This window comes from Aulostomus chinensis, chromosome 10, assembly GCF_037954235.1.
Source record: "Aulostomus chinensis isolate RoL2024-O1b breed Wild chromosome 10, RoL_Achi_v1.0, whole genome shotgun sequence".
Taxonomy (NCBI): Eukaryota; Metazoa; Chordata; class Actinopteri; order Syngnathiformes; family Aulostomidae; genus Aulostomus; species Aulostomus chinensis.
In genome coordinates this window covers 10,888,031-10,960,119 of record NC_141329.1, presented here as the reverse complement: position 1 = coordinate 10,960,119, position 72,089 = coordinate 10,888,031, and the positions used below count along the sequence as shown (strand labels likewise).

Genomic DNA, 72,089 nt, shown 5'->3' with positions numbered 1-72,089 from the left:
GAGGTTGAGTTTCTGTGTCATGAAGTCATGCATTGTTATTGAAAAGCTATTTCCCTTCTGTAATCATGCATTTCATTCACATTGGCCATTGTGAGAAATCTGTCTGGTATTATTTCAATGTAAGTGAAGAAGGGCAAAATCCTCACGAACGTGCTAATTTTATTTGAGGTACTGAATGTTCAAGTAAAATGAGGAATCCATGGTCCAGGAAGGAAAAGACTCATTTCTTGTGCACAATGTTCCATATGTAAAGCGGCCGTATAGTTCTACTGATTTTTTGATTGGACATTCAACTGATGCAACAATGACATGAACTGAACCCCCAGGTTTTGGTTATGGAGCCACATGTTGCTATGTTCACTACTGCTTTGGAAGTTTACTTTGCGGCTTCCCGTAATCCCAGACCACTAATCCCTGACTCCATACACTAAAACCATATGACTGAATGGACATGGGTCTGTAAACTGAGGCAGATGCGGAAGTGCCTCAAGCCTGCATTCTTTCTGATGTAGGAGAGCACTGTTGGCTGAACAAGAAAAAAAAAATCTGATTGTAAAGCAGTGCATGAGGAAATGATCCTGCTTCTCAATTACCTTCTGAACATTTTCTCCATTTTTTTAGATCAATGGTCTCAATTACTTTTCAAGTTTTCTTCAATACAGCATAATGCTGAATTTATGAATTGTGTTCTAAAAAGATGACGAATGACATGTTTTGTCTTATGATTAACAAACTACTAACATGGCATCAGTGGGTCAGAATATTAGCAATGTGTTATCTTTGAACTTGGTTTTAGTTTACATAATTAACTATGAAAGGGACAAAAAGACAACCTGTATCATATTAATCCTTGACCTGACTGTGTATTTGAATGCACATTTGCCCTAGTGACAACATTTCTGTAAATATATGAAGGCATAGAAACAGCACGCTTGTTTAACTGCTTAAATTTTACATTTTAGCATACAGCCCAAAATCACAAGTTGCAATTTGCTTCCAGGGGCAACACAATACGTCATCCTCTGTCCTGAGACCTTCAATTCAAGTGGGGCAAAGGTTCACAAAAACTCTTTAGACAACTTGGGAGGAAATGTTGGGGAAAATGCCAGAAAACTCAACTCTGTACTCAAATCTGTGAGTCATTCTTCCCTTAATCAATACAGGTAACATTTTATAGTCTTGGATTTGTTGAACCAATGTTAAAACACTATTTGATAATATTTCAAGTGATATGTGTTTTAGTGTCAACTTGTACCTCAGCTTGTAGCTGACCTCTACTTGTACTCCTCTAATTTTGTGGGAAATCTGTTTGACATGTATGAAATACTTCCGTTGCGTAAGTAAGTTCATCTTGAAGTATGGAAGCTAACTCTTGAGCCATCTACTGTTGGTTAGTGTGTGTCCAGCTGTAATAACTTCATGTGTCTCACCTGTGTATGATAGCACCACCTGTGTCACCTTTCCTCCTTTATTTAACCTCTGTTTCCTATTGTCTTCTGTGGGGTCATTGTGATTGTCATTGTTGCTGTCTATGTTGTGGTCTCCCTCCGTTTCGTGTTCCCTGCTCCTCTGTGTTGTCCCGTAAGTCCTTAGTTTTCAGTCTTTTGTAGAACTTGGTTTTGTTTGCACTTTGACCTGTTGACCCTTTTTGTTGATGCTTTGTTTTTCCCTTCCGTTGGACTTTAAACTCCCTGTGTTTTACTTGACCTTTTTGTAATAAGTTTTGTTTGCTTCCCCTTGGCTGCTGTCTGCATTTTGGTCCCGTTCCTCCCGTAATCCCTGATGGTATCCAAATATAATAATCCAAAAATGGAAAAAAAAAAATAAGATGACGGTGGCTACAATCACTTCATCCTTTGAAATATATGCCCATGACTCATGATAACTAATACTTCATGTAAAAAGCTATAGCATAAATTGTCCATCAGAATATTTGATGTTGAGAATTGCCTATTTGTGCCTAATAATCACTCAAATAAAAATCTTCTTTGGCTGTGTCTAGCTTATAGCATGTCCTCACATGACACAAGAGTCACTGTTTGATTATTCAGCTTTGTTGCAACAATTCGTTTATCACCGGGGTCGACCCAGAAGCTTGTACGTTCTGGCTTAAAAGCGTACAGGGTGACACCGTCTCGATGGAGTTTAGCAGAAGTTTAACTCTGAATACTCGATTTCCAAGAGCTGAAGCGTTTGCACAAGGAAATCCAACATAAAAGGGTCTGTTATTGGTTCCAGGGCCTGCAGGCCATGCACAGTTCATGTTATAAGGTCTTAATGTTGCTAAAGAGTTAACACATTTTACACAAAATATCCCAAGTTCTTTATCAGCAAGTTATATTTGGAGGTTTTTATTTTTTGAGTATGACGTAATTGATCTTGTACGCAGAGGGGAGATGGCCGTAGTGATGGAGCAACATACGGTACTTGTCATTCTAGTGCAGCCTGTTCTTACACGGATGGTTTCAAACAGTCCCTGACTCATAAAAAAAGTCACATTGCTACATTGCTTTCGTATATTTTCAAATGCTGTATGAATAATGTGGAAATGGCTAAAAGATGTCAATGAGGAAAAGTTGTAAGAGTTGGATAAAAATTAAAAAAAAAACATAAAAGATATAAAAGTTAATGAGAAGAACCGGTACTTGCGATTAATAAATCTATCCCGTTAACTTTTTATTAATGGGTTCTTATCCTATCAAGATAAACCAACCCATGACAATAGAAAATCGTCTCATTACCGTGAGACAACAAATCTCGTTTCCTCTCGACAAGGTAATTACTCATTAAAACAAAATCATTTACTTGTTATCTCAACATCACAGACTTGTTACGCATTATTTTCAAAGGTCATTTTGTCATAAAGAGCTCTGTATGTCAAGATTACAGCATGAAAAAAATAATAACAAACATGGCCTTTCTCAGCTTCTGGCTTTTGTTTCCCCAGGTTTTTTTTTTTCCACAGATAGAAAATAAAAACATTTGCAATAGCCGAACATAGTTCCGCAACATCTCCAGAGCTGAAAAACAATAGTACATCATAAATATCCAAGAAGAATTAATCCAATGTTTCATTTATCTGTGATGGATAGCATCAAATGCCATAAACTCCCAAAAGCTTGTACTTGTTTGATAAAATAAGATTAACAAGGCCTGTAATCTTATGTCCTCCTGGAAATACTATTCAGAGCACACACTTGTTTTCTTTGCTTCATTTTACTGTAATTTGTTTAAAGCATGCTTTATTTCAAAGATAATAAGATACAATTGTGAAAGCTGGCGCTGTTACAAAGTGACTTTATATGGTGAATGCTTTTACTTTGGATCCCACGTAGTTCCTATTGGGGTTAACCTGAGGTGACCAGTGTGAGCTGGGGGACTGCTTTGAAGACCACAGTGATGAATGGTGTGTGTAGCTGTCTTCTATGAAAGGCCTGCTCCATCGGTTACATCATTGTTTCTCTCTCCTTTCTTTCTCTCTCTCACATGTCACCTGATAGCCTGTCATGCGGCAAAGATTGTCCCTGCCATTTGAGTCGGTTGACTTCATATGTTTTACAGCAGGGGTCTTTCGTCCAATGTTGTCACATTGAAAACAGACCCTGTGCATGAGAACCCTTGTCATAAAAGCATGTTTTACTGCTTGTATTATATGCAGGCTCGACCACATGTTTTCTTCACTCCATTTTATTGTTAAATGCTCTGAAACACACACACACACACACACACACACACACACACACACCAGTAGGTGGACATTTCCTGTTACATGATGTAATATAACTAATCCCTCTGATTTACTGACCAGATTAGAAACCAAAATCAGTGATTAAGATGAAAATTTTGTCAAACAGGGCAAAAAAAAAAAGTTCTATATGATTAAACAAACAACCTTAAAGCTGTGAACGGTGTTGAGCGACCTGGCACCTTGCTGCATATTGGTCGGTCAGTTTAACCCTTAATGCAAAATCAATATAGATAGGTTTTGTTTGTTTTTTTTTATTTGTAAGGGCAACTTGGACTTACAGAATGTGTAAACTAAAGTCTGCAAGGATCAAAATAACACAGGAATAAAAAAGCAAAAATGTAATTTCACAGATTTTTATTCCAAACGCATGCACATTTAGTATGAAGTTTAGTTTCAGCACTTAAAATGCGCTCAGGCGAGTCTTAGCCAGCAGGGGAAAACACATCACCATTCACAGTAACAAACAGCAAAAACTTTTACATGTTTCCAAGAAAAGGCCTTTCCATTCTATAACCCATATCCATATGCATAAATGAGAATCAACTCATAATCTAATACATATACACCCTTCTATCCATAATATAGATCTTTACAATTATTGTGAAGCACGTGTTGGCATATAAAAGGCAGATATTGATGCAATAACTCAGCCAACTCTACATACAAACATTCTTTGTATTCATACTCATTCTAGTACAGTGCACGCAGGGAACGGATTGATTGCTTTGCTCCTAGTGTTGTCTGGTAGTGGATGTGGCACCCCCATTGTTTTTTTTCATTATTTCAATAACTGGTTTAGAGATCCATATAAAAGTTGTCAATATTGTCAATTGTAGGTCAAAGGTTTTTAAGCATGTTTAGGCCCTCATACCTGATTCACTTTAGAGATGAATCAGTCTGTCAGTTTCAATCGTGTCTTCACACCAGTCAGTGCCGGGCTCCAATTATTTTCATCAGCAGTCAGGGTTTAGCTGCAGATGTTTGAACCGAAGTTCAAACCTTGTGTCACAACAGCAAAAGACACCTGCTGAGTGATGCTGGTCAAGTAGATACAAGGACGTAACAGGCAAGCAAGGAGGAGGATTAATGACTTCACTGTTCTTGTCCGCGTGTGTTCGATCTCTGCCTGACTGAATCGCTGTGAGACGTCCTGAAAAGAGACTCATCAGCGGAGGCCGAGGTGAAGCCCTCCACTGTAAACTTGTTCCGCAAACACAGTGTGTTGTGATTAAGACCGTGGCGACTCTCTCCACGCCTTCACAAGATAACACATCATTACCCCGCAGAAACAGCTCTTACTGTGCATCTTTCTCCATCTTTCCCTTTTCAACTTTTGATAATTGCTCCCTCTTTTCTCTCTTCTCCACTGAAGTCCAGTTCACATTTTGATGACACTATGGCTGATGGCCAAAGCAGAGAAGAGACCCCTGTGAAGGATCACAGCCTATTTGCATCTTCAGTGGATTACTGCCATTCATTATTTCCATCTCCTCCAGATAACAAAAGGCATTTTTGTTATGCGAGAGCAAGCAAACGTTTCATATGTGAGGGACATGTGAATCACTTATTGTTGGTGTCTTCAGCTGGATCCCAAAGGTGCTGCTCTCACTTCTTCATCAACCTGACCAACAGGCATCTAGTGTAACATATTATTACAAGCATGAGAACTATAAAACTGTAAGGACCTGAGTGTAAAGAGCCGGTGTTTTTCTTTAGCATGCTGCTTTTCATTACAGCCAAGATGATTGCTGAAACATTAGGAGAGTGGTTAACTAAGCCCGACCCTTATTTTGAAAAGTCTCCATGGTAACTTAAATCTGTGTAGACACTGGAAAAACCCAGTTTAGGCCTTGTTAAGTTTTTTGTGGCAAGTCAAGAGAAGGACGTGACTTTAGAAGGATACAGAGGGACTAACGTCTCTTTAGGTTATCATCAGGGCAGATCACTGTGGATGGCTCAGGTTTGAGTCACTGACAATAGAGAGAGACAAAGTGTGTGTGTGTGTGTGTGGGGGGGGGGGGGCTGGAGGTTAAAGCTTATGCAAGTGTCCATGTTTATGTTTTTCTCCAGTCATTTAGACCAGTGAATCATAAACATTTTTTTAAGTCCTGTACTCCCTGACACAGTGGACTCTCTCCACCTCCGCAATGACACGAGCACCTCTAGTGGCTGGTTCTGCCACTCAAGACTCTGTCTTCCGCTGATGACAGTTTCTGCTCCACCCATGTTCGTTGTGCAAGATCCTCTCAACCTTTACTCCATATTTTAAAGAGTTAGGCTACATATTGGGATCTAAAGGGCCTTGTTTTTTTTTTTAACCCAGGAGGAGCTGGACGTAGACCTACCATGGGGCATTCCTCGGAGCACCCAACCATGGTACTGGTCTGCCTCTGATTGACTACTACTTTAGGTGTGCGGAGTGAGATGGATCAGGGTCTACGCCAATCAGAGGGGGAGAAGTAGCGGGTCTCTTTAGACAGCGGTTGGTGAAAACTGTATTTATTTTTATCATTTTTGGTTTGTTTTTAGATAATACTATTGATTTTTTGGTGTTAAATGTGTGTACTCCATTTAAGAAAATATTAATTTAGACAAATAAAATGTTACATGCTTATATGTACAACCATTCACTTTTCTGCAGTATGTTGAGTTTATGGACTAGCTTGAACCTTTTTTTACTCACCATTCACTCACTCATACTTCATAATACCATTTGAAGAGCTGATTCATTCTACTTGGATCTGTCTTTGCTTCCTTCAATCTGCATTGGATTTGGACAGCTTCTCTACTGCAGATCAACATTTCAGAAATTCATTCTGTGAAAACGGTTTCTGGACGTGTCCATATTTGACTCCACTCGTCTTTCCATCTGCCAGAAACTGCAGTGATTGACAACAAATACTGATGTGATGAAGACAATACTGCCTGGATTTCATCAAAAATTGAGTCTGATTTACAGGCCAATTATTTTTTTTTTCCTCAATTGACCTGAAAATCTTTTGAAACAAGATTGGTATGGAGACATTGTATCTACAAACCGAAGAAGAAGTCCTTATTGTTATCGCAAAGATTCCATATAACCTATCCTCTACTGAGAAAAACCCAAACTTCACTCAGGCTTGACCAGGAACAGCTAGGTCTCAAACCTGCGACCCTCTTGCTCTGGGGTAACACAAACAACAGACTCTCTTGAGTCTTCTTTTTTAACCCAATATTCACAACCCTGATCCTTTCGATGTGTGGATTTTAAACCATACTTCTCTTGTTCCTTTGTAAGGATTTAGATCTGCAGACACAGGTCGAGGTAAAGTCAGCTAAGGCTTGTGTTGACTTTGAAGCCTGAGCTGCAGGCTTTTCTGTATCGTATAAGGTTCTATAAAGAATGCAATAAATCTGTTCAGGTAGAACCTCAAACTCACTTAATCTCTTAAAATGTATGGCTTTTTTTTTTTTTTAACAAAATGTTGCAAGTTTGCACTAGTCACCATCAGCCGTGAGACCTATGACCCCATGCCCATGTAAACTTGTGTCATGGTTCTATGGTGATAATGTGATAGAGAATGTGTGTAACCATGTATCACAGAGGAGCTGCAGAGCCAGTGCTGTCCACTTCAGGGGCAGCCTTACCATACATCACATTTGACATCATTCATTTTGTTTAATATATCATTAGGACATACATTGCTGGGATAGGGCGCATGAGACTTAGCAGTCTTAAAAATGTCATGTGGACACCATCAAACCTACCCCATTCGTCACGATAAGGCATCAACATGAAAGGCCCGACCCTCTAAAAGCACTGAGTGTCAAACAATTCCTATTCCCACTTTGAAAAAAAAATCAGCCTCCCTCTGGCTGTAATGGCAGCTATAGGTCTTATGAAGAAACACCGAATCATTTGTAATACCAGGGATCCTCTCAAAGACCTCAGCGCTGCCCGCCTGTCCAAAAATGGTCTTCGCTGCTGTGGCCACCTTATGAATCATACTATATTGGGGCTGGGCAGCGAATGCTTCAAGATTTTCAAGGCTCAACAGAGAAACTAAACTGCAGAATTTAAAGATATTTGCAAAGTACATACACAATTGCCCCAGATATTTCTTTATTAAATAGGAGGAACAGATGTGAGGCATCGAAAAATGAGAACATCGTGAAAGCTTCCAGCCGTAGAAATGATGATCAACTTTTGAGACAAATGATATAACTCAGCGAGGACGGATTGCTGTTACATTTCAGGTCTGCTCGTCTGCTGGACTCTTGCATCTACATGTACACCGGCCATTTTCTATTTCCACACGCAATTTCTTTTTTTTCTTCTAATCTTTATGAGATCAATAGGATTAAAATAAATTAAGATGACCTAATATTGTGCAGGTCCCCTCTTGCTGCCGAACAATCGATGTGGACAAGCTATCCTTCACTTCCACTAGCGCGCCAATAAGTCTTGGTCTGGTGTCTGGTTCCAGATTGTTCCTTTATTAGACCACATGTAGGGAATACTAAACTCCGCACACCTGGAAAAAACAACTTTTTATTTTGGCTCTTACCCATTCATAGATCCATTAGAACTTATTTCTTGTCAAAGTTGCTCATATTCTTAAGTTTGCAAATTTTTCCAAAACATGAACTTGAAGAACTCAGCATTCACTTGCTTCCTTCTACATCCCCCTAACAGGTGCTTTTGTAAACAGATAATCAATCAGCATTGATCTTCAGGGTTGGCTAATCTTTGTATGTTCGTGTTATTTTTTTTCTATTGTTTTCTCAGCCATGGTTACTTTTAAATACAAGTTTATATGTAATTTAGGGACCTCTGTTATTTTCCTTTGTCCACAAAATTCAGTGCAATTTTCCAAAATTTGTAAAATTTGTATTTGATCCTTTATATTTGCTTTTAATGACTGCTGTGAATCCAGTTACCCTCTGCAGATGAAGCTGCTCCTTGTTGCTTCTGCCAGCATTCCCTTGCTATTATGAAATATTTAGATCAACCAAACTTTGGGTATTGTTGTGAATCTCCCTGAATCCTGTCAGATCACATCTTCAGAAGGTCAGGATCAGTGGAAAACATTGTCATGAACCCAAAATAATGGATATTGTCACGAAAAATGCAAGCCTGAGAATGAAATTTAAGGAAATGCTAAACAGAAGAAACTATCTGAGAAAATTGACTTCACCAAGGTGTTTCTTAATATTTGCTTTCTTCCTTTGGTTAGTTATACCCACATGTTGAAGTGCAATATTTGGGAACATCTCTTCAACTTCTGTTTTACTTAAAAAAAAAAAAAAAACATAATGCAGTTCAGGGCTGCACGGTGGTGCAGTGGTCAGCACTGTGGCCTCACAGCAAGAAGGTTCCGGGTTCGAGTCCCGGCTCGGGCACGGGATCTTTCTGTGTGGAGTCTCCATGTTCTCCCCGTGTCTGCGTGGGTTCTCTCTGGTACTCCAGCTTCCTCCCACAGTCCAAAGACATCAAGAGAGGACTAGGCTGATTGAATACTCTAAATTGACCGTAGGTATGAATGTGAGTTTGAATGGTTGTTCGTCTCTCTATGTTGGCCCTGCGATGGACTGGTGACCTGTCCAGGGTGAACCCCGCCTCTCGCCCGTTGACACTGGGATAGGCTCCAGCCCCCCCACGACCCTTAATGTGTAGGAATAAGCGGAAGATGACAATGGATGGATAATGCAGTTCAACTGTGGAATATGTCATATCTACTTAGGTAGAATGCATAATGTGAAACAGAATTTGGGGACTTGTCTCTATGTACAGTATCTCCCTGCAGTATGCAATCATGTTACATTGTATGTCACACTACATCCTTGATTAAGTCAAATATTGTATGAATTCAGTGTTTTTTCCCCCTCAAAGAGACAGTTAAACAAGCAGTACCCTGATGTATTTTCCCCATGTCCTGGCTCAGGAAATGAACCTCACAGCCAGTTGTTTACAGCCCTCAACATGCATTTAATTCTGCAACGCTGGTCACTCTGACTTTGCGCTTCACTCAATGTAAAGAAAGGCCAACTTAAAGCCTCAGTGGTTCCCATGGACTGGAAAACATTAACCCTTCATGCTCATTAGCCACATGAGGGTAGTCTGAATAAGTGGACAGGCCTCCAGTTGGAGAGGAGAGGTGGTGATGGTGGGGGTGTAAATCAGAATCCACTCTGCTCTTGGCCGAGGCCAGTGTCAACCGCTGCGTTCTTCTATAATGCAGATAATGTGATTTCCGGATGAGAGAACTGGTCACACCTCTCTGCGGCAGCGTCCCTCTGTGATGAACTGAATACTCACCAAAGCTAACATTCAATAGAGCCCCTCCATTTACGATGCTATGGGCCTTGTCCAAGCCATTGAAAACAGCTTGAAGCAGGATAGTATGAAGAGATAAAGAAGTGGGAAGAGGAGTTGTGTAAACCAAAGGAACAGAACAGCAATAATGACTTTCGTGAGTTAGTATTATGGTCACATCGGTCTGCCAATCGTAGCATTTTCACACTAGTATTCAACAACCCCTCTCAGTGTAAAATTTATTGTAAAAATCCATAATCCAGTATGGTTGCCAAGGGAAGTTAGCAAACAAGTTGAAAACGAGTTAACTTTCATAACAATGTTGAAGCAATTCTTGTGTGGACAAAGATCAGCAAGCAGGATTGGTGAATAATCTGAGCGTTTCATTTCCTGTTTTAGCCAAATTGGTTATGGGCCATTGAACATTTGTCTGTTAAACATTGTTTTTAATTTCTGATGTTCTCTAATGTGAGGTAGTGGCTCCGGGAATGTTGAACTGGAAGCTTCAGTCCAGCAAAGAATGTTTATGGTGGAAAGGTAACTTTTTTTCATTTCAGCATTTGTTATGTACTTAAAGGTAGAACAATAAATCCTGGACAAAGAATGGGGTTGCAGTGGAGGCTGTCACTAGCTTTAACTAACGCTGCTGTTTTTACTGTAACTAGCAATATTGGCTAATTTTCTAGATTAAAGTATCAGTAATTTTTGTTCACTTTTTAGTAATCCGTGGCACAGTTGGGCTGTTTCTGCACTCGGGTGTGGTTAGAGCAATGTGCATGTGCAACTCACCATGGCGAAATGGAAGAGACAACTTTGTGAATGTGTTAATCTGATAATTAACCTACTTCCAGAGCTGACAATTAACAAAGTACAAATAATTATTGAAATTCATACTATTCAGCAGATTTTTCAGAAATGTTTTGTTTTACTTACAGTATGTTTCAACACAGGTATCATTTCCTTGTCATTTTTAAAACAGGCTTGTTACTTCAATATTGGATAAAAGTAAACCGAACACTGTAGGTGGAGAAGAAAATAAAAGTTTGAGTGCATCAAGAGGTTCATGGATATTTGCTACTTGTGATATCTGGGTGTAACCAGGTTTCTTATGAACTTGTACATAGACAGTCAATGACATCTGACCCTTCCATCTCTGCTCTTCTCTCTCTGTTACTCTCCAATGCCTCTTCTTCCCTGGAGACTGACAGCCCACCCATTTTATCTAATTCAAGATGATCTATATCCATCCACACCCTGATGGTACAACCTACCCACAGAGCATGCCATCATGCCACTTCATCTCACCAACATCCTCCAGCAAATGACCCATTGCATGACTTCTGCTATTTTACTGGAGAAATACGATGTGACATCATTACATAGCACACAATTTACCAACCCGGTCTGCCTTTACTGATTTACACCAAAGGAGACAAAAGAAAATGATCTAACATTGATGAGTCACTGCATTTTAAGAGACTGCCTTAATTAAAAACTTTACTATCTGTGGTTGAAGAGGGACACTTACTGGCATGGCAGTCACACTGTGCTAATCTACAACATCTGAATAAGAGGAGATGGTATTCTGCTCATTCTGCTTCAGGCTGACAAGTGTGTTTCAGATAATTAACTAGCTTAGCTCAGCTTAAAAAACATCCTTGAGCTGTCCAGGGAATAGTGTTTGTGTTTTTAACAAACTGCCCTCATGGGTTGCACAGGCAGACTAAACGTGTTCATCTTCTATAAAAGCAAAACAAAGAGCACATCTGGTTTGTTGGCTCTGTGGTTCAGACTTTTCAGGTAAGATGTGGAATTCAGAGCATGCGGATATTTACTTTAGTTGACCATTTACGCTGCTGGGCGCCTCATGGCTCAACATGAAGACTCACTTTAGCAATAAACAAGTGAGTCTAAGTTTGGGCTGCAGCTATTGATTGTTGAAGTAACTGCGCCCCATTGATAAATCAAGTTAGAGCTTCATATAAAACAGAAAATACCTTTCTTAAATTGAGAAACTTATTTGTTTCCTTATCTGAAAAAACAGGATTTTTATTAATTAAACTGAATACACTATCTAAAAACTAAACCAACTGACTGTTCTCAATGTATGATAAACAGATTAATGATCAGGTTTTTATCGTACCCAATAACTTGCCTGTAAAGTATTGTGTGTGTCACTTTGAGGTGTGTGTTACGAGATTATCATGATGGTTGATCACTGTGGATGGCTCAGGTCATGGCTTTCAGGAATTCAATATTTATTACAGCAATAATCACTTTCTAAGAATATGCACCCACTAATTTGCTACCTATGATTAGTTCACCAATCGTATAACACTTTAAAAAAACATTTTCAGTAAACTATTTTTTAATTCAACCTGATTCGATCCGGCAGGAAGTCCCCATTTACAGCGTAAACTTAGTTTTGTGCATTGAAGTTACTTTTATTACTGACTGTTCTCTTGCTGGCACAAGCAACATGAACTCAAGGAATGAATTCAATGAAATATTTAAAGATTTTACTCTGCTTACTCTCTCTCTTCGAATTACAATCCAGTGGAAATCTGACCTCCCTCCTTCAGTATCGCACAGGTGAAAGGAAATCGCTTGCGAATTACATTATGAAAAATTTAGGAGAACAGCAAATGTTTAGGGAGAGTAAAAAATGTGGCAACCTGGTATAGATTTTGGTGAGGGATGGCTACATGCTGTGCTATTTTCCCATTTTTGGGGAAATAATTAGCCAAAATAAAAGATAATCTTTAGTCGTATCTGACTTTCTCTGTAGTTGGTTATTTCAACTTTTAGCAAGTCGAGCTGCTGTGTCGTAACACATAATTCACTCTTACAGTATTGCCTGACATCCAAAAAAGAAAAATGCATTCATGAATGAACAGAGGCACTCACCAAAGTGGCTGCAACATGTGTCAGCAAAGTAAAGTGGAAAGTGTTGTTCACACATACTGAACACCAATAAAACCTATGGTGAGTATGGCGCAGCAGTCGTTAATATCCTGATTCATTTGAATATTGCCGGACAATGTCGCAATCATGAAGTCATAACATGGTCAGCAAAACCTTCTTTCTTATTTCTTCGACTAACGTATCTTGATAATGCAGTTGGATGGATTTAGTCAAGCAGCTCAAGTCAGCCCCCAATTGGCTTTGGTGCTCTGCAAATAGGTTCTGCTGCAGTCTTTACCTCAGCATCGTAAACTCAAGGGAGGTATCACCATGGAGGGTGCTAGAGTGAAAACGACACATTTCTGGACAAATATCTTTTGTTTTAAAGTCTGAATTATAGTCTACTGTACTTCAGGGACACCCTTTGCTGATGTGCTTGATCTGTGATGCAAAAAATGAAGTGGGAGAAAGACTGATTGCTACAAGCCATTGGGGAACCTGCCATTCTGAAGGTGGATGTAAATCAGTTCGTCCTTGGTTCTTGTGTGCTTGGGGCAGTAGTCCAGTTAAATGGCCTCATCACACTCTTAACTATATGTGAAACACTAAATGTCTGTCTTTAGTGTAGTTCAATGCCATGTGCAGACCTTTTGTCACAATTCACTGATTCTTGTTGTACCTCCCGCCTGGCCATTTTGCTGCACATCCGTATCAGCTAGCATCCAATTTACCAAGATAATGATACCGGAAATCAGAGATCTCCGCAAACCAAAGTTAGAAGATTTCTGACAGCCAGTTGGCGACTGACCAACACACCCCTTACATTTTGACATTATTCCCAGAATTGATTCTAACTGTCCTTCATCGCCGTATGCAAGGAACGACAAACTTTGTCTTTTCTTCAGTGATTGCAGCTGGGCAATCCTACAATGTTTCTGGTAAGAGAGCATTTCCTGGTGCATGTGTGCTTCATGTCAATTTAGCCCCCCCCCCCCCCCCCAAAAAAAGCTATCAAATTGGATTTGATTGTTTCCATACTCTTATAGCAACAAAATCTTATAGAGACTAAGCAGTTCTTCACCATGAGCACAGTGTCAAGGCCTTTTTCTGACCTTTAATCAATCCTCGGTATGAGGGCGTCCAAGTCTGAGAGACGTCTGTCCAACAATGCATCAGGCTTACTGTGCAGGCGCTGGCCAAGCTGGGTGTGTTATTACAACACAGCTGGGACAATGGGGCTTGAATCAGCAGAATACCAAAATGGATGAATGAATGTGTTTTCATCGGCGGTCATGCTTGACTTGGAGAGGAGCTGAGGTATCAAGTCTGTCTCATCTCATGCGATGGAAGACTGCGTGGCGCAGCGGAAACGGCTGTAACAGATACTGCTGGAGTGAAGGGAGACACTGAAGAGACATTTTGGCTCAGACTTTCATTCAATCATTTGGTATGAACTAGTAGTAGGAAAAGGATATTTTCTTAACATCTGAGGAATACCTGAAAAGCCTGAGCTTCAAAAATAAGTCATCATGAGTCTGCATAAGGTTATATTCATATATATATATATACATATATATATATATTTTATTTCATACAGCTAGATAAATGTATACATAGTATACAATATGAAAGACAACTGATAAAAATCTGTACATGATGCGAAAGAAAACAAAACAACTTTACACTACCATCTTTTAAGTGGTGTAATTGGTCCCCATGAACCAAAACAGACAAGAAATAAAGAGTGAAAATCGTCTACTGTTGTGAAATGTTGTGTTTCATCCTCTATGACAATTATGATCTCTATCTCGTGATGAATAGTCAACCTGACAGTGTTTATCTCACGTGGTCTAAAGGTGAACTTGGTTTCTCTGTCTCTCGCTCTCTCTCCCACAGCGGATTTCAGTCAGTTTGATTGTTGAACATCACAAACACAAGGACATCCTGGTACTTCAGATCATAAGATACGGCACCGCAGGACTTTTACCAATTTTTGTTAAGACTGCTCGTCTATTTTTGTTCTGTTAATACTTCACGTATTTTTAGCTGCTGGAAATGCACAGACTGTTATAACAGAAATGAGACCATTACAATCAAAACAACATGCCTGGATGGAAATCACACCAATGGCTCTCTGATGATCGGTTGTGTTTTAAGTGGATGTTCCCTTTAATTTTTCATCACAAAAATAAGCAATTTCTACAAGCAGGCATTAGAGAACAACAGCAGGGCAAGTTATTTAACCATATAAAGTTTGATGACTGAAAAACACAAATGCTGCCTTTCTTAAGGGACAGCAGGACTGAAGCAGCCTTGCAAAAGAAGCAGCCAACAAACATGTTACCCAGAGCACCACAACCGATGGGAAACCTCTAACCAAATAATACAAATGAAAATACAAAGAATACCATTCGAGTATCCCTTGTATTTTTTTCAAAATTTGTTTGTGACTCCTAGATTAGTGTAAGTTAAACAGTTGCAGTAATGGAAAAGTACATTTTAGGGTTGCTACACTCATCTGTTAATCATTATTACGTCTTTGGTCCATAAAATGTCAAAAATTTAGTGAGAATGCCCAACAATGCCTTGAAAATGTCTTTTTTGTTTTCCAACCAGCTGTTTTCATTTCAAGAACATTAAATTGCAGTGTCAAATACATTTGGAATCAATGATGTTTTTGTATGAGAAACTAATAAACAATCATCAGTCTTTTCCCCATTTACCATTGGAATTTCAGAATAAATGTGCACCTAAGATAGCCAATTGCCGTACAGATGAATATTTGGATTTTTCATTAATCACACTACATTGTTGATCACTGCATCAATGTTTTAGCTAAAACGGTTGAAACATTTTTTGAAGTGCTGGTTCTACACCTGGGAGATGTAGTTTGCAATATCAGTTCAAGTGGATTACAGACATGTAGAGTGATGGTCCTGGTTCTGTCTCTCAAAATACTAAGATTCTCTTGAAGGTTAAGAACTCTTTGGTAGTGATAAGCAAACAGCAAAGCATCAGTATTGGGCTGCCTCAGACATCATAAAACAGCGTCTTTATAATTTAGTTCTACCAAACATGTTTTTCCTCTCATAAATGAAATAGTTTTGGTCACAAGTAAAATTCACGAGTTCTTTGATTTAATTGGTGTGACTAAAGTCTGTAAAGCTATTTGTTGAGACCAAGTGATGGTAGTGTGACTGAACACAGATTTTGATTTGACCACATTAGCAAAATAGTTTGACAGCAGGCAAAAAGCACCAAAACAACAAAAACAGACAAATACATTTCAGGTTGAATGTTGCAGATACAGTACTGCTTTTCACATTTCCTTTAGTTCCCCAGTAAAATGAGGAAATATGTCAATTCACAGGTGAGATATCCCCTTTCTTTCACAATGTTTAATCCATTTATTCCTTAACCTTTACTTGTCTTTGCTTTTGGAATCTCATCCCATGGATACCAGGAAATTAAAATGTATGTAGCACAGGCATGTGTCCTGGAAGAGGTAGACTAATCCAGCCTGCCACAGGTGGTTTGACCATTAACAGAAGGCAGATTCGCTTATTTTTCTTTTGTGTAACTGTCTTGTTGAACATGGAGGAAGACCCTCTCTGTCTCCACAGACTTACTTTTGAAAGACCACCCTTCTGGCTAGAGTGTATTCCCACCAAACAAACAAACAAAAACAAAAACAAAAAAACATTCAATCATTATCACGAGAATGGCGAAAGGTCCATGTCAACAGTAAGTCCTCAGGCTGACCATTCAGTTCTAACATTGCCTCAGGTTGCAGAGGTCCAGTTCCTGGGGCTTCCTCCTTCCAGAGCAGTGGTCTCTGGGTAGATTAAGGCCATTGTCAGTCATGCAACGCACTGTTCGCCTCTTAAAGCCCCTCCCACAGGATTTTGAACAGTGAGACCACACCCCTACATCCCACAGGGGACACGGATCCCCACATGCTCTCACTGCTTCAGGCCTGTCAGCACTATTACAGTCTGCTGCAGGATGCCCTTCTACATCCTGGCACTGGACCAGCCTCTTCTGCAGACCACTACCACAAGTCACCGTGCACGCATCCCAACTTCCCGTCACCCAGTGACTCACTGGTCTCTTACCTGTCCCCTGCTTCTTAGCTTCTACTTTGTTACTATCCACCAAGACGCTATTCTGAGCCACGTGGCTTCTTTCCTCCTTCCGCAGAGTCTTCTCCTCCTTACTCTCCTTGGCTATATAGAAGGAGTAGCGTACCCTGGGAGGGGTCATCTTCCCCACTGAGAGAACCTCCACAGTCAGAGGCTCCTTCAGGGGTCTAATGGCCTGAAGAATCTCCACAGATGTGGAGGTTCCGCTGTAGCGCAGGAGGCTGCCCTTCACCAGCAGGTCCCGCTCCACGGCTGACACAACATAGTTGCCATTAAGCAGGTACTTCCCGTGTCTGTCCTTCACGGCCAAGTAGTTCTCATCACTGACCATTCCTCGGTAACCACGCTGACGAATGTCAATGTTGGAGGCTCCGATCGGCAACATCACCACAAAGTTGTAGCCATGACTGAAGAGAAGGACAGAGAGGTAAAGCATGAGTAATACTTACTAACCAATGATAAGTACACCCAGAGGGGCCAGCAGATCTACTGTAATTGAAGGAGCACATTGGATATATATTGGATTTTTTTTTTAAATCTGTCCTTATCACTTTTTCTGAGCAGTCAGATTTTCCGTTCAGGGTGGAGGCCATGGTCTCCAATTACTAGCTATTTGGAAAATACTTTTCCCAAGTCCTGAAACAACTTTTTTTTCTTATCATGTGTGCACAAAAAGTATTATCTCGTGGGACTTAAGGGGCCACATGGAATATTCATTTCATCGCTCTGCTTTTAGGGAAGAGGCTCTGTAAGAATATTTTAAGCCTAGTTTAGTTCAAACAGCAAATTAAAGCAGGAGGAATCTGCCATGGATGACTTTCACTGTACTTGATGAGCTTAATTTAGCATTACAGTACCGGATCTATTAAAAGAAAATTTAATTTTAAAAACAATCTAGAGGTTTTTTTGTGTTTGTTAGTTTGTCACAGTATCATTATTTTATTTTTTTGTCTCATTCATCAATGTCTGGTAAGAATATAATGGTCCTCATTCAAGAAGCAACTGTTGATAGGTTGGTTGTCAGCTAATGAGATGATCGCTAAATATTCTGGTGTGTTGTTGGTCACCTTTATGTTTTTGAGAGGGAGGGTGAAAGGTAAACAAGTGAAGACATTGTTAGTAGATGTAAAGTTGGCAGGCGCCATGGTGATGCAGTGGTCAGCACTGCCGCCTCACAGCAAGAAGGTTCCAGATTCGAGCCCTGGCTCCATCACAGGATCTTTCTGTGTGGAGTCTCCATGTTCTCCCTGTTCCTGTGTGGGTTCTCTCTGGTACTCCAGCTTCCTCCCACAGTCCAAAGACATCAAGAGGGGACGAGGCTGATTGATACTCTAAATTGACTGTAGGTGTGACTGTGAGTGTGAATGGTTGTCTGTCTCTATGTGTTGGCCCTGTGATGGACTGGTGACCTGTACAGGGTGAACCACGTCTCTCGCCCGAAAAATGCTGGGATAGGCTCCAGCCCACCCGCGACCCTTAACAGGATAAGTGGAAGAAAATGGATGGGTGGATGGAAAGTTGGCATTAACTTTAAGGACATTTTCTGATATTTTAAAGCTAATAACCGTCAAAATGATAATAAGAGCATTTTCTATTCTTGAGTTATTTTCTTTTCTTTTATTACATCATGTTATGTTGCAATGCTGTCTAAGACCCCAGCAAGTCTATCTTGTTGCCTACAAGTCATCCTCATGATGATCTTATTGGATTTTGTGTCTTTCTGAGAGCCTTAATTAACTGTAACCATTTCTCCACACAAATTTGATTAATCTTGTGTTGATGTGAATGACAAAACAAAATCTTCAAGGATTATATTATGAAAAGAAATGACACGGTCAAAATATGTTCTCAGTTTCATCCTTGGTTCCAGCTTTTAGTTTTGGATTGTGCTCCTCTTCCCGGTAATTAAAAAAAAATAGCTGACATCCCCGAAGTACACACGATGAATCAAAATCATGATGTTGATTCTGACCTGTATGTCATCTCATTTCTTATGTAACAATAATTTTGTTAAGTATGCTTTGGCGAGGAGATCAATTGCATTAAAACCAATTTATGTAATTTAAGCTGTGTCAACCACAAGTATGCATGACACCATGTGATAGACTGCACTGAGAGAGAAGGCATCAGTGAAAATAAATCTTAAGCGCAAGACTCAGAACTCTCATGCATGCTGACAAACTCCTTACATGGGTTTGGTGAACATTCCCGAGACCTTCTTGCAGCCCTGGTTGTCACCGCCGCACACGCCACATTTGTCAAACTTCTTGTTAGAGTCAAGCTTCCCATCGCAGCCAGCCTTGATGCATCTCCCCTGAACGCATACAGCTGAGGTGTCTGGAGAACAGGGGGTCCCATCTACAACCTGCAGGATAAGAAGATTTTCACATCCTAGATCTTTTGATGCCTAATAAGTAGGACTGAACATTGGGAGACATTGGAACTCATCGGTGAAATGTTCCTAGGAACAGATTTGTTCTGACACACTATGACATTTTTTCACCTGCAGTTTAGTCTCGCAAACAAAGGCGCAGCCTGAAGCTACTGTATAAGCACAAATCTATGCATAAGAACATGTCATAAAAGAGGACCAATGTTGCAAAATTCCTCACAAGCAACAGTAGAATTGTATTGTTTGCTTTCTTGTAAACAACATGTTGGTTTGCACATCTGCTACAAGTTTTTCTATAGTGGCTGCATAAATAGTCCCTGATAACATCCATCTGTGTGAGTGTTTCCCTTCCTTGCCACTCCATCTAGCCTGCAGCAAAACTGATCATTATACTGCCACTAACACATCATCGTCACCATCATCATAAGGTTTAACTTGTATTGAGCACACATTTAGATGCTAAACCTGGAGACCTGTGTTAACAGAAAGCTGCTCAATGTTCCAATCACAGCCCCCACAAGCTTTTGACTCATGATGAAGTGTCAGTGTTAAGCTGTTCCGACAGCATTAGTTTTAAATCTCATTTAGATCACTCACAAGTGAGATCTCATACATTATGAGAGGATATAACAACATAATTCTAAAACAATATAATAAATAGCAAAAAAAATCTAAAGAAATTCATGTAAACGACAGCATGAAAATGTCCGAATAAAAGTGTTCAAACAACATCACCAAAACTCAGACTTCTAAGTAAACCTGAATGGGACACGCTAAACTATTGCAGACGGCCTCATAAGACTGTAGTGTGTAACGCAAGAACAAACAATGTCAGCCAGCCAGTCTGGACAACAAGTTGCAGGTCCAAAGAAGTGATGATAAACGAGGTCAATGTTGAAGTCATCTTTTATTGATACTGTAGATCAATGACGTCAGAGCCACCCGAAGCTGCTCAGCGTCCTCATGGATCAATAATCTCTCGTTTATGTTTTTACGCACCACGTCTCTCTATACTATCATCAGACATGCGTGCTTATTCTTTGATTCATTTTTCTGTTCTATTCATATCATCATATCTTTCAACCTTCTATTGGAGGTCTTGTCCTACATGCCTGCATGTCTCCGATGGCCAATTTCATGAAATCTTAAGTTTCTCAATGTTGGGTTCATCACAGACATTTTATCATTTTTTTGTCATCAAATGTTGTATATCTTTTGATTTGTTACAATATCTTCAGTGGGCAATAATTACCATTCAACTGTGTAATTTTGAATACCCCATGTGCAGCTGCTGTTGTTGTTGTCATTGTGTCTTATTCTTGTATAGTGTTTATATTTGTATTACTTTCTACTTACATTGTTTATATCTATATTGGTAATCTATTCACTTTGCTGCTACAACACTGTGAATTTCCCTTCCGTGGGACTAATAAAGGAACATCTTATCTTATCTTGTCTGAACAATTGCATTCATGTGCATTCCCTGAGACAGATCCATCATCAGTGGCTCTCCCTCAGCTTTTTGTTCTGTTTGAAGGGTTTTCTGGTACTTTTCCTCACTAATATTGCGGGACTAAGGACAGCTGCAGTATAGGACTTTGTTGTGTTCCTGGTTTTTCCCTAGTGTGTTACTTTCCCAGAGCATATTCCCTTCCCTTCCTGTAATGTTTTTTTGTCAAACCCGGTTTTAGTTTGAGGCCATAAGAGCTCACCAAAAAAAGAAACCAAAAGACTTCAATCAGCCCCTGGTGGTTGGTTGCATAGTTGATAATAAATCCCACCACTTCATTCTAGTGGATGGGAGACAAAAAAATGTATCCATCTATTTTCTACCCTGTTATGGGTCGTGGGGGGGGTGGAGCCTATCCCAGCAGCTTTCGGGTGAGAGGCAAGGTTCACCCTGGACAGATCACCAGTCCATCACAGGACCAACACATATAGACAGACAACCATTCACACTCACAGTCACACCTACAGTCAATTTAGAGTATCAATCAGCCTCGTCCCCTCTTGATGTCTTTGGACTGTGGGAGGAAGCTGGAGTACCAGAGAGAACCCTTCTTGAGGTGAGGCAACAGTGCTGACCACTGCACCACCGTGCCACCAAGACAAAAGGATTAAACTGAATTACTATTTTGCTGCTGTATCCCTCCTCTAGTCAGTCCAGTTGCAGTTTGTCCAGATTTATGATAGACATTGAAGTAATTCGATTCTTTAATTTATTATTGAGATTTTTTTTCCCCTAAACATTATGATGTTGCATTGAATGTTGAACTTTGAAGTTTGGAAATGAAATGTCATCGAAATATACATTTGTGAAATTTTGTCATATCTTTAAGTGTGTGAATTCTAGACTTATGACAAGAATTTTTTTTTTTTGCGCTTTGACAGTGACTTTGACCTTTTAGCATAAAAATCGAATCACATTGTGAACATCTGTTCAAAGCTTTTGCAATATCCTCGAGTCATTCCAGAGATATTGCAAAACCAAAAACATGAAAACAGACATAAATGGTGGCTGTGACATCATGATTGACAGGTGTTCTAAATACTGGTAGTTAAGGAGACACTTTTCATCTTGTTTGTGAATTGTGCATAAGAAAGTCAAAAGTCAACTTTCTATACAACCATAGAAAAAAATTTATTTCTCCAGTAAATCCCTGGCTTGTGATGGAGTGAATGCAGGGAATCAATGCCCCAATCATTACTGTGCAGATGTCACTAGCGCAAGATGCACCATCTCCATTTGGAATGTTGAGTTGTCATCCAGACAACACAATCAGTTCTTGATACCCATTTAGCACTGATAATTTCCCAATGTTATGTCAGAGCTTTTTCGATATAAATCCTTCCAATCACAACTCTAGTAGGACTTAACTTTTCACTTTTGCATAATGAAAGCTGATAGAGCTGCATTTAGATGACAGTTAGCAATTACCAGCCTCAAATCAGCCTGCAGATGTCTGTGTTTGAAAAAAGGAAAGCAGCCAACATCTTATTTGCCTCTTTTCAGAACTTTTTAATCAGCAGTTCGATGGTTATTCAGTCTGATTCACAAACCATGTTGGAACGAATAAGTATAACGAATAAATATAACTTAAAGGCTTTGGCTGTTTTCATTGTCTGTCAGGAATAAGAACATTTCATAAAACAAATTAAATGTATTTATGAAGAGATGAATATAAAACTTCCAAATAGCAACGTACCTTGGGAGCAAGGACATAGAAGTAACCAGTCCCATTGGCACGGCAAATAAGCTTGCATTTGTCCTTTGGTGAGATGCCTGAATATTTGGGAACCCAGACCACGGAGGAACCCAGTCTGTTTGTGTTCAGGTTTAAGCCATTGAAGGCCTCACACTGCTCTTCACGGAAACTCTTACCTAGGTGTAAAAACAATCTAGATTAGACTGAAAATATCTTCATCCTGTGTGAATGTGCAGAAATGAATCCTAGTATACCTGCGTCAGGACAAGGGTTGAGGTTGCAGGAGCGATATTTGATTCGAAGGCCGTAGCAGTATTTGCCTCCATTCTCTGGGACAGGATTGTTACACTCTCTCTTTGCCAGCTGGACTCCTCCGCCACAACTCCTGGAACAGCCTTCAAATGGACCCCACCTTCCCCATCGCCCATCCACCTGTGACAATGAAAAAAGAAAAAAAAAACAGACACAATGGTACATCAGTGTGTTCTGGAAATGCTCAAGAAGGATTGGTGTGTTCCTGTTCCACAAAGTCCTACCTTGATGTGCATAGTGCTGTTCTTCTCAGCACAGGTCCCACGGTGGCAAACATTTCCATTGCCACAGCTGGTGCCATCTGCCCAGGGGAAGTGTCGTGTTTGGCAGACCAGCTGTCCACGGGCCTTCCCTGTACACCACAGCTTAGAGCAGGGCTGCATGTAGGGGCAGGGCTTAGACCCGGAGCCAAAAGCCAGCTCACACTGACGATGTAGGCTGTAACTGGAACCAGGGAGGTTGTCTGGGAGAGACAGCTGCCTCTGAGGCTGATCCAGCAAACAATCTCCTACAAAACAAAAAGCAATATCACAACAGCTGCTTTCACTCGTGTGTCCGTAGAAGTCGCAATGACTTTATCGCTGAAAGTGTTCAAACATGGTTATTTAAAGCCAGAGTGATACTGAACTCTCAGGCAGTCATTGCCACTTGAATCAAACTTGATTACAACTGTTGGTGACAGAGGCTGTGATCCCTGCACAGTACATCCCGTCCTCAGCACCAACCAGCAAAACCTTAGTTGTTATAGCCCCGCCAGAAGTGAAGATATAAAATGTAGCTGTATCCATAAACAGTGAGCTGAAACATGCACATACAGGAAACCATATGGGGTTGATAATTCTCTGTGCATTCATTACTGCAAGTGACGCATCACACATTATACTGTCATTATGATACAATATTATCATAAAAACATTTCGAGCCTAGCTGTCTTAAAGGAGACTTATGATGCTCATTTCCTGCTCTACATGTTTATTCTCCACTCCACTAGAGGAGCACTGCATGATTCACAGTTAGGAAATTCCTGGCCCTTTTTGCAGCCCCTCAGTTCATCCTCTGTCTGGAACAGCCTGCTTATTCTCCTGTCTCTTAAAGGCCCCCTCCCTAAAAGCCCACTTCCTTCTGCATGGTCAAATTCAAGAAGCCTGCAAGGGGGCAGCACCTGCAGTAGTAGTCATCTTGTGAGCTCAAATGCTGGGCTCTGCAGTTACGAATGGATATATGCATTGACAGACAAGCTGCCTCAGCTGATCAGGGTAACAAAACGTGATGGCATAGCATGTTGAATCCAGTTGGAGGAAGCACAAACGTGTCTTGCGCTCCCGGTGGTCTATCTCTGCCATAACTGCACTTACTAATTTAAAGCTACTAACGTTACTGTTTTTGCTTTGAAAGGCACCATTTTCTATGACTATCTTTTTGCCAGACGTCTTATATCATGTCATCACATGGGACCTTTTGAGGTCATGACATATGGGTGAGAAGTGGCAAATGTTGGAAGGTCCAGACATGGCCGAAATACAATGAGCCAGATTTTTACTTTGTCAAAAGTAGGTCATCTAAGTTAGACTGGTGGCTGAGTTTAGGCATCAACACTCACCCTGAGTCAACAGCCCTTTTTAGACACAGAATTCGCCGAACTTGCAGCCCGGTAGAGGCGGGAATTTGCTGTCTTGTCTGTGTGAAATGGAGGAGTAATATTTCTCTTTTCAAAAAAGCCACCACTCGTGTGGGCAACATTCTCTGAGGTGTTTGATGCAGGAGAACCACAAGCGTAATGTTTGTGAGTTTGCATCATCATCGACACCTCTGCCCACCTCACTCTGAGCCGGCACATTAACGGCTTGGATTCACATGGCAGTGGAGGCGGCAATAAGTGTACCCTCGGACGAGGAATAATGCGGGCCAAAATCGACCCCTAATTTGCCGGACTCTGTCTGAAATCTTGGACCGAACCTCAAAAACGCAAATTAGCGGCCAGTGTGAAAGCGACTAACATCAGGCCAAATGAGGGCGATATCACAGATGTTGGCCAAATTTAGGCCGGACATGGAGGCCTTTTCTTACCAGTTTGGATGTTTCAAGAGCAAAAAGTAAACCTACAAATTAAACTCATCATTAAATACCACACTTTTGGGGGCAATTATGTATTGGTAAACATGACAGCACACCTAAAGCAGATGAAGCAAAATGCTAGTTGTGGCGATGTGATGTTGAACTCATGCGTTTATGGTACGGTCCATTTATATGATAACAGTATTTTTACAATTCTAGCAATTACACCTACACTTCAAAAATGATACAAGGAGATACTATTGATGAAGAGTATCATGAAAAAAATGCATAAGTCTCCAACTTTTGTTTAAAAAATCCAGAGTAAAAATCCCATTCGCTCTTGGTCGAGGGGAACCATGGTGATGCTAACTTCTGTTTTGGCTAACAAAACTATATCATCCCTTCAGCATTATATTTTATGGTGATATTTCATTGTGTAGTTTATTGTGAAGTGTGCTCAACAACGTTTGAATGGGCTGACTTCAGATATTCAAATAACTCTTGACTTTTGACTCACATTAACTGCGAGAGCATTATTTGCCTGTTAGTCAGAGTAAAACAAAGAACAAATCATGTTTCTAAGTGTGTGACAGTTTCTCATTTCTGCTGTCATTTCTTTCCAAGTTGAAAATCATATCGTAATTACAAAATATATCATGGCAAAAGAGAGCCAAGGTCTGCTTTTTGTGGGTGCAATTAGATCACAACCAGCTGAGAACATGAAGCCTGGACAGAATTAGTGGTCCTTCTGAGTCCAGAGACATATACAGGAAGTGTTTACTAACCATGACCTCTGTCCAGGAACTCAGTAATGATGGCTGCGCTGCACACAGACCAGGGTCGGCTCCTGTCGATCTGAATCAGTGTTGGAGACATCATGTGGTTGTCCTTTAGTTTCCCAAAGACCTCCTCACATGCCTTCACATTGTCATGGGGCATGTTGAAGACATGGCCTACAGGGAAAGGGTGGGGTGAGAAGAGGGGAAATTCTTTGTTAAAGTACTTCTATTTTCAGCTGATTTAAAACACGATAAGCAGTTATTGGGTGTTTCTGTGGAGATCACAATGACAGATGAAAATATTAACATAACATCTTTTTATTTGCAGACATCATGCAGGCAAAGCCAACTTAACTTGGACTGTTTGGAAGCTGATGTCATAGCAGACAGGAATGCAGCTATGCATGAGAATATAAAGCATGGCATACATCCATGTGCTAAACTAAGTCTGACAGGGGAATTTACTTCCCAAGGAAATCATTTCTTTCCCTAAACACAAGTATAGTTCTGTCCAAAAGAAAATAATATAAACTGTGGTTTCAGTGTTTTCACTCATGAGGGACAGTCATTACTGGGGAAATTGTGTAATTACTTAACATGTATGAGGAGACTGTAAACCAATGCTTCCCTTGGGGCTCCAGGAGTTACTAGGGCATCTGGTCTCAGGTACGAGCCCTGCTTATTTTACAGCATTCTCATTCAAAAGTGTCACTTGTGGTATTAAAAGGATTAATTATTGATAATGCATATTTATACTATCTAGTAAACTGTATTAAAAATCCCACAAAGGCAAAAAAAAAACAGAGTTCATCTTTATCTCTGAGATTAACACTGGTTATTTACTGCTGCAATAAAACTGTAAAACTGCTTCCATAGAAGCCTTATTCACATAGGGAGGAAGGCTACCCTATTGTTGATAGTGGGATGAAGCAGCTGGGAATTGGGAAAGTTCCCTTTTGGTTTCCAGTTAATAGTGGTCACATAATAACAACAGACAAACATGGCTCCCACCAAATCTGTTCCATTTTTGCTGTCAGAATATAAAAATCCAAGCCATCAGCCAAACAACCCGTAAGCTTCAAATGAAGCACAGAGTATGAATATTTCATTATTACAATATTACTTTCTCTTAACAGCATGGATAGTTAGGTAACATTAATTTAGTATCTAGTAGGCTAACATTACATTAACTTCACAAAAACTAAAAATGTACTTTAAGTACTCACAGATGTCTTGAGCTCATGACACTGATGTCGACACTTACATCCAACAAACAACGCTGAAACTACCCAAAACCTCTCAAACCTATCGTCAAGTGCAATCCACATCTTTTTTTTTTCCCTTTTTTTTACAATTTCACTCTTGTAAATATTTGCTCTTTCTGTATTCTGGAGCTACAAAGAAGCGATGCAGGAATGACACACACAAAAAAAAAAGACAAAATGAAAAAATGGCACTTATTTGACCAAAAGAAGAAAGACCAAATACATTTTTTGGGGTGAAACGTAAAATGTTCCACTTTGGTTGTGTGTTCACTGATTTCTCCCACCTTGGAGGTTGGAATTTTCCCACTTCAATTAGCTTGAAGATTAATTCCACTTATATGGCATATTACTCTACCAATCCACAATTACAAAGGATTATTCAGTATAGAGGTCAACGTTCTGTGTGGTCCAGCTGGGAAACACATTTTAATATACTCATAATGAAACAATTAATTCTACATCAGTTAGTATTTAAGTAGCAAGTAGAACAGTGGGAACTCTGATTTCGCATTACAAGTAATATTTACTTTTCAGAAAGTACATTAAAGCTTCAAAGGTGAGATGAGACCATCACGGCCTCATATCAATAACTGACAAGCTTGGTGTCTAGCTTAGCGCAAAGCCGAAGGCTTGAGGAAACAACGAATCTGGCTCAGTCCGAAGTGGAACAAATGTGCCAAAGAAAAAGTCTCAAAACTTGGAATGTGTTTTCTTAACTTGTACATAAAGGAAATATAAAAAGACAGTTTAGAGGCAGTCATGTATTGGAGCTTTTTCTTGACAAACAACAGAGAAACTATCTGCTAAGCACATCTGTATATCATCTCCGGCTTTAGCACCAGCTACATATGTTTGATTATAGTGTCAGTCACAGTGTTATAGTAACACATTTCCCAACATGACTTTGATGCTTTAATGAGACCTATTATGCTCATTTCAGCACTGTATTTTTATTTCAGGACTCCACTTTGTATGATTCACAATTTGAAAAAATAAAATATGTATACTGGCCCTTTACGCAGCCCCTCAGTTCCGGTGTTGCCAGCCTTCCTCAATGGAAAGTAACTAAAGCCTGCAATAAAAGTCCCTTAATGTTGCCAAATGACGTCATGTGTTAATTAGCATAGCTGTGACATAGTGTGGTGAAATGCATTCTGGCTAATGTCAGATGGTGTCAGCCCTTCCTACATCTGGTGGCTTCTCTGCTGTGCTCACATCCTGTATTTCAATTCAGCCAAATTACCAGCAACGCTGTTCTCTTTTGCATATTTTTAATTTTTTGTTTTGTCAGGTAACAGGTTGAGTGTTAATTAAACATTGCTCATTGACATTATGTGTTAACATGTAGTAAATTCCAAAGCATTTTCAAGTTGTTGCTTTTAAACCGATTTTAAGCCAACAGCTGTGCTTTGATTTAATTCTATTTTTATTTCATGTAAAATGCAGGGATGGAATATGTTATTTTTACCCTAGCACAGTGCACAGCCTGTCTCTGGTAACAAGGGCAACTCATTCAAAAGGTGCCAACAGCACCACCTAAAGCTAATCCAGAGAGCTTTATCCAAAAATTAGCTTGACTTGATGTCGTAAAAGACGCTTGATTTTGGCGCAGATTTTGAGGGGAGTCACACAGCCACACAGTACAGAAAGTTTATGCACTCCTATTAGGTTGACCAGATCCATGACAGATTTGGTCAGAAACACCTGGTGATGGGTGAATGGTTGTCTGTCTCTATGTGTCAGCCCTGTGATGGACTGGTGACCTGTCCAGGGTGAACCCCACCTCTCGCACGAAAACTGCTGGGATAGGCTCCAGCCCCCCCGGCAACCCTTAACAGGATAAGTTGTTGAATATGGATGGATGGATAATTAATTACAGAAAACAATAAAACTTAAACAAAAATGATAATGTAACCCTTGATCCCATGTGTGAATTCAGGTTGTAAATTTGCAAGCTGCGAGTAACAAGTGCAGGGTTGAATTATTCCCTCGCAACCTCTAGTCTGCAGGAAATTACAAGAAGATTTTAAACCCTAAACTGTATCTAGTCATTTATTCACAAATTTACAAAATTGGTTAAGGCAATTAATTTTGATGAACTAATTAATCAATCGACTGCCCTGTTATGACTGGATAACCCATGATCAGATGTTTCCCAAACTTCCCAACACATTTGACAGTCCCGACCTGGAGACATCTATAAAATGAATAGATTATATTCCCACTGAGTGGTTGCAGGAATTAAGGCAGTTGTAAAAAACATCATTAGATTTTTCAAGAAAATTACACAGCGATGCTTTCACGCGATGAACGGGAAAATATAAGAAATGTGTGTTCTCTAGTGCCACCTAGTTGATGCATGGGAGTGCACACGTTGTTGGAGTGCTTCATTTGAAATCCAGATATCAGGTTTCGCCTCCGTCTCACTCTACATCATAACCACACTGTGACCCAGGTACGAAGGTGCCAGGGGGCAAAGGTTTGCCTCGGTGGAGTTCAGCACTTCGAGTTGATTTTACGTGTTTACATCTTTCGACCATACTCTTTAATAACTCGCTTACATTTGTCTTTTCTGTTGGACTGCTACATTTAACTTAAATTCACAACCGTTCCTATTATGTGGCCATGCAAAAAAACAATCATTTCCATCATCATTCATCAAAACAATTAGCTTTTACTTGCAATTTGCACTTACTGGTGTGCAAATTTACATGTTGCAACCATAGTGTTGAGCATGCATCCATGGTCGGTGGGACTCAGAGACCTGCTGGTTTTCATTGTGCACATTTAATTAGGGCCTGATTTACAAATGGAACATGAGTGCAATTAAGTAGCTGGTAAGGTTGAAACTGCTCTGGGACCAGGGCCAGGAACTGCAGTCATTCTGATCATTGTAAAGCTGCAAATTCCACCAGTCAGGTCACTTTCCATATTGATTATCCACATAAATGTCTGTCAGCGCAAACTGTAGAATTTTTCTGAAATTTAAAACTAAAGTTATATGCAATAGTTGCCCTGGGCAGATCTCATTCTTAGTCCTTCTGCACTTAATTAGCATAAATCTCAAAAACGGAGTGTGAGTGATCGCTCCCTGCTGATCAGCAAATCCTCTTACCAAGTTCATGGGCAGTTGTGAAGGCTGAAGGCAAGCCATCATCCTCAATGACAGAGCAGCTTCTCTTGGGGTCACACATGGTCCCAACATCAGCCATCCCCAGTGTGTCACAGGTTGTGGCCCCGCAAAGATCCTGGTGACCCAGAGACAAGTGTTTATAGTGAAAGGCCTTTTATGCTCATTTTATGATCCAGCCACATTTCGTGTAGCTGAGCCCGGAGCTGCACAATGAACGGACCATGAAAGGCACTAATGCAAAGCACATGGAGTTCTGGTTTGCTTATTCCTACTTGTTCTCAATTTATATGGACACAGAGGGTCAAGGGAGATCGCCTCTTGTTTAAGGAGGTAGGAAGAGAGTTTGAGAGGTTTAAGCAGATATAAAAACCATGTTCACTCTCCTATTGCCTTCCCTCTACTATTTTTTTTTGTCTTTCTATCTCCTTTCTGCCTCTTGGTTGCATCAGTCCACATATCTCTTACCCTTTAGTGGATATCCTTACCAATTTTTGTGTCAGTACCTTGGAATTGTTTCCAGCCAGCATGAACTTACGCACACAACTGGCCAGACTGTATTGTTACGTACATACAGTATCTATTAGACATGGTAGATTCAGTTTACAGCAAGACATAAGAGAAAGAGACAAAAAGCTTGTGGAATCATGAAAAGAAAAAGGATAACACTAAAGATGGTATGTATGACACAAATCTCAACCTTCACCCTCAAACAGCAGTCATCTGAGGAAACACACCCAATTTACTGTTGTTGGATTGACCCAAGAGTTTGTGAGGATGTGTTTCTGTCAAAAATCTGATCACTGCCCTGGAGTTTGTTTGAAATTCATTCCACCTCAGGATGTGTACTGAAAGCGTAATAATTTGGTGATCATTTAAATCAGTTATTACTCCATATATGTTGTCCTCCAAACATTATAATGTTAAACTCAACGTTAAACATGAAGGGGTGTCCATGGATAATGCAGGGGAGTATTGTTTCCACCCAGTTATTTCTTCCACTCAACTGTGACCAAAGGCAATGACAATGCTTTGGCACATTGATTTGAAAAACCTGTCAATCAATGAGTTGCTGATTTTTCTTAATGAAAACGTGCATTATTAATGGCATATTCCCTTTCAGCTGCGCCTTTGGTGGCCAGACATAACTGTCTCCACCTATGTACTGTCAAACTTTGTCCCCGTGCTTAAAGGTCAAAGTAACCATGGTGAACTTGTTAACCCACTGATAGAGTGAAGTGTGCTGTTGCCAGAATTATCCAGCCATGTGTATTCCACATTACAAACGCTCCGAAAAATCTTACAAGAGTTTTTTTTTTTTTTTCCAAACCAGTTGCTGCACTCATTGTGTCCTATGAAGACAAAAGGATCCAAACTTGCTGGACTTTCCGACATACAATGTCCCTCAGTGTAAATAAGAGATGTTTCCCAGCTCTCGGGTGATTTCCTCTCTCACTGACCTTGATGTGTTTTGGTGTGTTGCTATGCAGTGAAGGAGGTGGGTCACTGTTTAGATGGGCAGCCAGAGCCAAACTAACCCCGATGGAAATAAGGTACCAGTGGGTAAAGGGGTGGGCGTGTGCAGCTGAATGAGTGATAGAGGTGAGAGTCACTTGGATGTGAAGTTCTTATGACTTTAATTAAGTCTTTTTATACAATATACAGCGGCTCATTTTGAAGGAAGTTGCTCAGCTGGTCAGTGAATCATTGCAGCAGCTAAAACACAACTAAATGCAACGTTCATGTATTCTTGGCACCGCCAGTGAGATGCATTACAGATGCACACACACACACACACACACACACACACACACACACACACACACACACACACCCTTACCTGCTTAGTGAAGAGGATGGCGGTGTCCCAGTACTCAGGGTGCTTGTCGCTGTGTTTATTTAACTTCTTCTGCCAGGAGCAGAAGTTGCGCAGGGACAGGGCTGCATTACTGGAAATCTTTGGTCCTTTGTCAGCCTCATTTATCACCATAAAGCCCACCACCACTATGTTAATGGAGTTGAGAATGCTGGGGTGCTTGTAAACCCTCGCTGCTACTGACATCAGGGTCAGGAGGTAATGCTTCAGGTCATCCCCGTGAAATTTGGCCATGGATTCATCTGCCACCACCAGCACCTCCACAAACCTGGGGATGGAGGCGAATCTTTTGGACCTCCCCAAGCTTTCCAACACAGTTTCAGTTAAGCCATCAATTTCCACCTCTCTCATATACTTGTATTTTTCCAATGAAGAGTTGAATTTAGGGCCAGGTGTAACTCCACACCTGCTGGTGAAGTTGCCACTTGAGAGCGCAGCGCGTCTCCGGCGGCGGATGACATGCGTCAGGTCCAGAGAGTTCTCATATCCAGATTCCCCGTCTTCACTCCTGGGCGGGCTGATGAAGTACTCCATGCCTTCAAAGGAGAATCCTCCATTCAGACCTTTACACAAGCTTAGCGCGGCGAAGGAGTCCGGGTCTGAGTTGACATCACCGGAGTAGAAACATTCCCTGAGATCAGCGGTTGTGTTTGGTGCTGAGGATCCGCTTTGGGTTGGTACATTGCCCGGTGCTAGGAAACTAGAATCCGGCGTGAGGTGGAGGTAGAAGTCCTGTTTGAATGCACTTAACCTAAAAGTAATTTGCCTTTCATTCACCTGCAGCGCGCGCCGGTGCAGATGCTTTTCATGCTTCTGGTGATCCACGCGAACAGGTATGCAAAAATCTACCCCCATGCAATGTGTTAACTTCATATACAGAAGCACTTTAGTACAAATGATCAAAGTACTAATGAGTATAGCCATGTCTTCAGCGTTTCTTGAAAGTCCACTCTATAACTCGGCTGCACTGCGTTTGCACAAAGTTAACTGTGCGCAATGGCACGGAGCGCCGCTTGTCCTCATAAAACTATGCTCTGCCTTCCTGCTCCTTTCCCATTTTGGAACGTTTCCACTCTGGGTACAAACTTATCTGAGATGCTGAGCTTTAAAGTCACGTATAAACACCGATGAGCACTGACAACTGAAATCCGAGTATGCGCGCAAGAGAGTTCATTGGTCATGCGTTTCGGTTTGTGCGGAAGACCACAGCCACTTGTAACTCTCCAAATATTATTGTTGCTGTACAGCATGTGTGACAGGAGCTCGAGCATCATCACCCCTCCTACCGCCCTGACTCACTGAGACACACACATGCACGGTTTCAGCACAGAATGCAGAATTTACCTTCAGCTGCGCATTGACGCACCTGCTTCTTTGCATAATATATCTCAACAATTTCACTAAAACTCTAGTTTCAGTTTTTTTTATTATGATGTCATAATGTGAACAAAAGTGGAGATATTCCTACAATAAAGTCCCTAAACTCTATTTAAATATCCAAAAACAAAGTGTCTACATGAATAAATAAAACCCTAAAAAGCATGAAAAAAAATATCTACAGTGACACACAAGCAAACGTGCAGTTCTTTCTCCATGTGCTCTTGCAGAATATAATGTTATAAAATGATTGCACACAGAAGTACAGGCAAAGAGCGACACCTGTTTGCATCTGGAAGCTGCTGGAGCTCCAGAGAGTCTGGATAGGTTTGTGAAGCTCTGGCGTCATCTGGTGTTGAAATTCTTCAACCGCACCTCTCTGACGAATACCCCCCCCCCCCCCACACACACACACACACATACACACACACATACACACACACTGGCATTCCGTGGCACACATGATTTACACGGGGCCTGACGGAACATGTGTTTAGTGTTGTAAAGCTGATGCGTTTTTAAAGCCCCCTATAGCATCGTTAATAATAGAAAAAAACAACAATTCAGCCTTTATGGGGCGCTAAAGAAAGCTAGAGTAAAAATGGCTCTTAAATGTCATTTTAAATTGGCTTACATAATCTTTTCACTGATTGAAATTAGGTGTTCCTTTTCCCAAAACATGATTTCACTAAATAAAGATTAAATCATGTAAATTCAGGGAAAAACCCTTCTGTTTTGCTTCATTTTACTAATTCACTTTTGCATGACAGAACTTTTGTAGTGCAAAATCACATTTAAAAAAAACAAAACATGTTTTTTTCTTATAACTTTACAAATGGGATTATACATTTCTTCGTGTTGGCACACACACTTCTCCCTCCAGCGGTGGTCTTCTGTGTAGTAATAAAGCCTATTGGATGTGGGAGGGCTCTACCCCCCCCCCCCCCCCACACACACACACACACGCACACACACACACACACAGAAATAAATCGAGTAACGGACTTCCAGCTATGCGTAGTATAGATGTCCTGCCGCTACCATCGAGCACGCTGGGTTAATAATAGGAGCGTGGTTGTCAAGCTATTTCAGACGGGGGGAGTGTCAACCTATTCTCATTGGATCCGTTTTATCCGCCAGTTTCTCATGAAGTGCGAGTGGGAGGAGAATTTCCTGCAACGGAGATTATCAAAAATAAACCCCCTCGTGTCCAGAGAAGAGCAGAAAGTATAAATAGCCCCGATGTGTCCAGACGGCAGTGGCGCTGGTGTGTGGCACAACAGGACTTAGCTTAGTTAGGGAATTAGATACGAGAAGTCAGACTGACTGAAATTTAATAGCAGATATACTTTAACCAGGAGCGGCTTTACACCGCCAGATACTTTTAATGTGAAAAGCTTGCTGATTTTCAGAAGATATATTCCTTCGAGTGCAAGCGACGCACCACTTGCTAGAGATTAGAGGACATACATTGTGATAAAGTCTTTATTTTAACCAATATTGAGAGCAATTTCAAATGCAGAAGATGCGTTCCGTTGTTCGTTTGCTCTTTTTGCTTCTGAGCGCATTCAGTTCGGCACTCTCAATCGCGTTTGAGTTAGAGGATATTGTACCTGTTCGGATAAATGGAAGAATCAGCGGTCGCTTTTGGAAAAGAAGTGAGGAACAACCGAGAGTCATTCTCAGTGCCTTTGGCAAGGACTTGACCCTAAACCTTGTACCTGATACCAGCTTCCTCTCGCCTACCTTCACCATACAGCGCATAAAAGCCAAAGATGTTGGTGCTTTCCGCAGCGCTTCAGGTGCGGAACTCCAGAATTTAATCAACCAGACAGAAGAGAGTGAAGGTCAGCTGAGGAGTTGCTTTTACTCGGGCAACGTGGATGAGGATCGAAATTCCTTTGTGGCTGTCAGCTTGTGCTCCGGCATCTTTGGATCATTCATAACAGAGGGGAAAGAGTATTTAATTGAGCCCAAACATCGCGGAGGCTTAAGGTCAGACTTTACCGAGCAGCTGCACGTCATCAAAAGAAGGACACTCGCCCAAAGCCACGATGACCCCCTCCGGTTTGATCACGCTGCGGAGGAGAGCCGAGTTGAGAAGTATGATGGGGAAACTTTTACGCACAGGGACAGTGACGCACAGAGGGAACCTCGCCGGAGACGCTTCGTTTCAGCGCCACGGTTCATAGAGACCCTGGTGGTGGCAGACTCCACCATGACCCACTTCTATGGTGATGAAATAAAGGTCAGACATGATGGACTCATTCTTTCCTCCACACATCACTGATAGGGACCTAAAAGCACGTAGTCTCAAAGAGCAAGAAGTCACGTAAACAAACGATTTCTCCTGTCTTAAAGCCCACGAATATAGATCTGTAGCCTAGAAAAATGTTGAATGTGCTGCTCCATAAAACATGTTTTGGTACTGAGGCTGCTTGGGAGCAAAAGTAGCGGGGTCTCTGTTTTCCACTAGTTGAGAAAGAGGTCAGGCAACAGAAATTCAAGCAATGCTGAAACACATTCCTCAGGACTTGATCACGATTTGGCAGCTGAGCCCCAGCATCTTTAGGGAAGCTGCTTCCCATGATTTATAGTATCCATTGCGTATGTCTGTCTGTACATCTCAGCTGAAAAGTAATGGCGAAAGAATTCAGTGGAGTACAGAATCAATCTTAAAAAAGAATTGGAAAAAATTAATGAAATCAGCCTTCATCACAAATATAAGACCTGGTCGGAGCCTGAGCTCAACCAAAGATTATTTATACAAAAGCAGGGAAATAAATGATCCTGCCACAGCCTGGTTCAGTCTGACTGCAGTCTGTTTGTACTTAAGGAGCTCATCAGCTGCCAAACTCTCCTCAGTATTCCACAGGCACCCAGGGTCAAGTGGGCAAAGGTTAGACTGATAAATTGGGTTTATATTTGCTTTCCATGAGAAACCAGATGCCAGGCAATCAGTGATGTTAACTCCTGGTTTGATGGATTTGATGCAGGTGATACATTTGATCAAAAGCAAAGGTGATTTTTAGGGATTTGGAAGTCACAGGCAGCAAGTGACACATGGCTCAGTGGGTGTTTGAACAGGGAATGTGGAATTTTGCAAGATACTACTCTTGAATGCAATGCAGATTTAGTTTACAGAATCCCCCACACAGAGTAGCAACTCCGAAACAAAACACCAGTGGAAACCCATGTCCATTCCTCCTCCACATGGCAGTCCTGGCAGGTGAACAAAATATTATTTGTAGGCAAGTCTTTCCAGTGAACAAAGTCTAGAGGGAATTTGAACTAAATTCCTCACTTAGTGGAAGAGCTTTAGAAGCAGCTAAATATTGTACATTACTGTCAGACTTCAGTAATGATCACATCTGCTCTTCTCATCCCCTCTAAAGGCAGCAGACAGTTTATTGGGCCAGGAAAAGACTCCTGTCTTGGAGAAGAAACACAGACCCGAGATACAAATACTGCGTACAGACTACAACATAGATAAGAATATACGGCAACCTCAAATACGATAACACAACATTTACATTTAAGGTCCAATACATATAATTACTGTTTTAAAGAGTTCCTCAGAATGAGCAACAACATGAACTAGACAGTTTTATCTGCACCCTTTTCCCAATGCTGTAAATAAGAAAAAAAATAAATCAGAGATACAGATAACTGTCTCAATACTCTGTCATTTTTGCTTTTAATGTCAGTTTCCTGCCATATTACTGTCGTCATACTTTATATGAAAGAATTTAAATTTTATGCCCAAAAATGTTTTTTTAATCTCTCTCTGTTTTTGTGTAGGTTTCTGTCTTTCAGCTCCTTTCATGACCCTAAATATTTGCTTAAAATGTGTTCTTTTACCAGTACAGTTACCTACAGCACATAGAAAACAAAACTGTTAAAGAAACAATGTCACCATCACAAAACTTTACATGGGGATTTCTGTGTCCAATCATCAAATAATCATATAGCTGTCTCAGTTTGAAATGTAATCCAGAATTATTGAAACCTCCACTTATTTGGCTGAAAGAAACAAATGTGGAAGAAATTGTCATTTCTACATTGTTTTCTACATAGTAACCAATGATTTTCATCAGTGTGATGCAAAAATGCAGAGCAGGAATGTATGAAATATGCATGTGTAATTTCAGCATCGCAACTATGGCCACAGATGCAAATTACACATATTGCATTTTCATCCACAAAGATGATAAAACCATTACCTGGAATTGTCCCAACCCTCCCAGACAGAGATGTCTTTTGGGCTAAAATGAACAATTCAGCACAGACACCAATCAGACTCCAAATTTCATACTAAAACTTGCGGCCAGCCTTTTTCCATTAATAGTTGTAAGTGTAAGTCAGAAACAATAATATCTTCAATGGATCCTAGTTATTTTGCCTACAAGCTAAGTACTGGTGAGCTATGACCAGGAGGTCAGTTGTTTAAGAGGGCTTTCACACATATGCATGTCTAAAGGAGGGAATATTGGTCCTGATGAAAATGCTTTATGCTGCATGAATGTCTCACAGCAGAGTGCAAGCATTCATAAAAATAAATAAAAGTAAATAAAAGTAGTTTTACTTAAGAACCTTTCAGCCAGAAATCTTCACCTGATGTGATAGAATTTAAAGGATTTAGCTTGTAACCTAAATGTCTGTGTAGGTTCTCATTCATCCAGGTCATCGTAGATCGAAGCGAAGTAAAATCTGGTCAACTGGACGTAAGTTTAAAATAAACTTATGTTCATTTGACCAGATTTTACTTCGCTTCGATCTTGTAACCTCAAGTTTTTCTTTAACGTATGAATATGACAGTGCTATGAGTCTTTTGTTAGCAAATTATTCTCCAAAGATATTCAGCTGTCAATTTAAAACAGAATCTTTTGTCATCTGTTCACTGTTTTTTTGTTTTGTTTTTAAGTCCTCTCTCATTTTTCTTCATCCATAGCACTATATCCTGACACTTATGTCAATGGCCGCCCAACTGTACAAGCACCCCAGTATAAAGAATTCAGTGAACATGGTGGTGGTGAAGATGTTGGTGGTGGAGGATGAGGAGGTTGGTCCAGAGGTCTCCAGCAACGGAGGGGTGGCTCTAAGAAACTTCTGCTCATGGCAGCAGCTCTTCAACCCGCCAAGCCAGAGGCATCCAGAGCACTATGATACTGCCATGCTTTTCACCAGAGAGGTGAGGGACAAGAATAAATCTGGTTTGGCTTTTCACAAAGCCAAGATGTCTGGCTTAAGGTCTTTACAATGAAACACACCATCATCTACATAGAAAATTACAACTTTAATGTACTGTAGCATATTTGCCTCAATTTAAGCTTGAGTATTCAGTCATGAAGCAATAGTTTATAATAAAAACATTTTTTTGGAACTTTTAACTGCACAGTTTAGAGTCTTAAATTGAAAAAAGAAATAGAAAGTTCATGCAAAAAACACAAGAAATAGATAATATCTCCTGTCCGTACGTATCACACACAAAAATGGTCTCAGAATTAAATTGAGAGAGGTCATACGTTATCAACCAGAGATTAGTGGATGGCCAGAAAAGATCATGGGTTACATTGATATATGATGTCGGAGACTAACTGAACAGTGTCAAGTGTGATAAAGAAGTATACTGTATATTGTATGTATTTAATGTTACAATAACAGATGTTCTTATAAACACGACCAAAGTTGCAAATAATCCCTGTGAGCAAAATGCTTTTGCAATGACTAAACATCACCTCATCGCATATTTTGTAATACTGCTCCAGGCATGGCCTGCCCAGTAAGTAATGTGACGCACCCATCCATCCTCTCACTCTGCCTCTGCAGTTTTTGAATGCTCTGCTCAGTACCATACTCATACTATATTTTGGGGAAGTTTTCAATGTGTCTAGCAAAAATAGATTTTGCGAGGTGTGAAGGAAACCTAAGAGAAGGCAGGTGGTGTACCCAAGCACTTGACGCTGCCTCTCATCAGGCTTTTGCAATTTTGCTAGCCAGAGGAGAGTCAGCCTTATTGAACGGGGAGTTTGAAAGAGGTAGGACACAAACTGACTTGTTTTGGGGAAGTGTACAATCTAAAATAAATGTGGAGCTGTAAAAAAGCTTTGGAGGTCCCCTTTAAGATTTTTGTGTCAAAATAGTTCAAATGTAAATTAAACATCAGTGGCCTGAGAACTGATCCTTGAGGAACACCACATTTTATATTTATTGGAAAATTATTATGGAAACTTGGCGTACAAAAGATGTTTAGTCATGAAAATACAGCAGTAACTTAATATATGTCTCAACAGTGGCATCAGGCTTCGAGAGTGTCAGTGGTTTAAAGACTTAGATCATGATTGATCAGAATAATATAATTTTCCTCCGAGTTTCATTTGGACATTGGTGCATGAAACACGTAATGTTATGGGTGAAGATTATTAGAGTAGACAGTCCACTCAGGCATGATAGTAATATTGTGTTCTCTATTCAAAGAGTAACAACCCAGCAATGGTGACTCATGAGTTAACCCTGTCTGCTCATTGTGGTTTCAGAGGCAGCAGACTTAACCACAAAATGACTTGACGTCAGAGTGTGTTATAGGGCCAGTTGTGTTGTGTTTACCATGGGGGATTCCATCTGCAAATGAGCCCCATTGTTTGGGCTGTTAAAACTTCGTCTTTAAGCAACCCAGAAACACATGTTTGAGTTTCGGAAAAATAGATGAAACAAGGTGAGGCAAAGGAAAGTCTTTAAAGTCCTTTGGCTGTATTACAGATGTTGAAAAGGGATTGTCAAGATGAAATAGTTGTCATCTTTTCCAAGCAGGGGGAATGTCTACGGACAGCAAACAAACAGTGTTTTATGGATGCTCAACAGGAAATAAATTCACCAGTCCTTAGGGTTTGAATGTGATCACTTGTTCTGCTGTATGGCTGCCTTCTTCCTTCTGGAATGTGTATATTTATAAGGTGTTAGCAGAAGACACATTAGGGTTGAAACATCTCTATTATTACATTTTCATAGCTAAGGGCCTTGGTTGCAGGTTGGAAGAGAGGTCTTATTTTTATACAAATACTGAATGAATTTTACATGAATTAGAAAGTAATGAGTAGAACATATGGGCTTTTGCAGTCTGCTGATGGTGTTGAATCATCATTCAATCATGAAAGCCATCATTCATGCAAACCTGCTTTTTGTTTGTTTTTCCATTTCCGCGGAGACATGCTTTGAAATGCAGAGGACGGAAGGGTCCTCATGGATGAATTAACTTTGGTGCTGCCACAAATCAGCTTTGACACCATAAAGCCATTGTAAAGTGCCCTGGCTTGAGTGCACGACCAGGTTGAGCTGACAACATGTGCCATGTATTCCAGTCACCAGACACTGCTCCAGGACTACTGTGGGCCTGTTTTGAATCTCCAAACTCACACGCTGTTGCATGTAGCGGAAACATGTTCCTCATGCATTTTTGTGGTCTTCTGTCCTATGTGTGTTTCCCAACCCATTGTCTCCCATCTGTCTGCACTATCTGTAAATGCAATACTGTGACCTTGTGTTCTGACCCATACATAGTCTGTGTAGATTCAGCTTTGTGTGTGTCTGCATACATGAATGACAGACATTGTGGAACAAGGTGTACCAAACACACTGGGCAGCGCTCAGCTGCAGCTTCAAGTCCAGATGTGTTTTGAATCACAGAGAGTTGAAGATTTTTTGGGGGGGAGGCGAGGCCATGGACACGTCAGTGTCTGTCCTACACAGCCAGGAGTATTCTCAAGCAAGAAATGCTTCTGATACACACCACAGGATTCATTTTCCCATGTCACAGCCTGAGACTGAACGCTAAAGATATTTATTTGCTTTTCTAAATGACAGAAACAGTGAGAAATGTGTTTCTGATTTGTCGACAGAAAAAAATATGGTCGTAAATAGAATGAAGTATTGCCATCCCACATGATTAATATAACAGTCAGTGTGGGATGCCCACACATTGACTATATTCTGACACGTCTCAAAACGTCTTACACTTTTTCGAAGCTCTCTGTCCCAAATATTTACTTCTTTTCAGAGGGGGATATAATATATCTTTTTTTAAATGAATGAAGTCAACTTATCGAACCTGTGATTTCCAGCGGGTCACTTTTAAAAAACTGTTTCATTGAAAGATTTTCTTTATATCTTAATTATTGTTCTTGAGCACATCTTAATCTGAAGTGATTTGAATAATTTGATTGTATCCGTGGCATTATTCTGGGCAGTGAAGCTGAGGTGTGTCCTCTAATTTGTCAAAGGAGTATATTGAATTCTTTGAATTCTGTTCTATGGGTTTACGGCACGTGACAACAGCTGCTATTCTGGCAGATATCAACCTATCATCATTGCTGCTGAGTGAATGCTAACACATTGCACATCGATGCTCTTCCACTGAAATCCCCTATTTCTGGAAATGCTGATACAACTGTTGAAGCAATAACCCTACATGGCTAACAAATGCCAGTAGAAAAGACAAAACAACATTTTCGCCTTTGTTTCATCAGTAACAGTGGATACAACTCGTGATTAGCATCAGTGATGGTACGGCATAAGCTGACTGTACAGTGACATACACCTACAAATCAGCGAGACTAAAACTAAAATTGTTGTTTTTTTTTGTCGTTGATGTAATAATTTAAGTAAAATCATGCATGGAGATAGCATTAAAATTGCCGTCTTGATATCAGTTAAGTATCATAATCAGTTAAGTGTCATAATATTTATATAATCAGCCTATACCAAGGGGAGCACACACTGACCTATGTGTCCACCTTTTAGACTGTAATAATAAGGTTTCAGACATTTCTGGCATGATCCAATCCCAAAATGTCTGCCTTGGGAGTTTTTAATTCAAAAAAATATGTATCAGTTTCAGCTTTGTCCCTTGTCTCAATTCTTGTCTCATTGTTTATTGTGTTTGTTTGTGTGGCAGGACATCTGCGGACAAAAGAGCTGTGATACTTTGGGTGTTGCTGATGTCGGGACAATGTGTGATCCCAAGAGAAGCTGCTCCGTTATTGAGGACAACGGCCTGCAAGCTGCTTTCACAGCTGCACACGAGCTTGGTTAGCTCATGTTTATTTTTCATATGGCTGGGCTTTGAGATGACGTGTAGCATGCAAGTACTACAACATCTAGCTTTAATGTCTTTTTCAGACTTTTGAACCATACATTTCTTCTTCTGTATGTTTCTCCATCTCTCCTCTGCAGGCCATGTTTTTAGTATGCCTCATGATGACTCTAAGACCTGTGAGCGGCTGTTTGGCGATCTGGGAGGTCATTATTTGATGGCCCCTCTGTATGTTAGTCTCAACAAAACTGCGCCTTGGTCTCCCTGCAGTGCGCTCTACATCACTGAGTTCTTTGACAACGGGCATGGTAAGAAATATTTCTGGTTATCATCCAAGTGTGTGAGTAAATCAGAAGCAGACCTGTCAATGTGAGAATGAGACCTTCCACTATTGTGGACGTCTGCCACGACACTGCGGCTCTGTTATTATGGCTGATTCAGGGATGAATAAAACATACTGTTATTCCTTTCTAACTGTGGTTTCCTGCTTTAACACGTCACTTGCCCAAGATTATTAGTTGCAGGGATATTTCATCTTGCCCCATATTTCCATATGTTATCACTCTGTATCCGCTCCTAAATCTCTTTCTCACGCTTTCGCTTTACTTCACCTCCGTTGCTCTGACTCCCCTTTCGGATGTTATCCACCTTGTATTGTTTGTATCCTTGTTCGATGTATCAGTGAACCTTTTTTTGCACTGAGTCATACGGACCTCTTCCTGCTCTCCACCCCTGCAGCCAAAAGCAACAGCTGGTGTCAGCGAAGTATGTTCTTTATCATTTGGAATACTTATCCAAAGAAAACCCATGTGGCTGAGAACGTTCTGTCTGAGCCACAGATGTCATTGACAACTCCAGGCAGAATGCTTATTGGACAAAATAAAAGCTAATTAGAGAAACAATGATGGCTTTTGTTGAATTCAATAAATTCGTCGTTAGAATCAGGACACAACTTGCCTTGAATATTTTTCCCCTGCTGTCATGCCACATATAAAGAGGAACACATTTACAATCACTGCGCTTTCAATTCCATAATCCCTTTTTACCACAATGTTATCAGCCTGTTACACTATTGCTTTGTGTTCTAACCACAGGGGACTGCCTGCTGGATGTCCCAGAGAGCACCATGCCATTACCAAGAGAGCTGCCAGGCACCAAGTACAGTTTGGACCAACAGTGCCAACAGATTTTTGGAGAAGAGTTCATCCATTGCCCCAACACTTCAGACAGTGATGTTTGCAGCCAGTTGTGGTGTCAAGAAGATGGGACGACACAGTGTTCCACTAAGAATGGCAGCCTGCCCTGGGCTGATGGCACCTCTTGTAGCCCCAACGGGACCTGCCTCAATGGGGTTTGCATGTCAACCCAGGAGGTCTTGGAGCCACTGGTAAGAATAATGTTTATATGAATAATGGACCGATTTCCATGGGTAACATGAGAGAAGTGACTACGGAAAATTATCTTATCATGCAGATTTGTTGTTCTCCAGAGATCTTTTTAGCTTCATGAGCTGGAACTTTAGTTCACTTTTATCACTCAGCTGCGTTTCTCACCTCAGACAGCTGTTTCCAGCTAAAAGGGTCTGATAAACCCGCCTGCTCATGAATTGGTGGAGACCAAAAGGTGAAGGAAGAATGGAGAGAAACATAATTTCAAATGAACGCTTCGAATTTTGCTGGATTTTTAAGCGCAATGCTTTTTGTGAATGGAAGGGAGAAAACAACATTACAGTTTGGGTCATTTTAGAATTAGGTGCTTTGTACACTCCTGTGTTACATCACTTGGTGCTGCTAAGGACAGCTTGAAAAGCAGCATTGTTCTTGAATGGTAATAATCTCTGCTCTGTCCTTTTCACAGCTTGAATCATCCAATGAGTATACTAGAGGGATTTTATCTCCTTGGGCAGGTGATAATTTACCTGGGCAATCACCCAAGTAGAGACTACCTATGAAAACACTGAATATTTGCTTATCAGTATTTTTTTGCTTTGTATTGACAACATAATTGTAATGTGACATCATTAAATTGTGCACTCTTTGGACCTAATTTACTCCTTATTTGAAGTTTCTGACATCTGCACGTTGCTGCCTGTAGATTTAGAAGCGTCAGTTACTTTGAAGTGCTCATCTCAATCTGCTACAGTCAAGTTTATTGTTGAAGTCAGCAACATTAAAATCCCTCTCTTGTCAGAAAGGTCTTTCTCTTAAGTGCTACAGTGGAGTGTTGGAGCTTCACTTTTTAGAACAGCACATGCATTGTGTGTCACTCTGACACTAGACGGCAGTAAAAGCTTCACTTAATAAAGTTGCGGGACCCTTAATGGATAAGTGGCATAGAAGAGGGATGGATGGATGGATGGATGGATAGTACTGCCAAATTGAAAGTGCCAGAGACTTGCAACCCCCCACTTTCGTCAATCACAAACTTTTTACACACACACCAATATGTCTATCAAACACTGTCATCCACTGAATTCAAATTCAAGTGCTATTTTTGGAATAGTTATCAAATTATTTACATCTTTGAGAACAATTAAGGACATTTTTTAAGAATAATTCTTCAACCTGTTTTTAATTCTGGAAATCATCTTGCAGCACCCACTTTGGGAACCCCTAATCTACTGTATGAATAAGCGATTTGTTCCGGGACAAAATATCCCGCATTAACTATGAATTATTGTGCTTTATAATATCGCTTTCATCTGTGGTTTTAAAATTGTAAAACATCTGCTGTTTTGCCTGGAAAAAAAAGAGTGAATCAAATTTGAAGGATTTTTTTAAATGTTTATTTTTGACCAAGGCAGCTGTGAAGTTTTAAGTAGAAATACATGAATGAAAGTTGAAGCTAAAAATGTGTATTACAGCATTGTTGGAAATAGGTGATTTCTAATCCAGCTGCTTCATGATGCATTTATAGATTTTTGTTAAGAACGCGTACATCTCTATTTCATTCCAGCTTGGTTGCCCTGACATCTTCTCCCTGTATTATGAGCATACATCTGTTTATGCACCCAGACGTGCTGGCAGATGGGATACTAACTGGTCCAAAGTCATAAAACTTGTGAAAAGGACACCCAAGCTTGCAAGCACACGCACACACACTTTCAATTTTGTCTTACAAAGCAGCAGCATGGCACGTTCCGCTAGTGGTGAGTGACACATGTGGCAGGAATGTGGGTAGAGGCAGACAGTAAACGCGTGCCGAACTTCAACACAGATTTAGCCTAGAGTCATGGCACGCCAACACTCTGTGCGGCCTCAAACCCAGAAGCCCAGACTGTGGTCGAGGCTGCACAGCTGAGACTTCCTTTGGCACTGAGCTCTAACCAACTACTCTGACTGCTCCCTTTTTTTGTCCTTTTTTTTGCTCTTTTTTAACCGCAGGTGGTTGTGGATGGCGGCTGGAGCTTGTGGGGACCATGGCAGCAGTGCTCCAGGACGTGTGGTGGTGGCGTAGAGTTCTCCTATAGGGAGTGTACAGACCCAGTGCCTCAGAATGGAGGGAGGTACTGTGAGGGACAGAGGGTTCAGTACCGGTCCTGCAACACACAGGCCTGTGACAACAACAATGGTGAGCTGCAATTTGAATCAGTGCTGTTGACGTTAAGGATGATTATTTATAATAATAAAGCTGCTGAATGCCAGTAGCTATGTATAAACTAAGTAATGCCTTTCCCTTTATTCTAAGCACACCTGTTTGCTGTATGGACTTCAGTTTAGGCAAGAAGGAGCTCTATTTTGAGTTGACATGAAAAAATGTGACGTGGAATTACAGGTTGAAGTAAATTAGGGTAATATAGAAAGTGGATCTCATGAAGTACAACTGCATTATGTTGGGTCCAGTGTTTATTAGTGTTTTACCAGTACTAGAAAGTAAAGGTCTCTCACAAGTTAAAAAAGTCATCGAGCTTTCAGTTCAAATGTCACTCGCATGATTGCTTTTCTTTATTTTCAGATATAAATTACAACTTTCTACCAGTCAACACTGATCATTCTCATTCTGAAAATTGAAATAAAAATAGCTTTTGAGAACTTGCACCAATGTTCTGCTATACATGCAAAAGAACTGCCTCTGCTTAGTCTGAATATTCCATAAAAGTCATGATGTACCAGGCCTTCATTTTGGTGACTATAAAAAAAATGGTCCGTTGTGAGTTGCCCCCCTTTTTATGGACAGAATTAAAGATTCCTAGATTTGTCCCTTTCAGATTTATAATTGCACTTACAAAAAAAAAATAAAAACAGTAAGGGAGGTTTGTTGAAAGAGTTTTATTCTGTTTGTTACCTTTAGGAAAGAGTTTCAGAGAGGAGCAGTGTGAGAAGTACAATAGCCCCAACTACCTGGACTACAACGGGAACATGAAGCATTGGATACCAAAGTACGCTGGAGTGTCTCCCAGAGACAGATGTAAACTGTTCTGCAGGGCTAAGGGCAGCAGTGAATTTAAGGTGTTTGAACCCAAGGTATGCACCTCCAACATCACAAGTAGTACATACACTTATGTTGCACCTCACAATTTATAAATATTGTGAAAGAGAATAAATTTGACATCATCATTTAGTTTTGGAGTCAATGTTTGCAGTACATCGCAAACGTAGCAGAAAATTTTCACTTAATTTGGTATTTGTAAGAAATCTCTTGTCTTGCACATCCTTCATCTTATAAATGGGGGTTGTGGTTTATAATTACAGCTTGGACCTGATTAAAATTCTAAACGTGTCAGCTAACCTTAATGTCACTTCCATCCACTAATGAAAACCATATGAGATGCAGTTGAAAGCTCCACTTATACCAGTAAAGTCAAATTTAGAGTATTGACACTGGCTTTTAATTTGCAATATGATCAATATCCTATTAGGGCACTGAATAATAAGAAGAATAATGAGAATAATAATTCCTGCAGGTAATTGATGGGACAACCTGTGGTCCTGATACCACGTCGGTGTGTGTCCAAGGCCAGTGTGTGAAGGCAGGCTGTGACCAAGTGATTGGATCCAACAAAAGAGTGGATAAATGTGGCGTGTGTGGAGGAACTGGGCTCACATGTCGTAAGATCACTGGCTCCTACAACAAGGCGATGTAAGTAACCACAGCAAAAAAACAATAAAATGTTCATTGATCTGCACACTTGCATTCGCCAACATTACAGTTTGGGCCTAGAAAAACCTCTTCATAATTTGAACGTGATAGCCAAGTGCTGGAGAAGTAGAGCAGCCAATTTGGATGAACAAAAACCATGAAAAATCAGGAATAATATTCTCACATGTAACACTGTTTATATATAATTTAGAAATTACAAAACCACAGAGGTCCCATTTGGTTTCATTTGACTTTTGTGAATTTGGCTGTAAAGGACTCCAGTTTTTGTTCCCAGAAACACTGTTCTGCTAGATAAAACTACTAATAAACTCTAAGTCAGAATTTCTCTTTCTTCAGCACACTATTTAACTTGTTTATCATTCATTTTCTGTTGATTCCCCGCATGAAAAGTCAAAGTTTGGATTTAGATGAGTATGCTTTGACTCTTTAGTAACACTCTACACTGAACATTTCTGTGTACAGGCCAAAGGATGGACGCACTATTATAATCTTTGTAATAAGTTGACCTAAAAATTGATTTATAGTACATCGGCTGCAAGTAGACAAGATGATGTTATGCTCTTTGCACTGTGCACTATTCTTCCTGTTTCATGGCGCATTACATTACCAAAAACAAAGCCAGTCTGCTGAGTTTCTTCATGAGCCTAAAACACAAGAGCTCGAGCTAATAAAAGTAACAAAAAAAACCTCAGACCGGGGCAGTATAAAATGTGGACATGTGTAGGAGACAATTATTATTTTTATCCATTTATTTTTTAACGTGAAGATCTGCATTGCTGCAATGTAAAGTGACATTTCTAGGGAGGTGGGCTTTAGGCAAGTCTACACATTTTACTAGTTAGGCCTATCGCACTAACTTTCAGTCACCCAGTTGTCGTGGATCTCTACTCCCTACTGCACACACAGAGGAGAGAAGGGTATCTATCTTCTTGTCTGGCTCTGGGTATAACAGCAAATAAATATGTGGCATTTATAAAATCTGCTTATAAACAGAAAGAGGGTAGTCAGTACAATGTAGAACCAATTGAGCTTGATTGTAGCTAACAGCAACCTGTACACTGAAATGTGTTGAAAAAGATTTGGATTGTGAAATACGGCAGATCCGTTGGGTTAATGGGTGAATAGTTGTTAAAAATACATGAAATCTGAATATCTGTAAACAGAAGTTTTCTGAATAGATTGTGTTTTATCACAGGCATGATTTTGCAGTGGCATCATCGCTGCATCTGGGACTTAGCACCGCCCATGGCAATGATGACTGATTTATAGAAATGAAAGCTACCCAGAGGGCTTTTTCTACTGTAGCATCTGGTCGAGCCAGATGTGCTGACAGAGTACAATGTGTGGATGTCTCGCTAAGCGCGACAAATAGTTTGACGGATATTTGGGTATAATACACTCTCCATATGTCCCCAAAATGTTGTACTATGTCTTTAAGACAGACAGTGAACACATGATCAAAGCCCATTTTTTTTCTCCCTTTTCTCTTCCAGCTATGGATACAGCGACATTGTCACAATTCCTGTTGGTGCAACAAACATTGATATCAAACAGCGGAGCCACAGAGGGATCAAACATGATGGGAACTATCTGGCTATCAAGAGAGAGAGTGGTAGCTACATCCTCAATGGTAACTTCTCTGTTTCCACAATGGAGCAGGACATTCCTGTGCTGGGGGCTGTACTAAAGTACAGTGGCTCTTCTACCACGCTGGAAAGGATCCAGAGCTTCATGCAGCTTAAAGAAACCATCACCATCCAGCTGCTGGTCACTGCAGGGGATGCCAATCCTCCTAAGGTGAAATATACCTTCTTCATCCCCAGAGATGTGGCTTTCAACAAATCTAAGGAGAAGAAGGGGTCCTCGCCATCTTCACATGTGATTCATCCATTTGGCGTCCCGGAGTGGGAACTGGGGGAGTGGTCCGAGTGCTCCAAGAGCTGCGGCTCCGGATGGTCCAGGAGGAACGTGGAATGCCGAGACAATGCTGGCTTCTTCTCCAGCCATTGTGATAAAGATCTGAAGCCAATAGACATAAAGCCATGCGGGGATCTGCCCTGCCCCATATGGCAGATGGGGCCTTGGTCTGCCTGCTCACGAACTTGTGGTCAGGGGGAACGCAACCGCAGCATCTTCTGCATAGACTACACTGGGAAGACTGTTGAAAAAGAGAAGTGTGATCCGAACAAAATACCCGAGCCTGTCTCTGGAGAATGTTTCAACCAAGAGTGCTTATGAAAAATATCTGCACAGTAAACTTCCTTTTCAGTCTGACTGCACTTACCAACTGGTCGCGTCACATTAAGGGCATTTGCCTAAATATTGTTTTGTCATATTTTGTTGACTATTGACAACCACTATTGAATTTTGAAACAATGGAAATCTACCTCAGGATGTTCATGTGATGCTATGTGGTGCTGTGTTTGTGTTTTCTCCAGAAAGATAAAGCCCCACTCTAAAGAGAGACTGATTTATTTGGATAAGGTTTGATTTGATTTATGTGTGTCTGTCTAAGTTGGCTGTCATTTATTGTGGGGCTAGAGCAATGGCATGAATCCTGCTGTCAAACATCGGCATAGTGTAAATATACTGTACCTCCAACTCAGCCCCCTGTAAAACTGTTCCAAGCCCTTACCTAAGTTATTGAGGTAAGAACATTAGGTTGATGCATTGCCTTCTGGAAGTGTTCACTGCTTCTCTTTTCTACATACACATACCTTTACAATACATCTGTGTTAAATAACTGTAAATGCCATGTTCGTTATCCAGTAAATAAGCATTGTTCTGCTATGGGCAACCCCTTTATTGACATTAAATCTGATTATATCTAAAATGTGCAACATGTAGCCCACATTAGAAGATACTGTGTCAATACTAAATTAGATAGTGATAGAATTTGAGTTTACACTTTGTGTAAAAGTTCATTAATGGTCAGGATCCTGATCAGAATAACCCAAGACAGAGAATTTCACCTGCCCTGTAGGATAATTTTCCCAGCTGTGTTACAGTGCAGTTAAGGGGAACATGAGTAAAAACAATCTGCAATGCAGCAAATGTTTCTTTGGGAGAGTTTTAACTAAGTTAAGTGATATGCATACTATCTATCATGTATATGAATATTAACATAAATTTTATTCGTTTTCAAACTTTTGTTAATGCCTCATATGCAAACATGGTTGTTTTTCACCTTTGTGTATATTTGATTTTTCATTCCTGTTGTTAATTTACAGTAAAAGAAAAGAGATGGAGCATTAGGCATATATCCCTTCAGTGAAGGACCATACTATTTTAATATTACAGCTTCCTTTTTAAGCTATTTATTTTTTGTAAGTTTTTACTTGTAATTAACATGGCAGATGCTGCTGTCTTTGAGATTTTTTTTGTCTATAAAATGGTCAAATAAACACATTTATGTCTATATATGGATCTCTTTTCATGACTCCTTATTCTTCATGGATCCAGAGGTTGCGCCACCTGTAACCAAGCATCAACATCCAGACTCATGCCGTCCCTTTCTCTATTCTGTAAAGAACTACTTCACTTGTATCCAGACACTATCAAATGACGCAGACTTCAAAATGAATTCCAAATAAATCTACTCAGCAAAATTAGTCTGTTTTTTTTTCATAGTACACTTCTAAGGCTTTGTGGTACACTAAAAATCCCCTCTAAGACCAGACTAATGGAATTCTTATAGGTGGGCAGAGAGCTATTTTAAAAGCAGGGCGAAGCTAATTTCATTGCTGCTTTTACGAATTTAAACCCCTTACGATGTTCAGTAAAATCCTCAGACGCTGGAATAATGTCTCTGCTCAGACATCTGAACTAAACAGACGGCCACATGGAACATATTCAGTAGCACTGGCTGGAGGATGATCCATATAATAGGCAAGAACACAACATTTAGATTGTAATTTTATGCACAACTGACAATGCTTTGCAAATGTAAGCATTATACACAGAAATGTGCATGTGAGTTTCTGAGATGATAGAATACACTGTTGATCTGGATCACCGGTTACAGAGATGCTGTTCCAGAATATGCGCTAACAACTGAAGTTATGAAAAACGTTATGAATAAATATAGTTCATTGCACTGAATATTCGACAGAATGGAAGACACAATATTTATCCAAAAAAGGAATCTTTGACCTTGTAACAGTGGACAGTTAATGAAACACAGATCAGAAGAAAACAAGTACAGTAAGTAGTAGCTGGAAAATGGTAAACTATTGCAGTATATGAGCAGGAAAATTCAAATTGCATGCAACATATCAGGTTCCCAGTGGTATAACAGGTAAGAACCATACACATAATTGTATTGATATCAGTTTAATTATATGGAAGCAGAGAAAAACTTAACCTGTATTTTTTTTTATAATTAATTGCAGATTAATAAAATAATCAATTAACTCATTATCACAACATAACGAGCTTTGTTATCTTGCAGTACTTATTATTTTTTGCTTCTCCCCATTCACAAGATATTGCAGTGTCTATCTTGTTATAGCAGTTTAAGCAAATATGGCTGTACTGCATTATCACAAAATAACGAAGCTTGCAATCTCATGTAATACAATAGCAGCTATTTATAAAACAATAAACATCTTTCTATCTTGAGAAAAAGGGTCATTTGTTCTATTATTTTGAGAGAACAAGTTATTTGGTGTTGATAAAATATTGTGAGATAACAACATAAATAAAATTACATCATGTGTAATGGTAGCCATTAACTAAAAAAAAAAAAAGTAAATAAATATCTATGGCAATGTCTTTTTGTCAAAAAATGTTTGGCAGTTGTAAAATGTACTTCAATGGATCCAAATAAATATCCCTTCAAAATAACTCCATAAATCTACACTAACGTGCAGCATTAAGGAAATAAAAAGCACTTGAAGGAACTTTTAGTGCATAAATTTTTTTTTTAATAATGGTGTGGGTGACAGTGAGGCCCTACCACATAAATCACATTCGACCTCAAGACCTACAGCTGCATTTACTGGCTTTCTGCTCACAATTCCTTGAATTTGTCAACCCACGGTAATCAATCTACAGGAAACATTACATTAACAGAGCACGTTACGTACGCCTGAAATACATGTTAAATAGTACCAAAAAGTATGAGAAAACATCATTTTCTGAACCAAACATTAGAATATCTATATGTAAAATATACAAATACATACACGATAAATTATAGCGGATCTGAGAATGCAGTTTTAAACTTATACAGTGGGATTTATGGTACCTGATGGTAGATAAACAGCGGGAAATCCTCAGCAGTGGACGAGTGTTGTACATGTTGGTAAATGTGAGACTTCCTGTTTCTTACAGTACGGTACAGTGACAGATGCGCATTGCATTGTGGGGATACAAATAGAGCGCTGAAAGGACATCGGGGAGCACAAAGGAATCAAAACAGCACCTCAAAAACTTTTAATACCAACTTGGTGTGATGTGAATTCAAATGAGCGGTAACTAAAGTGTTTGATTCGGTGGCTGGCAGGCTGGCGACTGCCTGACAAGCCCGGGGAATGTGAGAGCTCGGAGAGGCGGCAGGGCTCATCGCTGTCTCCGACTGGCACTGCTTTTTGTCAGCTGAAGTGTTTGCATCCCGAGGCCCAGTCGCTATCACAGGCCCCGTCGCAGAAGGTATAGTCCCACCGCACAGTCTGTCTCATGACGGTAGTCCTGCTGTCTATACTTAGAATCAACTACTTTGTTGTTCAAGGTTTGCTTCAGGCAAAGAAACTACTGAATAGCGCGGTGTAGTGTCAGCTAGCGGTAGCTAGCTAGCTAACGGGAGTAAGCTAATGTGGATCAGCCACTCCGTTGATGTAGTCGGGGTTATCCACGGTCAAACCGGAAATTGGGCCCTTTCGGCTTCAAAGTAAAAGTGAGTCGTAATGAATACAAACCGAACACGTGAGTGTATGTTTGGACCGAGCTATTTCATTGCTTCTGTATTAATTAATTAGTGTGGAAAAAACTGGTAACGGTGTTATGACCAGGTTTGATAAGAATCTTGAGCAAGCATTCGGTTGTTAGTAGAGTTGCCATTCTCTGATTGTGATCATTATAACATTAATCATGACCAATTGAATGCCAAAATGTGAAAGATGATTTTAAAAACTCAATATGAATGTACTCAGTTGCCCAACAGTGTTGTCTTAGAATGATGTTGCCTTTGCAGCGTTCCAATGACAGGTGATGCCTACATAACCTGTGGGAGATCTTAGATAGACATGTCAGGTGGCACTCTCCACCATTTACATCTAAACACCAACTGAGGGAACTTTGCTAGAAGGTATAATGTTCATTCCTTCAGTCTACTTCCAGACAAAGAATCTATACCAAGACAGGGATTTTTGTCTTGTGTTTCAATAGTTTTCCTAGACAATCTTAAATTGTTACCTGCCTGTATCCAATAATGTATTTTCCCAGTCTGCTAATAAATGAATTATTATTAAATTAAAAACACAGTAAAATCTGTTAAGACTGTCATGTCTTTTATTTTGGCAGCTGAACCAGGATGCACTGTACATCCACTGGATGATTTGATGTGGGAGATTGACATTTAGCTGGTGTCTGCTATACTGTGTTGCTGAAAACAGTTAAGCTCAGTATCTTGTTCACTAAATGTTTAGACGTGCTGCTCCTTGGTGCACTTTGATTGACAGGCTGTTTTTGCCTTTTACAAACAGTTTCAGTTCTCTTGTACTTTGCAAGTACGCAGTGTAACATAAACACTTTGAGAGAGCAAGGTTCTTGGCTACACCCCCTCTGCTCAATCACCATCACAAATCTATGTGAGTTGCTCCATGGCAGAAGAGAGCTTTTTATTTGCAGCTGCTCCTGGGTCACGGTGCATGTTTGGGGCTCTTGTCACATCAGTTTAATTAATCACTTTGAAAATGTTTCTAACAAAAAGTAAATGACCACAGACATCTTCTTTTGTAGCATTGTCCAGCTGACAAACAAAAAGCAGTGCATCCAAAACAGCTGTAGTGTTTCCTGGGGAATTGATTATCAAAACAGTCATTGGTTAATTGTAGTTACCTTTACACTAACAACCCTAAAGTGAATTTGTTTATATAAGCCAACAAATGCTTTTCAGGTAGCTCCCTCCTTATAACTTTAAAGCTAGATGTCACGCTTATTAAAAAGTTGTTTTGTTTTGTTTTTTTTACTTTTTCACAGCTTGGTTTGATACTATTGTAGAATATTTTTTCATCTTAATGATGTGTTCTACCCAAGAGGTTTAAAGTTTTACTTAACAAACTGGCTGTCTCAACTTTAAGTAGTGCGAAGAAGTTTTCTTTTTCTTTTCTTTTTTTTGTCAGAACGATCTCATAAGAGATCATGTAGCAAAACGATTCTCCTACAGGAGACATTTTAATGCCCTTATAGCTCTTTTCTATTAGGTGGTGCAAGCTAGATACTCTCCTGTTGCACCTCTACAGTCCAAGTCTATAATTCAGTGTGTCTTTACTGGGCCAGCGCAGCCCAGGACTATTTTCCTTTGGTCTGTGTGTGTGTGAGGGGGAGTGCGCTCTCCCTGCGCGAGCCCCTTCACTTAAGCTTTTGTTTGATGGAAAATTTCATGCCTCAGAGAATCCACATGTCTCGCAGACAGCTGCTGAGCATCCTGTAGTGCACTGGCCTCCACATGGGTCTGGCTTGCATCGCTGCACATATGCTTTGATTGTTGTTACATAACTTGGCATTTTGTCCTCTGTGCCCCCTTACCCTACACCCACCCACCCACCTACCCACCCACCTTTTCTTCACCTCAGGGAGCACCTTAGTGTCTCTATCTGTCAGTACACGATTCTTCCAGTTATCTTGTGTCCATCACCAGGGTATTTTGCACTAATACTCTCACGAGGTGCATATGTATGCAAAGGGTTACTTGACGTCTCATTTCACCTCTATTCCTTCTCCAGTGGTGAAGCGATTGTTTCACACCCAATTGTTTGACTCCTCGATGCAGTTCAGTTACGTAATCGTGACAGTTGCTATTCATGGGATTGAGTGATAAAACAAAATGTCTTGGCTATCACCAGCAGTAGTGAGAAAATTGATCGGTGGAATAGAATTAAACCCTCCTGAAAGTACAGGCATTCTCAAGAACAAAACTCAAGCGTCCTCCTCCAATATATCTCTTGATTGAGGAATGTGTTACAAGTGACACGCAAACAGCCGTGTAACAGGTGTGTGGTTCATTTACACCATAGACATGTAACATAATAGACTTGAACACATCATGGAGTCAGAAGGTAAGTTTAGATGATGAAAAACTGTAAAAAGGAGGATGGGTCAGCTCATCAGCAGGAAACCCCTTTATTATCTAACAAAAGTGGTAAAATTCACCTTTTTTCTGCTCATCCATAGTTGACAGTGTTACAATGGTCATGACAAACCTGGAAAAGTAATGACATTTGAAAATGTGGTTATTTCCAAGCCTGCAAATATTTTTGAATATATATATATACTTGGAAACATTGGGAAAAGTCATCGTTATAGGCCTCACAACTACTTGAAAATTAGCACAAAGATTGTTCAGATTAGATCTATGAAAATCTTAAATGTCTCCAACCAGGTAGCTCATCACTAAATGTATTAAGATTATTGAGTGTAATTCAGTGAAATATTCTTTTATGCATAAACAGACATGGCAAAAGAATGAATGGTCATGACAATTTGGCTCACAGGTGTCAAGAAGAGAGAGGAGAGGCAGCATGATAAGCAATTACACCAAAACATGAAAAAGTAAAGAGAAAAGAACCGATGATGTCAGAGCTCATCAATACTGCTGCCCTTTAATGATTGCCTTTCCATTCTTGGTTGATAATTTAGCAGCTTTTGCAATATTCTTTGTAATATGTATGTGGTAAGGATTAACAGTATTGGATTAACAAAGTTGTAAAATATTGAACTCTTTATATATATTTCAGTGGAAAATGTACATAGTTGCATATCTATATATTTCCATCCTTTACTCTTTTTTTTTTACCTTTTGTATTATTTTGTATTTATTGATGTTTTCTAACTTGACTAACTTGACTACTTTGAATTTGTTACTGTCAACAATGAATTTCTCAGTCTTGGGAAAAGTAAGACTATCTTACCTTTTTTTTTTAAATATCCAATATGCTGATGTTCTCCAACTAATTTGGGCAGTACCTGATATTTTGATGTCAAAATCAACTCAGTTACACGAAAGGAAACTAACTAAAGATGTGAGAGGCCATTATAGATATGTCATTTAAAATTGTCAATAATCACCATCTTTCACTTAAATGAGACCATTTATGGCAATTTTACCGTTGTATTGGCCAGTGACCAGGCCTGACAATATAAAGTAGCTGACAAGAAAAATGTTAAAGGAATTAACATTGATCAAACTCTTGCTTTGACAGTTTTTAATTTTCAAGACACAATATTTTTCTTCCCATTTCTTTGTAGGTCTGTAGGACACATTTCCTGTAGACAGTGAGAATCTGACTCCAGCATGGGGGTCAAAACCTTCACCCACAGCTCGACCTCCCACAGCCAGGAGATGCTGGAGAAACTCAATGCTCTGCGCAACGAGGGTCACTTATGTGATGTCACCATCAGAGTTCAAGACAAACTCTTCCTGGCGCACAAAGTTGTCTTGGCCTGCTGCAGTGAGTTCTTCCGCTCCAAACTCGTGGGCCGGCCTGAGGAGGAAGACAAGTTTGTGTTGGACCTTCACCATGTGACAGTTAGCGGCTTTGCTCCTTTGTTGGAATATGCCTATACGTCAACCCTCTCCATCAGCACAGAGAATATTATTGACGTCCTGGCAGCTGCTAGTTATATGCAGATGTTTGCTGTGGCCAGTACATGTTCAGAGTTCATGAAGTCTAGTATTCTGTGGAGCCCGGGTAATAACGGCAATAACACAATGGCGACAGACAAACCCCATGAATCAGCACCAGAGAGCGCCTCATCAAACTGTGCCCTAACACCACTGGATGGGAGCGTGTCTCCTGTGTCGTCTGACTGCAGCGTAATGGAGAGAAATGTTCCCATTTGCCGTGAGTCACGACGAAAAAGGAAGAGCTTTGTAACAATGGCGTCACCGGAGAGTCCGCTCAAATGCACTACACAGATGGTCACTACCTCCCCCCAGATCCCCAATCCATCCCCTTCTTTCTCAGACAGCACAGCCCAGCCTGTGGAGTCCTCGCTGGCCTTCCCGTGGACTTTCCCCTTCGGTATTGACCGGAGATTCCACTCTGACAAATCAAAGCTCCCAGAGAGCCCTCGCTGCCTAGACCAGGGAGCCACTGGGACTTCCGAGGTGGTGGTCGGCCGTCGGCTCAGTGACTTCCTGACATGTGAAAGCTCCAAGGCAGTGTCGCCACCAGTGCCAGCAGAGGAGGAAGACGTTAGGGTGAAGGTGGAACGTCTCAGTGATGAGGAGGTCCAAGAGACATCCTCCCAGCCAGTCAGTGCCTCCCAGAGCTCGCTGAGTGACCAACAGACAGTACCAGGAAGTGAACAGGTTCAGGAGGATCTTCTCATCAGTCCACAGTCGTCTTCTATAGGTGCGGCTTCTCTCCTGATCTGAATTGTTTGATTTGATATCTCACAGTTTAAATCAAACAAAAATAACAGACTCACCCTTGCCAATCCTTTAGTTAGACTGTAGTAAAACTAATGCAGTCCTAGTTTACATAATATAAGAACCTAGCAATAAAGCCTCCTGGCATAGATAATAATATTGTTTTAATGAACCATTTTGTATTGATCATTTGACCTGTATTGGGTTACACTGAGAGGGGTTTATATTTTGTCAAACATCATTCATTACAAAAAGGGGACACACGAGCTGATTATATTAAAATTTAACATTAAAATCCTCACAAAGGGAGGATTTATTGTAAAGCTGTTATATTGTAACACACTTGGTTGCACTACAATGTGAAATAACCTTTGGAGTATTTTCACAGGCTTACATGAATTTCTTGGAGACCACAACACTACCTAACCACAAGAACTTTTCTAATCCTAAACTTAATTTACTCAAAAATCAAGATTTCATCAAAAAGGGCACTTGATCTGTCATTAATTGCACTTGTTTCTCTAATTCACTAGCCCTAGGTGTTATTTATGTTCTAGCTACGGATTAAAGCAGAGAAAAGCACATCCTTATAACAGTGAAATGAAATAGAGACTGATATTAAAATGAGGGCAATTGAGGTAAATAAGTTCTATTTTCTTGTATTGAAAGAGCACATTGAATTTGAAAAGTTTTTTCAAGGATGCACAGAAGTGACGTATGTTGATATTGGTACAAATTTTTCCATCCATCCGTTTTCTTCCATTTATCCTGTTAAGAGTTGTGGGGGGGTGGAGCCTATCCCAGCAGCCTTTGGGTGAGAGGCGGGGTTCACCCTGGACAGGTCACCAGTCCATCACAGGGCCAACACATAGAGACAGACAACCATTCACACTCACAGTCACACCTACGGTCAATTTAGAGTATCAGTCAGCCTCGTCCCCTCTTGATGTCTTTGGACTGTGGGAGGAAGCTGGAGTACCAGAGAGAACCACACAGGAACAGGGAGAACATGCAGACCCCACACAGAAAGATCCTGTGCTGGAACCAGGCCTCGAACTTAGGACTTTCTTGCTGTGAGGTGACAGTGCTAACCACTGCACCACCGTGCCACCCTACAAATATTTCAGATAATGATTTTGCAGATTGCTGTTTTCTCTTGTTTTTTCCCCATAATGATGTTTTTTTTTTAAATTTCGCTTATACTACTCTTTGTATATTTTATACCTCACTCTGTGCCAGGGTAACAAAAATTAAATCTTAAAAAAAAGCAAACTATTTCAAAGTCTCTCCATTTCAACGCATGACCATTGGCCACTGCCATCTGTCAATGCTGTCTTGTTTGCTGATAAACTGATGAAAGTGAACAGGATGAATATCAACAACGATGATACACCAGCAATTTTTTTTATCATTTTATTTTCTAATTTAAATGGTCTGTCTGCTCCAGATTTCAACTTGTAGACAGGTTTGAGTACTTGCAGTCGGATTGATTAGCGATAAAATCAACATTGATTAGCGAGAAACAACTGTTTGCTTTTGCTCCCTAATCATTTCATTTTCATCAGAATCTGATCAACCTTACATTGCTTGCATTGCTTTTAATTGTATATTATATACAATGAATAGACTCTAACCAGTCATATTCCCATCATGTAGAATAACAGTCCTAGTGAGGAAGTATTTCTGTTCATGGGCTCAATTGCGATCCCTTTGTGCAGGTCAAAAGTAAGTTTTTAATACTGGCCTCCCTGTCCCCTTCCCAAATACATCAACAATCCCCTCCACTGGTTGGACTGATGGTGGCTATCATAACATATTAACCTCTCACCCAATTCAGGTTGTGTCTAAATTGTCATTACCAGTCTGACTCAGTTGCTTCATCCCACCTGTACACATGCAAGATTTATGTATTGGCCTCATTGTAAAGTCTAAATACTGCTCTGCCACGAGTCAAATCACAAAGGAAACATTTTTGTCACTGTTTCTCCAACTGTAGACCAGCACACGGGCCTGTGTGTAGGCAGTATCTTCTTCTAATCCAATTTAAGATGAGGTACGTCTGCGCTAGTTTTTAGTCAGAAATTAAAGGCCGTTTCTTCCTGTCCCTTCAGGGTCAATGGATGAGGGAGTGTCTGAGGGTTTGCCGTCAATGCAGAATACCTCTAACGCTGGAGGACATGCTGAGGATGACGAAAGGTATCGTGATTTGTTACGACTTGCAGCCAGGCAAGTCATAAGCAGTAAAGTATATATAGACATAAAACTCATAACTATGTGTCGGGCCCACACCTGTTTCAGTCATAAATTTAAATGTCATGTCAAAATGTCAAAGACGTGATACAATGTGATATAAAGAAATGCAGGTTGGATATTGGAAAAACCTTTAACCATAAATGTGAGGGCTGAAGTTGCTCCTAACTTGAAATCTAAGAACTGTAAAGGTAAAACAATCATATTTCACTCCTATGTTTTAAAACCTTTTTCAAGGTTTGTGTGAATATTCATATGTGGAGCTTAATTTTTCCTTTCCAGTATGAGAACACTTGCAAGTGAGGGAGGGTCTGAGGGTTTGCCATCCGAATATCTGTAACCTTTTTTTCCCCTCCTTTTGGTATTTCAGGTTAGAAGGTATTCAGTATCCCTACCACCTCTATATCAGCCCTTCTTCTCGGCCTGGCACCAATGGCCCTGACAGGCCCTTTCAATGTCCCACCTGCGGAGTTCGATTCACACGCATTCAAAACCTGAAGCAGCACATGCTCATACACTCCGGTGAGTAAAAACAGGAAATCTTTTTCAAATGAACTTAGCACTCCTTACTCATTCTGGGAATCTATGGAGAGTAAGATGTTTCTCAGCTGAAGTCACAAAGACCATAGATCATGACCGATCAAGACATCGCCCCCCCCCCCCCAACACACACACACACACACACACACACACACACACAATCACAATGTTGAATCACATGAATGCATGATGGGTTTTTTTTGTTTGTTTGTTTGTTTTGCTCTCATCGTCAACACAAATTCAAACAAGAGGTTTGATTGCCAGTACAAAGACAGGTGTGATGATTAAGGTGCATCCTTGTAAAATGAAGGTGAATGTTTATTCAAGTGGTTTTTGCATTCTTCTCTGTAATTTTAATTGTGTAAGGCAATATTCTTATTGTAAAGAGCTATGTCGCTGTTCCATCCACTGTGTATGAAGACAACCCAGAGGAGCTGAAAATCAAAACAAAAAAATCTTACGTGAAGTTTTACGCTTGTCCGTGGTTGCTATTATGAGATGATTCAATTCAGTGTTGGTCTTTTGATATGATGAATTAGATTTGAACTAAAGTGAGATCAGAAAGCCTTGAAATCAGAAGTATTCAAAGGAAATGCCCTGAGGTAGAAAGGCTGTTCAAACAGATTTTTTTTGTAAATGCTGGAAGTAAATATACCCACAAATGGCAGCTCACAGGTTGAGAACTCTTCCCTCTCAGTGTTATAAAGCTGATCAGTCAGCTCATAGCAGTTTGAAATGGAACGAAGGTAGCAATTAAAATTGGGACTGCCCTCGCATAGTGCTGCCAGGGAAATGCTGTTATACTCACAAAAACACAAGTGTTCCCCATAAAGCATCATGAAAATTGGCAGTTTTGTCAGACAGAATTCAGACCAAAAAAGTGTTTTGGTGTCAAATTGCCACCGAGTGGGCGATGGGCACCCAATTTGGCACAACCTCACTGGGCATGACCAATAACTGAGCCATGCTTTTGTGTTTACAAGAGTTCTAGTTGACAAGCTATTCAACACCATCTGTTTTGTCAGCTATATACAGCAAGTTGCTCAGAGAAATTACATGTTTACGTCAGGATAAATGATCACCTGAATGTTGCATGGTGAATGAATGCTGTACCTCCTCTTAGCCAGTAAAATGTTGAGTGTTCATTCAACAATTGTCAAATTGCAATTGGAATCCCTGAAATGACTGGAGGGAGAGTTGTTTTTATAGTTGATACAGTCCCAAATGAAGGGATACAGTAATTTAAATTGATCTAAGGTTTTGTACTCTCATTACCTGTGGTAAAAGTTAGTCATTAACCTCCCCAAACCTCACCCATGCATGATGTCAATCCTCAAGTAAGCTGACTGTTGTCTTTTTTTGTTCTTTGTTCCTCCAGGCATTAAGCCTTTCCAGTGTGACCGCTGTGGGAAAAAGTTCACACGGGCCTACTCCCTAAAGATGCATCGGCTGAAGCACGAAGGTAAACGCTGTTTCCGGTGCCAGATTTGTAGTGCCACATTCACGTCCTTCGGTGAATATAAGCACCACATGAGGGTCTCCCGACACATAATCCGCAAGCCGCGGATTTACGAGTGCAAAACGTGCGGAGCCATGTTCACCAACTCTGGCAATTTAATTGTACACCTGAGGAGTCTGAACCATGAGGCATCCGAACTAGCAAACTACTTCCAGAGCAGGTGAGGAGTCCCGGGGTGCTGACCCCCATTATTTATTCAGATCTCACCTGGATCAGAAATACCTTCTCAGTTAAGATTCTGATAGCTGAGAGTCATTGAATTATTCTTTTCCCTTATGACAGTGCTATAGAATTGTTTTGTTGTTTTAGTTGAGTTAACTTAAATAGCCAGACCAAGTGTACCTGAATTATTTGGCTGTATTTTTGGGGGGGGGGGGACTTTTCTTTTTCTCATTTGTTAAATTCATCATGAACATGAAATGGTATGTCACGCCTGATTTGGGTCTTTCTCATACTTTTGGGTCTAAATGAATAGTAGGTCTAATATATTGGAAGAGCTTCAACTATGAGCAAGAACGCTAACCATGGCAGCCATGAATTGCTGCAAAGTAATCCAACAGGGCAGTTGCCCACATCAAAGTATAAAACTGCATTGCACTGTCACATTTGCACAACAACTAGGCTTTTACTTTCATGATGAACAAATCTTCACATCCAAATAAAACTGACCTTATCAGGAGAGTTTGGACTACTACCACCACCACCACCATTACTACTTTTACTACTACTGCTGCTAATACTAAAACTAATACTAACACTAATACTCATACTTTAATTGACAATTTACTAATTGTTGACACAAACTGCAAAGTTTATCTTGTTTTTAAGCAGAAAAGTGGAATTTAAGTGTTGTTTTTGTTCAGCGGGATGAAAGACAGTACACAGCACTGGTGTCCGCTCTCATGTAGTCGCTCCTGTATGGGTGCTATTGTATGGGTGTTCCTGTATGGTTGCGCGTCAGTGAAGGAGTGCACTGCGCTGCCCCAAAAATAGAGCACAACTAGGAGCCTAGAGACTGTCTGAAGCTGAAGCTCCTTTGTCTGATCAGACCATCTCAAGCGCTCCAGCAGTTAAGTATGTTTAGACATGGTCATGACAGGTATTTATTACTTTACTATTTTGGTTCAAACATTTACCCACCAGCTGGCAGATTGGCCTCCCAAGATCCACACGCCAAATGGAAAATCTACCCGCATTTGGTAGGAGTTCATCTGGTAGGAGTCAGCCCTGATAGATACAGCACATTCAACCACTGAGCCGGCAGTGAAGGTAGTCACAACAGCGAATCAACGTCTGTGTGAAAGGGACAACCGCAGCAGTTCGCTGATGCTGTCAGGAATAGCTGAGTCGTCGCACCATCTCATTCAACCTCCAAATCTGAGTTGACTGATAAATTCTGAGGTTAGGTGAAAGGCAAGGTACAACCCAACTTTACAAAAGTTATTATGTGGATCTGACATCAGAACACAGGAAAGCATGACAGAAATAATTAAAAAAAAAAAAAAAAAAGAATCGCAGGTGTTTGGACCAAGTACCAGTTTTATTGAGGCTTCTCTGTAAAGATCATCCATTAGAAAAATAAAGAAGCACATGGAGCTGAAGTTCTTCCTTTGGATTGCTTTGCAGCTCTTTAGAGGTTTCTGGTTTCAGTGTTTAATATTTACTATTGTAATATTTCAATCCTGGTCATCATTTAGACTGGAAAACGTGAAAATATGTCCCAGGTTTAAAATTACCATGATTATTCTTCAAGTCTCAAACAACAACCACACCACAACTTGAATCAATCTGTTCATATAAAACAATGTAGGAAACCTGGGGGTTTGGTCTTAATTTGTACAATTAATCAGGTCCTTTGGTTACTTTAGAGTACGCTTAAACTTTGGTCATACAAACACAAGTTTAATCATGTTGTTATCTTTATGAATGGATTCTTCTTACTTTACCAAATCAAGTGATGTTTGTTTTTATCAGCGGCTCAGCCCACAAAGACTTATGAATGTCAGAACACAATGTCTTTATAAGGTCAGAATGTGTTTTTATTTCCCAGACTTTTCCACTTCTTAATCAACTCAAACCCTCACAGGTCGGCAGAACTCAAACAGGCCATTGACTCCTCAAATTTTTATTGTAGAAGGTCTCTGCCCGAGATCATAACAGTGTGGAAAATTCTCTGGAAATCCAGTCAGACTCTTAACTCCTAACCACAGTCTTCACATAAAAAGATATGTTAACTACATTGTCTTTTTTTTTTTTTTTTTTCTATGTTGCAGAATTATTGTCTGTGGCAAATTTAATTCTGCTCTTTCTATTATTCACTGTTTGATATCACACAGTATATGTAAAGTTAAATGTCTGGGTACCGTGATGGTTACAATCATGATAACAATATGCACGCAGGCACGCACACACACACACACACACACACACACACACACACACACACACAGTTCAAAAAGTGTCTCAATGTTAGAACCTAATTTGAAATATTAAAAAAAACTTTTCAGGGAAAAGATATGGGAATATGTTTTGTGGATTTTAAAATCTTAATATGTTGTTTATTTAAAAGATAATATAGAATAACCCTAAAGACTTTTGTCACCGATGCCGTACAAAAATGTGGTGTGAGGAATGTGAAAAATCCACTGACGATTATGCACACTGGGTCTGGTTGGAATTATCCACGGCACTCGTGCATTGTGCTTTCTATCCAAAAAGAAGATCATAGGCACGTTTTGTGAATGAGGTCCAATGAGTTTCCTCCTAATGATGTTAATCAGGACAGCATCTGTTAAAAGTGGGAATCGGAATCCATTTTTTTGCCCAAACCCGACCCAGGTCTAATAAAGTAGTAACTGAGCCCCACCCGAAAATCTTCAACATCCAAACCTGATGCGGTTAATATAAGTAAGAAGAGTTTGTGCTACCTTGTTATGCAATCACTGTATAGCCTCACTAAAGTGAACTACAACAGACGCAAAACTCATTTCAGTTAAACACAAATGACCAACAATAAATAAAGTAGCTGCAACTCCCAACCAACCGAGCTATAGACCTTGAAGCAGAGGCAAAAAACAATGTTGTGCAAGTTATTGCAATCAAAGTGGAACTGCTCATACAAGCCTGTTGATAGCCGCCATGCTGTGTGTGCGTGCGTTCGTGCGTGTGTATCTTTTGGGGGGGATGCTGAAGTCTTAGAGCAGATTTTTTCCGAATGTAATCTCTTAATAGGATTAATTTCGCTGAATATCTCTCATATGTACAATTAAAATAGGCAAAAACAAAGAAACAGGCATCCCGTCAGACTGTTAGAAAATGCTTGATAAATTCATGTATTCATAAATGTTGATTGGTCAACACAAATAGCTGGTGTATTTCACCTCTTTCATAGGCCTCAGCAAGTAGCCTAAGTTCTATTAAAATATGACCTGCTGCAATTTTGGGAGCGATAATATTTGTTAGAGACTAATTGTGAGTGAAAATACTATTTTGCGCTGAATATTTTGATGCTGCTGAGATTTCCTGTCTACTCGTCATATTCCACAGGCTTAAGAAAACATCTTAGTCTGCCATAGGTCCCCACAGTAATCACACCATATCATTTTAATACGCTTTTAAAAGAAAATAAAAATGATGTAAATATATCACATTACCTGGAATCGTGTAATGCGTATTGCAAGCTGTGCAATTGCAGCATCCCTCAAAAACAATTCTTTTTTTTTTTTATCAGAATCGCACAGCCATACCACAGCATAGAGCTGAACAATTAATCAGAATTTTATTGAAATAAGTGTAGCCTTGTGAATTTAGGCAGTGCAGTATTTGTTCAAGGCCAAATGTGAGTCATGCCAACGTGCTAAATGAAGTATTGGGCGGCATGGCTCAGGGGTAGAGTGGCCATCTAGCAACCAAAGGGTCGCTGGTTCGATCCCCGACCCCGGTGACCATGTCAAAGTGTCCTTGAGCAAGATACTGAACCCATAATTGCTCCTGATGAGTCGGTTGGCGCCTTGCATGGCAGCCTCCACCATCAGTGTGTGAGTGTGTGTGTGTGTGAATGAGATGACACTGTAAAGCGCTTTGAGCGCCGCTAAGGTAGAAAAGCGCTCTATAAAATTGAGTCCATTTACCATATTGTGGCTCTGCGGAGATATCCCATCATGCACAGTATTCAGAAAACATCTTTGCTCCGTACAGATCACGCCATATCATTATTAATATGTTTTTCAATTAATTTGTGCATAACGACAAAATAACAATTCCTCCAATATTGAGAATTTTATTATACATGCAAAATTGGTCAGTCAAAGTAGTCACATATTAATGTAGTCACACCTTAAAATAATTGTCTGAGTAATTTTTTTGACAATTTTTTTTTTTTTTGCCTAAATGATGATGTTTTGTCACCAGTTTTTTGTTTTCTGTAAAACTCGGGGAAAAAAAACGACAGGTGATTATTTTAAGAAAGCGACAATATTTTTTTCAAAATCATTCAGCCGTCCTACAGCAACAAATATTTGGACTGAACACCTCCTAAGGGCAAAGTTTAAGATGACATTTAAAACATATGATAGCATCATTGGAGCTATCTCACTTCCTGCAGACCTTAAAAAGTTAATAACCCTCACTTCAATTTGCCATTACATTCAAACAAAGTTACACACGGCTGGTGCAACCCAGTACAGATGACTAGGGAAGGCAAAAAAAAAAAAGGCCTACTGTTAATTTTTTTTATTTTTTTTTATTGAAAAACCTTTCAGACATGTGGTATTTGATGTGGAATGTTTTCCCCCTTCTTTCAGTTTCATGGTTAGGCTAGAAATGATATATATCCAAACTTTGATCCAGCTTGTCACCAAAATCTGACAAATGCTGCAGACAAGCGAATGTTATTTGGTTATGATACATATAACAGATATTTAGTGGTATTCTGCTCGCACACAAAGATAACCTCTTGATGGAAGCAATAACATCTGGAATCACAAATGTGCTCTAGGTATGGAAGCTCATTTCTCTAACCCACTCATGGTACACTTGATAAATTATCTTTTCAGTTCAAGACATCATTCATCACGTTATATCCTGAGTCAAGTGATCTGAAGTTAAGAGTTAAGATGGCAATCAAAGGGGCTGTTCACTCAAGGTGGTCTCTTCATCCTTGCAGTGATTTCCTCGTGCCCGACTACCTGAGCCAGGTACAGGAGGAGGAAGAGGCACTGGGAGTCCAGTATGAACTGGAAGAGTCCCAACATCACCCCGTCTACCCGGGCAGCACCTCCACCTCCACCGCCACTGCCGCCTCATCCTCCTCCTCAATTCAGATGCCTGTCATCTCCCAGGTTTCCTCCTCTACCCAGAATTGTGAAAGCTCCTCTGGCTTCCTTTCACCTGATTCCCTGGATCCCCTGGAAGCCCCTGCCTCGCTCAAGATGGATGCCGATGAGACGGCAGCCATGGCAGAGGAGACCAAGATGGACAACACTGTAGGAGGGAGTTCCCCGGAGGTGTTTGAAGAAGAGCAGCAGCAGCAGCAGCATAACCAGGCCAAGGAGCTGGCTTCTATTACCATAGAGTGATTCAAGTCTTCTGCTTGCCCGTCATGTCTTATTTTGCAGTCATGTCATATGGGAATATCTGTTAAAACGCTTGGACGGCTCAAAGGGTCGACTTGGACACATGCTGAAACCTCATCACATGAAGCCATCGAGACCCCCTGAGTGATGTTGTCTGAAGACTTCAGTTGCCTTGATGATGTTTTCGACACACAAGTGTTTGTTTTACACAAAATCCAACAATGTCAATTATGGTTTTCTTTGTTTTCTTTGCATTGACACTATAATTTTCCTGATCCACTGAGCTAAACTCATCGGTTCTTAGAAGTAGGATTGCTTTTCTTCCCATATGACGTGAATGCCCTGCAGCACTAGCTTAGTCTTAGCAAATGTGAGGTGTGTTAAATCCAAGCCTTGTCCTTCTTTTGGAAAAGTGCCTGAGAATTCCAATTTTAACAAGCAACTTGTAGAAGAAATTATCTTGACTTTGCCAACAGTGACAAATCAAGTCTTTGCAAACTGAGCTAAAGAAAAAAAAAACCCATTGTGTTTCCTTTGTAGTGATGATGCTTGTTTGTGAGGGCAGCGACTGTGTTAATCCCTCAGTGCCGACGCTGTAGGCAAACAGTTCAATGTCAATATTGTCTATATTGCAATAGCTTGTACTGTAGTTTTACTATTTGAATGCCGTGTATGTTGAGTGTTGTGAAATCTGATACGTCAGGTGTGTGTATGTATGTACATTTCTTTAGATCAGTATGGACTCAGTACATTTCATTTCAAAATGTTTAAAACTTGAAACAATATTTACAGAGTATTCCATTAAGATTTTTGTGCCGTATATACATTTCTCTGATTTATTACCTTTTCTTTTAACTGAACACTGTTTTCAAATGAAATTTTGTCTATCTAAAATGGTCATCTGACTTTAAAGCTTAGATGAACACTGATGCATATGCATATATGTGTATATATATATATATATGTGTGTGTGTGTGTGTATGTTTGTATGTGTATACATACATACCTATATGTTTGTATGTATGTACACACACATATATATGTATGTACATACATATACACAGATATATACAGTATATATATATATATATATGAATCCAAATCCAACCAAATAACTTAATAAATTTGAAATTTATGTTACAAAAAATTGTTTTTAAATCCCAATGAGGATTTCTTACAACTGCAGTGTTATATTCCCAAATGTGCTCCAAGATATAGTAATGTAGCATTTCAGGCCAGTGGAAGTGAGGCCTGCTGGTCACATGGCAGATTATATCCAGTCTTAAAGTTGGTTTGTGTTATTGATATGTGAAATGTTGGTCAACCTGATTAACCGACGCTGCTTATGTTCTACGATGTTGCAAGACCGTTGAAGTGAAACTTCACTTGGGTACAACATGATTGTCTTTTTTAGAAGTTTTATCCTCTTATGAGTTGGTGATGAAACCAAGAGCAGATGCAAACACACTGCGACGGCTGTTACCGATGACCAACACATGGTGATATATTGCTTGAGAAGCAATAAGAGTGTAAATTAATTACTTAAGGCAGGCCGATATGAAAAAAATCAGAATATTACGATACATTTTTATCTTTAAATATATACCACGGTATTTGCTGTGTATGGAAAAATACTGTCAGGTTATCCACTTGATTTTCATCAAATTGGTCCCGCATGCTAATGAGAAGTATGATACAAACAAATGAAAGTTTAACTTTCACCTGACATTTCAAGATTTTTAGCAGTATTTTTTTAATTACTGAGCTGTTCAAGCTCTAATATTTATCTTCACCCACTTAGTTTTTATGTCCACATTACTGATGATACTTTATCAAAAATCTTGGGTGAAACTTTTGCAAAAGAGCCCACAATTATCCTAACACCAGTGCCACAATATCAAGGTGTGTGGAAAATATCGTGATATTTGATTTTGTCCGTATCGCCCAGCCTAGAATTACAGACAGTGCGAGTTAAACAAGACTCTCTAAAAAAAAAAAAAGAAGGAAAAAAAATCCACACCAAAAAAATCAGAACTTCCAACTCTTGTTACTTATATTGCGCCAACATGGTTTCAATTCTATCCTAAGACATTGTTGTTGATTCTAATCATACCACACTGTGTGGTGACGGTCTGTTAGTTGAATGCTACTGACTTTAACTGGCTATCTTGTTCACTGAATTTGTCTTTTTAACAGATTTAAGATGATCGCAGCAGGATGTAAAACCTTCTAAACAGGGTTGATTGTAAACGTAGAGATGATTATTGCTGTGATGAGGAGGGGCATCAATATTACACTGTCCTGATTATGAAAAGCTGTCTTAAGAAGAGCTTCTTGTCACCCAGTGCCATCCTATTAGTCACCTTTTTCAAAGTTGTGCCATTTGCCCTTTTATCTGGGTACAAATCAAGCTTTTCCTTACGGGACCAAATGTTCTATCTCATTGGGGATTTTGCCATGGCAATCAGTAATTGCACATTATAAAAGGAGGAGATAATCATTCAGAGTGGTCCATGCTATCCAGCAAAGGGGCTCTGCTTTTTTCTTTTTTTTTTTGCCCCTTAAAACACTGTACGATGTTGTGCATTCAAGAGGCTAGCCTTAGTACATGGACCTATTAACTCTAGTTGCACAGTATCAAAGGAAAAAAAAGAACTTTCTCCATTTGTATGTTATGCTTTTCATCAGTTGTGTTTGGTGTTTGTATTCAGACAACTTTTTTATAATGAAATGCTGCTGTTTGTTGAAACGCAAAAGTGCCCAAAATATTTTTGTGAACTAATGGTGTGCAATAAATGGACAGGTGTTTTAAAAGTTTTAATTCTGTCTTTGGAATGTCGAATTATATATTCAAAGAGAGAGAGCGAGCGAGCGAGAGAGAGAGAGAGAAAAAAGAATGTATAATTTTGTTTTTCTTCAAATGTGACTGAAAGTTGAATCAAAGAGGCAAGGACCCCATTTGATCTGTGAAACAGAGGAACAAGGCTTTGATATCAAACGACTGGTTCTATTCAGCTCCTTTCTGTTTGTTTCGAAAGTTGCATGTTCATATTGTGAAGTGGAGAGCATGTCTTCAGTTGACGATGCGTTCTGTCAAGGCCTTATTTGTTGATCATACGGCGTAGCTTTGATCTGTCGTTCAGCATGCCCTCTTCTTTTTCTGTACGTTAATCCCTTTTATGTGCAATGTTTTCAAAAATATCTTGAGTATATACAGGACATGCCTTTTAAGTGTACATTTGATGTTGTACCGGTTTTTCAGTCCTTATGTTTTATTTAAAAGAATGAAAAAATGTATTAAAAAAAAAAAGGAGAAAAAAAAGACATGGTAGCTCTTCATAATGGCATATATATTTTTGGTGAATTTTGTATTACGATTGCTGTTTCATGGCATCTTTGGATATTCTTGTTAAATGTGAATAGAACAGCTTAGTTTGGGAGTATGCGGGGCCTTGGTAGTCTTCACTTTGTGACTGTCTGCAGTGTGTGTGTATATATATATATATAAATAAATATACAGTATATACACTCATACTATGTTGCATATTCTTTATACAGTAGGCTACTTGATTACAACCTGCTTTCGGACAGATGTTGTATTTTGTGTCTTTGATACTGTATTTCAACAGTAGTTTGGAGAATCTGTACAAAACATCCCAGATAGTCATGCAACCTGCACATTAGAGAGAACTGACGTATGTGGTGTTGAGTGTTTTAACTGGATCATATTCCACAGTTGGCTGTTAAAAACTGACAATACCAGTCTGTATTTTAGAGTTTATGGTTGTTCTGAATCTTTGCTAGTGTTCTGGCTTTGCAGTACTGTTGTTATTCGAATTTGTTTTTTTGTAAAAGCATAAAATGTAAATTAAAAAAAAATCACAATAAATCCACACACTTGGCGTGAATGTGTTTTTCTCACTGTATCATAGGAGATCATGCAT

At 40.0% G+C, this 72,089-nt stretch overlaps 3 protein-coding genes across 3 annotated transcripts; 2 read left to right on the top strand and 1 right to left on the bottom strand.

Annotated features, from left to right (window-relative positions):
- Positions 1-14,546: 14,546 nt before the first annotated feature.
- On the bottom strand, positions 14,547-33,295 carry LOC147254390 (A disintegrin and metalloproteinase with thrombospondin motifs 15-like). Its single transcript, XM_086216004.1, has 8 exons — positions 32,069-33,295; positions 30,214-30,346; positions 25,840-26,007; positions 23,224-23,507; positions 22,942-23,119; positions 22,688-22,863; positions 19,279-19,454; positions 14,547-17,496 (listed from the first exon to the last, which is right to left on the bottom strand). The coding sequence occupies exons 1-8, from the start codon at positions 33,026-33,028 to the stop codon at positions 16,719-16,721; spliced, it is 2,853 nt and encodes a 950-aa protein (XP_086072130.1). The 5' UTR covers positions 33,029-33,295; the 3' UTR covers positions 14,547-16,718.
- A 1,708-nt stretch (positions 33,296-35,003) lies between these two features.
- On the top strand, positions 35,004-51,087 carry LOC147254389 (A disintegrin and metalloproteinase with thrombospondin motifs 8-like). Its single transcript, XM_086216005.1, has 9 exons — positions 35,004-35,729; positions 38,433-38,672; positions 42,432-42,564; positions 42,710-42,877; positions 43,664-43,956; positions 45,953-46,139; positions 46,860-47,032; positions 47,473-47,648; positions 49,163-51,087. Exons 1-9 carry the CDS (start codon positions 35,007-35,009, stop codon positions 49,905-49,907), a joined length of 2,838 nt encoding a protein of 945 aa, XP_086072131.1. The 5' UTR covers positions 35,004-35,006; the 3' UTR covers positions 49,908-51,087.
- Positions 51,088-53,017: 1,930 nt separating this feature from the next.
- zbtb44 (zinc finger and BTB domain containing 44) lies at positions 53,018-71,026 on the top strand. The gene is made up of 6 exons (XM_086216003.1): positions 53,018-53,321; positions 57,138-58,246; positions 60,375-60,459; positions 60,884-61,035; positions 62,432-62,732; positions 67,737-71,026. Exons 2-6 carry the CDS (start codon positions 57,184-57,186, stop codon positions 68,146-68,148), a joined length of 2,013 nt encoding a protein of 670 aa, XP_086072129.1. The 5' UTR covers positions 53,018-53,321; positions 57,138-57,183; the 3' UTR covers positions 68,149-71,026.
- The last annotated feature ends 1,063 nt before the right edge of the window (positions 71,027-72,089 follow it).

Excerpts from the sequence above, each read along its gene's own strand:
- LOC147254390 (XM_086216004.1), bottom strand. The coding sequence starts at position 33,028 with ATGGCTATACTCATTAGTACTTTGATCATTTGTACTAAAGTGCTTCTG. Across the intron at positions 23,508-25,839 it reads GTTCCTGGACAGAGGTCATG|GAGATTGTTTGCTGGATCAG; the intron begins GTTAGTAAACAC and ends TTTGTTTTGTAG. Across the intron at positions 23,120-23,223 it reads ACAGCACTATGCACATCAAG|GTGGATGGGCGATGGGGAAG; the intron begins GTAGGACTTTGT and ends TCATTGTCACAG.
- zbtb44 (XM_086216003.1), top strand. The coding sequence starts at position 57,184 with ATGGGGGTCAAAACCTTCACCCACAGCTCGACCTCCCACAGCCAGGAG. Across the intron at positions 60,460-60,883 it reads CATGCTGAGGATGACGAAAG|GTTAGAAGGTATTCAGTATC; the intron begins GTATCGTGATTT and ends TTGGTATTTCAG. Across the intron at positions 61,036-62,431 it reads GCACATGCTCATACACTCCG|GCATTAAGCCTTTCCAGTGT; the intron begins GTGAGTAAAAAC and ends TTGTTCCTCCAG.
- LOC147254389 (XM_086216005.1), top strand. The coding sequence starts at position 35,007 with ATGCGTTCCGTTGTTCGTTTGCTCTTTTTGCTTCTGAGCGCATTCAGT. Across the intron at positions 35,730-38,432 it reads TCTATGGTGATGAAATAAAG|CACTATATCCTGACACTTAT; the intron begins GTCAGACATGAT and ends CTTCATCCATAG. Across the intron at positions 47,649-49,162 it reads GGCTCCTACAACAAGGCGAT|CTATGGATACAGCGACATTG; the intron begins GTAAGTAACCAC and ends TTTCTCTTCCAG.